At 44.6% G+C, this 72089-nt stretch overlaps 3 protein-coding genes and 1 long non-coding RNA gene across 4 annotated transcripts; 2 read left to right on the top strand and 2 right to left on the bottom strand.

The window, feature by feature from the left end:
• Positions 1 to 3658: 3658 nt before the first annotated feature.
• Positions 3659 to 27184, top strand: LOC138367372 (uncharacterized). The gene is made up of 5 exons (XR_011229340.1): positions 3659 to 3806; positions 17720 to 17886; positions 21733 to 21841; positions 24348 to 24445; positions 25957 to 27184. It is a non-coding gene; the product is annotated as an uncharacterized lncRNA (long non-coding RNA).
• Positions 27185 to 30693: 3509 nt separating this feature from the next.
• cni (protein cornichon) lies at positions 30694 to 45240 on the top strand. Its single transcript, XM_045731291.2, has 5 exons — positions 30694 to 30809; positions 35381 to 35449; positions 38624 to 38736; positions 40818 to 40961; positions 41957 to 45240. Exons 1-5 carry the CDS (start codon positions 30729 to 30731, stop codon positions 41985 to 41987), a joined length of 438 nt encoding a protein of 145 aa, XP_045587247.1. The 5' UTR covers positions 30694 to 30728; the 3' UTR covers positions 41988 to 45240.
• A 14076-nt stretch (positions 45241 to 59316) lies between these two features.
• Positions 59317 to 60414, bottom strand: LOC123749188 (uncharacterized). Its single transcript, XM_045731294.2, has one exon. It carries the CDS (start codon positions 60412 to 60414, stop codon positions 59317 to 59319), a length of 1098 nt encoding a protein of 365 aa, XP_045587250.2.
• Positions 60415 to 67482: 7068 nt separating this feature from the next.
• Positions 67483 to 68376, bottom strand: LOC138367538 (armadillo repeat-containing X-linked protein 4-like). Its single transcript, XM_069329227.1, has one exon. The coding sequence runs from the start codon at positions 68374 to 68376 to the stop codon at positions 67483 to 67485; it is 894 nt and encodes a 297-aa protein (XP_069185328.1).
• Positions 68377 to 72089: the final 3713 nt, after the last annotated feature.

Here is a 72089-nt window from a genome sequence, read left to right as displayed (position 1 = left end):
TGTTGGGAGGCATTTGGAAGGTCATTAATGTAGATGAGAAAGAGGAGAGTGCCAAGTATGCTGCCCTGAGGAACACCAATGTTGATGGGTAGGGTGGGAGAAATTGTATTATTTACAGAAACATATTGGAGCCTGTCAGTAAGGTAGGACTCGAGGTATTGTAGGGAGTGTCCTCTGACTCCATAATGATGTAATTTAAGAAGAAGGTTATGGTGGTTGACAGTATCAAAAGCTTTACGCAGGTCCACAAATAACCCAACAGGGAGCTCCTTTTTATCAAGAGCTGTATGAATCGAGTTAAGCATACTAATAAGTGCATCGTTAGTGCTTTTTTTTGGGTCTGAAGCCATATTGGCAAGGGCTAAGTATATTGAGTTTGGCTAGATATGAGTAAAGCTGCTTGTATATAAGTTTTTCAAAAATTTTTGACAAGTTTGGCAGGATTGATATAGGTCTGTAGTTGTTAACATCTGTGGGGTCACCACATTTGTGGACAGGCGTTACTCTCGCTTTTTTTAGAATATCTGGAAAGGTTTGGAGTTCAAGTGACTTGTTGAAGAGCAAAGCAATAGCAGGGGCTAAAGATCTGGAGGCTTTTTTGTAAATTAAAGTTGGTATCTCCTCAAGGGCACCAGACTTGGTTTTAAGGGAAAGGATTATCTCATTGACGTCAGTGGAGTTAATAGGCTTTAGGTACAGAGACTGTGGATAGTTACCTGTAAGATAGTCCTTAATGTCAGTACTGGAAGATGGAATATCATTTGCAAGGGATGAACCAATGGAAGAGAAGAACCTATTGAACTCAATAGCAGAATCAGAGGCTGAAAGCTGACCATCGTTATTAGACAGGAGAGTCGGTTTGTTATTTAAAGATTTCTTTGATCCCAATATTTGTGAAATTGTGCTCCAAGTTTGTTTAATGTTGCTCTTTATTTGAGTAAATTTATCTTCGTAGTAATTAGTTTTGGCTCGTCTAATTATCTTAGTTAGCAATAATGAGTAATTCTTTGAGAATTCTTTGGAGACAATTCCTAACCTATACTTCTTCTCAAGGTCGTGTTTTTTGTTAATGGATTTCAGTATTCCCTTTGTAAGCCAAGGATTGTTAAGCCTTTTGCTTGTGACTTGTTTTGTAAGCCTAGGACAGTGGGTGTTATAAAGGCTAAGAGTTGTTTGTAGAAAAGATTGCACTGCTAGGTTGATGTCCCCTATGTTACCTAACTCGGACTCCCAGTTGACATTATCAGCAGCAGTTATAAAATTGTTTATAGCAGTTTCATTGTGCAGCCTAAAGCTTAACTCCCTTGTTTCTAGAGGTGGTTTGCTAATGTTAGTTAAGAGAAATGTGGGGTAGTGGTCTGTAGTGCTATCGGTGATTATACCTGAAGTAAGCGGAGTATCATTAGCTAACACTGGAGATCTGTGGAGGTGCGACTGCACCCTGCGTGACGGGAGATGTCTCCCGAGGTTTGCTATTCTCAAATCGCTTGCTTATATACGGTGACTACACCTCACAATAAGATAGGAGGGTGGAGAAATCGTTACCTGTAAATAGGGATAGGATTATAGCTTGTGTAGTTAGTGCTAATTAGTTATGCCATTAAGATGATGAGATAATGGAGCAAGTATAAGGCTTACTCGCTACACTGGTGAAGCCTCACTTTGATTATTGACTCCAAGCATTGAAACCTCATTATCATAAGATATAGTTTCACCGAAGAAAGTTCAACACCGGCCGATATAAATATCCCAGAACTAAGTCAACTCTCATACCAGGAATGGTTAAGGGCCACAGAGCTAACCTTATTTACTTATTTATTTATATACAAGAAGGTATAACCACACTGCAAACCACGCATGACAGGGCGGATTTCACCGAAACGTTTAAAACACTGAATAATTTGGAGGATGTTGAGCCAGACAACTTCTTCAAGATGTCAGATGCAACACAAACAAGGAACAACGGTTTCAAGTTTAACAAACCTCAATGTAGGTCTGAAAACAGGAGCTGCTTTTTAACCCACAGGGTTATAAACCCATGGAACTACCTACCCGCCGAAGCCGTAAATGTCAAAACACTGTTGAATTTTAAGATCTAGCGTAAAACAATCATCAAAATAAATGGGGGGACCTTTGACAAGCCGCCGGCTTCTAACAAGAAGGGGCTTCCTGTCCTCGTCGAGGCCACTAGTGTTAGTGACTCATAAGAACATAAGAATAAAGGTAACTGCGGAAGGCCTATTGGCCCATACGAGGCAGCTCCTATCTATAACCACCCAATCCCACTCATATACATGTCCAACCCGCGCTTGAAACAATCGAGGGACCCCACCTCCACCACGTTACGCGGTAATTGGTTCCACAAATCAACAACCCTGTTACCGAACCAGTATTTACCCAAGTCTTTCCTAAATCTAAACTTATCCAATTTATACCCAATGTTTCGTGTTCTGTCTTGTGTTGATACTTTTTTAGTTAGTTTAGTTCATTTATTATGCACCCCATACCCATCTTGTGGGCGGTAGTGGAAAGGGTTACAGAGGCACATAATGGCTGTTATCCCCTTTGTTATGTTCATTCATCCACTTGTAAACCTCTATCATGTCACCCCTAACTCTTTGCCTTTCCAGTGAATGCAACTTAAGCTTTGTTAATCTTTCTTCATATGAAAGATTTCTAATTTGGGGAATTAACTTAGTCATCCTACGCTGGACACGTTCAAGTGAATTTATATCCATTCTATAGTATGGCGACCAAAACTGAACTGCATAATCTAAATGGGACCTAACCAGAGCAAGATATAACTGAAGAACAACACCAGGTGTCTTGTTACTAACGCTTCGATTAATAAATCCCAGTGTCCTATTTGCCTTATTACGAACATTCATGCATTATCCATTTTGTTTTAAATTCTTACTAATCATATCTCCCAGATCCCTTTCGCAATCCGACTTCGCAATCTCAACACCATCAAGCTCGTATCTTGTAACTCTATCATCATTACCTAGCCTCAGAACTTTACAATTATCAGCATTAAACTGCAGACTCGGGTAAATACAGGTAAAATATAAAAGTATATCTAACCCGTTTTCTTTGAAACGGTCTGAATAATTTGATTTCTGCAAATGAAATTTATCTGAGGGGTCACTGACATATATTGGTCTCGACGAAAGAAAGGATTAGTAGAAATTCTAGAAGAGAATTAAATAGTTTCCGACTTTCATATTATTTCACCTGTCAGCTAATGATATTAGGTGAACATGCTTGTGCTTTAATTTTATTTAGTAGCCCCTCATATATAATATGGTATTAGTAGTAGAAGTAGTACATTGTACTACCTAAGCTTTTAATCAAAACAAAATGCATAAATTCACTATACAATTGAGGTTCTTATTTGCGTCTTATTTCATTGTAAAAGGAGTTAATTTCCAAACAGGGTTGTATAAATAAATCTTATCTTATCTTTGCATTCAATTTTGTACGATAATTTTTCAAACTTAAAATGTAAATAGCTATATATATATACCCCCTCTGAATGAAAAATGGCCTAATTTAACATGTGCTAAAAATATTAACATAAATAATTCGTTTGTTAGATAACAAGATATTCATAGCAATAAGGTTTCTTGGAAAGGCCTCTAATGCACGCAAATACTAGTTTACGCACTTTTCGGTAGTACGCCTGGAATTTCAAAATGGCGTTCAAACGGCGGGTGGTCGTTGAAGGCTCAGCTGGTCAGTATTGTCGCTGCCGCCGACGCGACAACATGTACCGCTGATTTCCGACATCGCCAACATTGCTCCAGGTAAGAGTGATAATTCTTTTTGACATATTTATATCTTATATATACCCAGTATATAGAATTATATAATATAATGGGGTTTCGCGTATGGAGTTTGTTTCGAACAATGCCTATCAATGTTAGTTTAGTTCGTTTATTATGCACCCCATACCCATCTTGTGGGGTACCTTGAGGTGCTTTCGGGGCTTAGCGTCCTCGCGGCCCGGTCGTCGACCAGGCCTCCTGGTTGCTGGACTGATCAACCAGGCTGTTGGACGCGGCTGCTCGCAGCCTGACGTACGAGTCACAGCCTGGTTGATCAGGTATCATTTGGAGGCGCTTATCCATTTCTCTCTTGAACACTGAGGGGATTGCCAATTATGCCCCTTATGTGTAGTGGAAGCGTGTTGAACAGTCTCGGACCTCTGATGTTGATGGAGTTCTCTGAGTACCTGTTGCACCTCTGCTGGGCGGTAGTGGAAAGGGTTACAGAGGCACATAATGGGCTCAGGGACTGAACCCCACAATTCATTTAGCTAAGCAAGTTACAATCTTGATGAGCTAGTTACAAAATTCAATATAAGTCGTCACATCAACAATGGGTTCGAGATCGACCTCAAGTACAGGTTCTAAATTAAGCACCTGACATATGTGGAGAGCTAGTGTCACAATTTATGTTTGTCCTGCACACCGCCCCCCATCCAGTGGGCAGCGGTGGATAGGTTACAATCACTCAGTTACTACCTACAGTTAGCAGACTGGGGATATTTGGCTAAAATTTCTGGTAGCAGATCAGGTCCCCCATTTGTTCTGATTTTTTTTCAAATTGGATTTTACAATTCAAGTGTTATGTTATTTACTGCTTTAGCAGATAGGCGGTTCCATGGGTTTATAACCCTGTGGGTGAAAATATAGCTTATGTTTTCAGTCCTACGCTGCGGCTTGTTGGACTTGAAACCGTTGTTCCTTGTTTGTGTTCCATCTGACCTTTTGAAGTTGTTCTCTGGATCCATATCTTCGAAACTGTTCACTATTTTAATAGTTTCGGTGAGATCCATCCTGGCATGCCTAGTTTGCAGTGTTGTTAGCCCTCTGACCCTCAACCATTCATGGTATGAAACTAGACTTCATTCTGCAATTATTTTTGTCCCCTGGTGTTCAATTTTCTCCATGAAAGGTTGGCGCGGGGTGGGTTCTCTGTCGGGCTCCAAGTGGGTTCTCTGTCGGGCTCCAAGTGGGTTCTCTGTCGGGCTCCAAGTGGGTTCTCTGTCGGGCTCCAAGTGGGTTCTCTGTCGGGCTCCAAGTGGGTTCTCTGTCGGGCCCCAAGTGGGCTCTGTCGGGCCCCAAGTGGGCTCTCTGTCGGGCCCCAAGTGGGCTCTCTGTCGGGCCCCAAGTGGGCTCTCTGTCGGGCCCCAAGTGGGCTCTCTGTCGGGCCCCAAGTGGGTGGGTTCTCTGTCGGGCCCCAAGTGGGTGGGTTCTCTGTCGGGCCCCAAGTGGGTGGGTTCTCTGTCGGGCCCCAAGTGGGTGGGTTCTCTGTCGGGCCCCAAGTGGGTGGGTTCTCTGTCGGGGCCCCAAGTGGGTGGGTTCTCTGTCGGGGCCCCAAGTGGGTGGGTTCTCTGTCGGGGCCCCAAGTGGGTGGGTTGTCGGTCGGGGCCCCAAGTGGGTGGGTTGTCGGTCGGGGCCCCAAGTGGGTGGGTTGTCGGTCGGGGCCCCAAGTGGGTGGGTTGTCGGTCGGGGCCCCAAGTGGGTGGGTTGTCGGTCGGGGCCCCAAGTGGGTGGGTTGTCGGTCGGGGCCCCAAGTGGGTGGGTTGTCGGTCGGGGCCCCAAGTGGGTGGGTTGTCGGTCGGGGCCCCAAGTGGGTGGGTTGTCGGTCGGGGCCCCAAGTGGGTGGGTTGTCGGTCGGGGCCCCAAGTGGGTGGGTTGTCGGTCGGGGCCCCAAGTGGGTGGGTTGTCGGTCGGGGCCCCAAGTGGGTGGGTTGTCGGTCGGGGCCCCAAGTGGGTGGGTTGTCGGTCGGGGCCCCAAGTGGGTGGGTTGTCGGTCGGGGCCCCAAGTGGGTGGGTTGTCGGTCGGGGCCCCAGGTGGGTGGGTTGTCGGTCGGGGCCCCAGGTGGGTGGGTTGTCGGTCGGGGCCCCAGGTGGGTGGGTTGTCGGTCGGGGCCCCAGGTGGGTGGGTTGTCGGTCGGGGCCCCAGGTGGGTGGGTTGTCGGTCGGGGCCCCAGGTGGGTGGGTTGTCGGTCGGGGCCCCAGGTGGGTGGGTTGTCGGTCGGGGCCCCAGGTGGGTGGGTTGTCGGTCGGGGCCCCAAGTGGGTGGGTTGTCGGTCGGGGCCCCAAGTGGGTGGGTTGTCGGTCGGGGCTCCGGGCAGGCTTTAGGTACTCAACTGGCGGGCTCTGGGTGGGTGACTGTTCGGGCTCCAGGTGGGTGTCTGTCCGGCTTCGGGTGGGTTCTTGGTAGGGCTTGGGGGGTGTGGGTACTTGGTAGGGCTTGGGGGGGTGTGGGTACTTGGTAGGGCTTGGGGGGGTGTGGGTTCTTGGTAGGGCTTGGGGGGGTGTGGGATCTTGGTAGGACTTGGGGGGGTGTGGGTTCTTGGTAGGGCTTGGGGGGGTGTGGGTTCTTGGTAGGGCTTGGGGGGTGTGGGTTCTTGGTAGGGCTTGGGGGGTGTGGGTTCTTGGTAGGGCTTGGGGGGGTGTGGGTTCTTGGTAGGGCTTGGGGGGTGTGGGTTCTTGGTTGGGCTTGGGGGGGGGTGAGGTTCTTGGTAGGGCTTGGGGGGGGGTGTGGGTTCTTGGTAGGGCTTGGAGGGGTGTGGGTTCTTGGTAGGGCTTGGGGGGTGTGAGTTCTTGGTAGGGCTCGGGGGGTGTGGGTTCTTGGTAGGGCTCGGGGGGGTGTGGGTTCTTGGTAGGGCTCGGGGGGGTGTGGGTTCTTGGTAGGGCTCGGGGGGGTGTGGGTTCTTGGTAGGGCTCGGGGGGGTGTGGGTTCTTGGTAGGGCTCGGGAGGGTGTGGGTTCTTGGTTGGGCTCGGGGGTGTGGGTTCTTGGTTGGGCTCGGGGGTGTGGGTTCTTGGTAGGGCTCGGGGGGGGTGTGGGTTCTTGGTAGGGCTCGGGGGGGTGTGGGTTCTTGGTAGGGCTAGGGGGGGGGTTGGGTTCTTGGTAGGGCTCGGGGTGGGTTCTTGGTAGGGCTCGGGGTGGGTTCTTGGTAGGGCTCGGGGTGGGTTCTTGGTAGGGCTCGGGGCGGGCTCCAGGTACTCAACTGACGGGTTCCAGTTCACTCGACTGGCGGGCTCCGGTTCACTCAACTGGCGGGCTCCGGTTTATTAAACTGGCGGGCTCCGGGTGTTTGACTGGTCGGGCTCCGGGTGGGTGACTGTTCGGGCTCCAGGTGGGTGTCTGTCCGGCTTCGGGTATGTTCTTGGTAGGGCTTCGGGGTGGGTTCTTGGTAGGGCTTAGGGTTGGCTCCCGGTCAGGCTCAGGGTGGGCTCTTTTGGGTTCAGGATGGGCTCTCGGGCTTGGGGTACCTCTGTAGGGCTCGGGGTAGGTTCTTGGTGGGGCCCAGGGTGGGTTCTCTGTAGGGCTCAGGGTGTTTTCATGATAGGACTCGGGGTAGGTTCTCTGTAGGGATCAGGGTGGGTTCTCGGTAGGGCTCTGGGTGGGTTCTCGGTCGGGCTCGGGGCGGGCTCCAGGTACTCAACTGACGGGTTCCAGTTCACACAACTGGCGGGCTCCGGTTCACTCAACTGGCGGGCTCCGGTTTACTAAACTGGCGGGCTCCGGGTGTTTGACTGGTCGGGCTCCGGGTGGGTGACTGTTCGGGCTCCAGGTGGGTGTCTGTCCGGCTTCGGGTATGTTCTTGGTAGGGCTTCGGGGTGGGTTCTTGGTAGGGCTTAGGGTTGGCTCCCGGTCAGGCTCAGGGTGGGCTCTTTTGGGTTCAGGATGGGCTCTCGGGCTTGGGGTACCTCTGTAGGGCTCGGGGTAGGTTCTTGGTGGGGCCCAGGGTGGGTTCTCTGTAGGGCTCAGGGTGTTTTCATGATAGGACTCGGGGTAGGTTCTCTGTAGGGATCAGGGTGGGTTCTCGGTAGGGCTCTGGGTGGGTTCTCGGTCGGGCTCGGGGCGGGCTCCAGGTACTCAACTGACGGGTTCCAGTTCACACAACTGGCGGGCTCCGGTTCACTCAACTGGCGGGCTCCGGTTTACTAAACTGGCGGGCTCCGGGTGTTTGACTGGTCGGGCTCCGGGTGGGTGACTGTTCGGGCTCCAGGTGGGTGTCTGTCCGGCTTCGGGTGGGTTCTCGGTAGGGCTTGGGGGTGGGTTCTCGGTAGGGCTTGGGGTGGGTTCTCGGTAGGGCTTGGGGGTGGGTTCTCGGTAGGGCTTGGGGCTGGGTTCTCGGTAGGGCTTGGGGCTGAGTTCAAGGTAGGGCTTGGGGCTGGGTGAGATCTTGGTAGGGCTTGGGGCTGGGTTCTCGGTAGGGCTTGGGGCTGGGTTCTCGGTAGGGCTTGGGGGTGGGTTCTCGGTAGGGCTTGGGGGGTGGGTTCTCGGTAGGGCTTGGGGTGGGTTCTTGGTAGGTATTGGGGTTGGGTTCTTGGTAGGGCTTGGGGGTGGGTTCTTGGTAGGGCTTGGGGGTGGGTTCTTGGTAGGGTTTGGGGTTGGCTCCCGGTCAGGCTCAGGGTGGGCTCTTTCGGGATCGGGATAGGCTCTCGGGCTTGGGGAACCTCTGTAGGGCTCGGGGTAGGTTCTTGGTCAGGCTCAGGGTGGGTTCTCGGTAGGGCTTGGGGCGGGCTCCAGGTACTCAACTGACGGGTTCCAGTTCACTCAACTGGCGGGCTCCGGTTCACTCAACTGGCGGGCTCCGGTTTACTAAACTGGCGGGCTCCGGGTGTTTGACTGGTCGGGCTCCGGGTGGGTGACTGTTCGGGCTCCAGGTGGGTGTCTGTCCGGCTTCAGGTGGGTTCTTGGTAGGTATTGGGGCTGGGTTCTTGGTAGGTATTGGGGCTGGGTTCTCGGTAGGGCTTGGGGGGGTGGGTTCTCGGTAGGGCTTGGGGGGGGGGTTCTCGGTAGGGCTTGGGGGGGTGGGTTCTCGGTAGGGCTTGGGGGTGGGGGTTTCTAGGTAGGGCTTGGGGGGGGGTTTCTCAGTAGGGCTTGGGGGGGGGGTTCTCGGTAGGGCTTGGGGGGGGTTCTCGGTAGGGCTTGGGGGGGGGTTCTCGGTAGGGCTTGGGGGGGGTGGGTTCTCGGTAGGGCTTGGGGGGGTGGGTTCTCGGTAGGGCTTGGGGCGTGGGTTCTCGGTAGGGCTGGGGGGGTGGGTTCTTGGTAGGGATCGGGGTGGGCTCTTTCGGGATCGGGATAGGCTCTCGGGCTTGGGGAACCTCTGTAGGGCTCGGGGTAGGTTCATGGTCGGTTCTCGGTAGGGCTCGGGGCGGGCTCCAGGTACTCAACTGACGGGTTCCAGTTCACTCAACTGGCGGGCTCCGGTTCACTCAACTGGCGGGCTCCGGTTTACTAAACTGGCGGGCTCCGGGTGTTTGACTGGTCGGGCTCCGGGTGGGTGACTGTTCGGGCTCCAGGTGGGTGTCTGTCCAGCTTGGGGTGGGTTCTTGGTAGGGCTTGGGGTGGGTTCTTGGTAGGTATTAAGGCTGGGTTCTTGGTAGGTATTAAGGCTGGGTTCTTGGTAGGGCTTGGGGGTGGGTTCTTGGTAGGGTTTGGGGTGGGTTCTTGGTAGGGTTTGGGGTTGGCTCCCGGTCAGGCTCAGGGTGGGCTCTTTCGGGATCTGGATAGGCTCTCGGGCTTGGGGAACCTCTGTAGGGCTCGGGGTAGGTTCTTGGTCAGGCTCAGGGTGGGTTCTCGGTAGGGCTCGGGGCGGGCTCCAGGTACTCAACTGACGGGTTCCAGTTCACTCAACTGGCGGGCTCCGGTTCACTCAACTGGCGGGCTCCGGTTTACTAAACTGGCGGGCTCCGGGTGTTTGACTGGTCGGGCTCCGGGTGGGTGACTGTTCGGGCTCCAGGTGGGTGTCTGTCCGGCTTCGGGTGGGTTCTTGGTAGGGCTTGGGGTGGGTTCTTGGTAGGTATTGGGGCTGGGTTCTCAGTAGGGCTTTGGGCTGGGTTCTCGGTAGGGCTTGGGGCTGGGTTCTCTGTAGGGCTTGGGGCTGGGTTCTCGGTAGGGCTTGGGGGTTGGGTTCTCGGTAGGGCTTGGGGGGTGGGTTCTCGGTAGGGCTTGGGGGGTGGGTTCTCAGTAGGGCTTGGGGGGTGGGTTCTCGGTAGGGCTTGGGGGGGGGTTCTCGGTAGGGCTTGGGGGGTGGGTTCTCGGTAGGGCTTGGGGGGGTTCTCGGTAGGGCTTGGGGGGGTGGGTTCTCGGTAGGGCTTGGGGGGGTGGGTTCTCGGTAGGGCTTGGGGGGTGGGTTCTCGGTAGGGCTTGGGGGGGTGGGTTCTCGGTAGGGCTTGGGGGGGGGTTCTCGGTAGGGCTAGGGGGGGGTTCTCGGTAGGGCTTGGGGGGGTGGGTTATCGGTAGGGCTTGGGGGGGTGGGTTCTCGGTAGGGCTTGGGGGGGTGGGTTCTCGGTAGGGCTTGGGGGGGGGGTTCTCGGTAGGGCTTGGGGGGGGGTTCTCAGGAGGGCTGGGGGGGGGGTTCTCGGTAGGGGTCGGAGTGGGCTCTTTCGGGATCGGGATAGGCTCTCGGGCTTGGGGAATTTCTGTAGGGCTCGGGGTAGGTTCTTGGTCGGGCTCAGGGTGGGTTCTCGGTAGGGCTCGGGGCGGGCTCCAGGTACTCAACTGACGGGTTCCAGTTCACTCAACTGGCGGGCTCCGGTTCATTCAACTGGCGGGCTCCGGTTTACTAAACTGGCGGGCTCCGGGTGTTTGACTGGTCGGGCTCCGGGTGGGTGACTGTTCGGGCTCCAGGTGGGTGTCTGTCCAGCTTCGGGTGGGTTCTTGGTAGGGCTTGGGGGTGGGTTCTTGGTAGGGCTTGGGGGTGGGTTCTTGGTAGGGTTTGGGGTTGGCTCCCGGTCAGGCTCGAGGTGGGCTCTTTCGGGATCGGGATAGGCTCTCGGGCTTGGGGAACCTCTGTAGGGCTCGGGGTAGGTTCTTGGTCGGGCTCAGGGTGGGTTCTCGGTAGGGCTCGGGGCGGGCTCCAGGTACTCAACTGACGGGTTCCAGTTCACTCAACTGGCGGGCTCCGGTTCACTCAACTGGCGGGCTCCGGTTTACTAAACTGGCGGGCTCCGGGTGTTTGACTGGTCGGGCTCCGGGTGGGTGACTGTTCGGGCTCCAGGTGGGTGTCTGTCCGGCTTCGGGTGGGTTCTTGGTAGGGCTTGGGGTGGGTTCTTGGTAGGTATTGGGGCTGGGTTCTCAGTAGGGCTTTGGGCTGGGTTCTCGGTAGGGCTTGGGGCTGGGTTCTCTGTAGGGCTTGGGGCTGGGTTCTCGGTAGGGCTTGGGGGTTGGGTTCTCGGTAGGGCTTGGGGGGTGGGTTCTCGGTAGGGCTTGGGGGGTGGGTTCTCGGTAGGGCTTGGGGGGTGGGTTCTCGGTAGGGCTTGGGGGGTGGGTTCTCGGTAGGGCTTGGGGGGGGGTTCTCGGTAGGGCTTGGGGGGTGGGTTCTCGGTAGGGCTTGGGGGGGGTTCTCGGTAGGGCTTGGGGGGGGGGTTCTCGGTAGGGCTTGGGGGGGTGGGTTCTCGGTAGGGCTTGGGGGGGTGGGTTCTCGGTAGGGCTTGGGGGGTGGGTTCTCGGTAGGGCTTGGGGGTGGGTTCTCGGTAGGGCTTGGGGGGGGGTTCTCGGTAGGGCTAGGGGGGGGGGTTCTTGGTAGGGCTTGGGGGGGGTGGGTTATCGGTAGGGCTTGGGGGGGTGGGTTCTCGGTAGGGCTTGGGGGGGTGGGTTCTCGGTAGGGCTTGGGGGGGGTGGGTTCTCGGTAGGGCTTGGGGGGGGTGGGTTCTCGGTAGGGCTTGGGGGGGGTGGGTTCTCGGTAGGGCTTGGGGGGGGGTTCTCGGTAGGGCTTGGGGGGGGTGGGTTCTCGGTAGGGCTTGGGGGGGGTGGGTTCTCGGTAGGGCTTGGGGGGGGTGTGTTCTCGGTAGGGCTGGGGGGGGGGGTTCTCGGTAGGGGTCGGGGTGGGCTCTTTCGGGATCGGGATAGGCTCTCGGGCTTGGGGAACCTCTGTAGGGCTCGGGGTAGGTTCTTGGTCGGGCTCAGGGTGGGTTCTCGGTAGGGCTCGGGGCGGGCTCCAGGTACTCAACTGACGGGTTCCAGTTCACTCAACTGGCGGGCTCCGGTTCATTCAACTGGCGGGCTCCGGTTTACTAAACTGGCGGGCTCCGGGTGTTTGACTGGTCGGGCTCCGGGTGGGTGACTGTTCGGGCTCCAGGTGGGTGTCTGTCCAGCTTCGGGTGGGTTCTTGGTAGGGCTTGGGGGTGGGTTCTTGGTAGGGCTTGGGGGTGGGTTCTTGGTAGGGTTTGGGGTTGGCTCCCGGTCAGGCTCGAGCTGGGCTCTTTCGGGATCGGGATAGGCTCTCGGGCTTGGGGAACCTCTGTAGGGCTCGGGGTAGGTTCTTGGTCGGGCTCAGGGTGGGTTCTCGGTAGGGCTCGGGGCGGGCTCCAGGTACTCAACTGACGGGTTCCAGTTCACTCAACTGGCGGGCTCCGGTTCACTCAACTGGCGGGCTCCGGTTTACTAAACTGGCGGGCTCCGGGTGTTTGACTGGTCGGGCTCCGGGTGGGTGACTGTTCGGGCTCCAGGTGGGTGTCTGTCCAGCTTCGGGTGGGTTCTTGGTAGGGCTTGGGGTGGGTTCTTGGTAGGTATTAGGGCTGGGTTCTTGGTAGGGCTTGGGGGGTGGGTTCTCGGTAGGGCTTGGGGGTGGGTTCTCGGTAGGGCTTGGGGGTTGGCTCCCGGTCAGGCTCGAGGTGGGCTCTTTCGGGTTCAGGATGGGCTCTCGGGCTTGGGGAACCTCTGTAGGGCTCGGGGTAGGTTCTTGGTCGGGCTCAGGGTGGGTTCTCGGTAGGGCTCGGGGCGGGCTCCAGGTACTCAACTGACGGGTTCCAGTTCACTCAACTGGCGGGCTCCGGTTCATTCAACTGGCGGGCTCCGGTTTACTAAACTGGCGGGCTCCGGGTGTTTGACTGGTCGGGCTCCGGGTGGGTGACTGTTCGGGCTCCAGGTGGGTGTCTGTCCAGCTTCGGGTGGGTTCTTGGTAGGGCTTGGGGTGGGTTCTTGGTAGGGCTTGGGGGTGGGTTCTTGGTAGGGCTTGGGGGTGGGTTCTTGGTAGGGTTTGGGGTTGGCTCCCGGTCAGGCTCGAGCTGGGCTCTTTCAGGATCGGGATAGGCTCTCGGGCTTGGGGAACCTCTGTAGGGCTCGGGGTAGGTTCTTGGTCAGGCTCAGGGTGGGTTCTCGGTAGGGCTCGAGGCGGGCTCCAGGTACTCAACTGACGGGTTCCAGTTCACTCAACTGGCGGGCTCCGGTTCACTCAACTGGCGGGCTCCGGTTTACTAAACTGGCGGGCTCCGGGTGTTTGACTGGTCGGGCTCCGGGTGGGTGAATGTTCGGGCTCCAAGTGGGTGTCTGTCCGGCTTCGGGTGGGTTCTTGGTAGGGCTTGGGGTGGGTTCTTGGTAGGTATTGGGGCTGGGTTCTTGGTAGGGCTTTGGGCTGGGTTCTCGGTAGGGCTTGGGGGGTGGGTTCTCGGTAGGGCTTGGGGGTGGGTTCTCGGTAGGGCTTGGGGGGTGGGTTCTCGGTAGGGCTTGGGGGTGGGTTCTCGGTAGGGCTTGGGGGGTGGGTTCTTGGGGGGGGGGTTCTCAGTAGGGCTTGGGGGGGTGGGTTCTCGGTAGGGCTTGGGGGGGGGTTCTCGGTAGGGCTTGGTGGGGGTGGGTTCTCGGTAGGGCTTGGGGGGGGGTTCTCGGTTGGGCTTGGGGGGGGTGGTGGGTTCTCGGTAGGGCTTGGGGGGGTGGGTTCTCGGTAGGGCTTGGGGGGATGGGTTCTCGGTAGGGCTTGGGGGGGTGGGTTCTCAGTAGGGCTTGGGGGGGTGGGTTCTCGGTAGGGCTTGGGGGGGTGGGTTCTCGGTAAGGGTCGGGGTGGGCTCTTTCGGGATCGGGATAGGCTCTCGGGCTTGGGGAACCTCTGTAGGGCTCGGGGTAGGTTCTTGGTCGGGCTCAGGGTGGGTTCTCGGTAGGGCTCGGGGCGGGCTCCAGGTACTCAACTGACGGGTTCCAGTTCACTCAACTGGCGGGCTCCGGTTCATTCAACTGGCGGGCTCCGGTTTACTAAACTGGCGGGCTCCGGGTGTTTGACTGGTCGGGCTCCGGGTGGGTGACTGTTCGGGCTCCAGGTGGGTGTCTGTCCAGCTTCGGGTGGGTTCTTGGTAGGGCTTGGGGTGGGTTCTTGGTAGGTATTAGGGCTGGGTTCTTGGTAGGGCTTGGAGGCGGGTTCTTGGTAGGGCTTGGGGGTGGGTTCTTGGTAGGGCTTGGGGGTGGGTTCTTGGTAGGGTTTGGGGTTGGCTCCCGGTCAGGCTCGGGGTGGGCTCTTTCGGGATCAGGATAGGCTCTCGGGCTTGGGGAACCTCTGTAGGGCTCGGGGTAGGTTCTTTGGTGGGCTCAGGGTGGGTTCTCTATAGGGCTCGGGGTGGGTTCTTGGTAGGGCTTGGGGCGGGTTCTCTGTAGGGATCGGGATGGGTTTTCGGTAGGGCTCGGGGCGGGCTCCAGGTACTCAACTGACGGGTTCCAGTTCACTCAACTGGCGGGCTCCGGTTCATTCAACTGGCGGGCTCCGGTTTACTAAACTGGCGGGCTCCGGGTGTTTGACTGGTCGGGCTCCGGGTGGGTGACTGTTCGGGCTCCAGGTGGGTGTCTGTCCAGCTTCGGGTGGGTTCTTGGTAGGGCTTGGGGTGGGTTCTTGGTAGGTATTAGGGCTGGGTTCTTGGTAGGGCTTGGGGGTGGGTTCTTGGTAGGGCTTGGGGGTGGGTTCTTGGTAGGGTTTGGGGTTGGCTCCCGGTCAGGCTCGGGGTGGGCTCTTTCGGGATCGGGATAGGCTCTCGGGCTTGGGGAACCTCTGTAGGGCTTGGGGTAGGTTCTTGGTCGGGCTGAGGGTGGGTTCTCTATAGGGCTCGGGGTGGGTTCTCGGTAGGGCTCGGGGTGGGTTCTCAGTAGGGCTTGGGGGGTGGGTTCTCGGTAGGGCTTGGGGGGTGGGTTCTCGGTAGGGCTTGTGGGGTGGGTTCTCGGTAGGGCTTGGGGGGTGGGTTCTCGGTAGGGCTTGGGGGGTGGGTTCTCGGTAGGGCTTGGGGGGTGGGTTCTCGGTAGGGCTTGGGGGTGGGTTCTCGGTAGGGCTTGGGGGGTGGGTTCTCGGTAGGGCTTGGGGGGTGGGTTCTCGGTAGGGCTTGGGGGGTGGGTTCTCGGTAGGGCTTGGGGGGGTGGGTTCTCGGTAGGGCTTGGGGGGGTGGGTTCTCGGTAGGGCTTGGGGGGGTGGGTTCTCGGTAGGGCTTGGGGGGTGGGTTCTCGGTAGGGCTTGGGGGGTGGGTTCTCGGTAGGGCTTGGGGGGTGGGTTCTCGGTAGGGCTTGGGGAATGGGTTCTCGGTAGGGCTCGGGGTGGGCTCTTTCGGGATCAGGATAGGCTCTCGGGCTTGGGGAACCTCTGTAGGGCTCGGGGTAGGTTCTCGGTAGGGCTCGGGGCGGGCTCCAGGTACTCAACTGACGGGTTCCAGTTCACTCAACTGGCGGGCTCCGGTTCACTCAACTGGCGGGCTCCGGTTCACTCAACTGGCGGGCTCCGGTTTACTAAACTGGCGGGCTCCGGGTGTTTGACTGGCGGGCTCCGGGTGTTTGACTGGTCGGGCTCCGGGTGGGTGACTGTTCGGGCTCCAGGTGGGTGTCTGTCCGGCTTCGGGTGGGTTCTTGGTAGGGCTTGGGGGTGGGTTCTTGGTAGGGCTTGGGGGTTGGCTCCCGGTCAGGCTCGAGGTGGGCTCTTTCGGGTTCAGGATGGGCTCTCGGGCTTGGGGAACCTCTGTAGGGCTCGGGGTAGGTTCTTGGTCGGGCTCAGGGTGGGTTCTCTGTAGGGCTCGGGGTGGGTTCTTGGTAGGACTCGGGGTGGGTTCTCTGTAGGGATCAGGGTGGGTTCTCGGTAGGGCTCTGGGTGGGTTCTCGGTCGGGCTCGGGGCGGGCTCCAGGTACTCAACTGATGGGTTCCAGTTCACTCAACTGGCAGGCTCTGGTTCACTCAACTGGCGGGCTCCAGGTTTACTAAACTGGCGGGCTCTGGGTGTTTGACTGTTCGGGCTCCAGGTGGGTGTCTGTCCGGCTTCGGGTGGGTTCTTGGTAGGGCTTGGGGGTGGGTTCTTGGTAGGTCTTGGGGCTGGGTTCTTGGTAGGTCTTGGGGCTGGGTTCTTGGTAGGGCTTGGGGGTGGGTTCTTGGTAGGGCTTGGGGGTGGGTTCTTGGTAGGGCTTAGGGTTGGCTCTCGGTTGTCAAGCTCGGGGTAGGTTCTTGGTCGGGCTCAGGGTGGGTTCTCTGTAGGGCTCGGGGTGGGTTCTCTGTAAAGATCGGGGTGGGTTCTCGGTAAGGCTCTGGGTGGGTTTTTGGTCGGGCTCAGGGCAGGCTCCAGGTACTCAACTGATGGGTTCCAGTTCATTCAACTGGCGGGCCCCAGTTCACTCAGCTGGCGGGCTCCGGGTGTTTGACTGGTCGGGCTCCAGGTGGGTGACTGTTCGGGCTCCAGCTGAGTGTCTGTCCGGCTTCGGGTGGGTTCTTGGTAGGGCATAGGGTTGGCTGCCCAGACAAGTACAAGGGGAATGTTGTCTACGCTTATGTCGACCGTGCTCTAAGCCACAGCTCAGGATGGAAGCAAGTCGATGACGAACTCTGTAGGGTAAGGCAGGTCCTAGTCAACAACGGCTTCTCTAATGGTTTCGTTGAAGACATCATAAAAAGGAAGGTGAAACACCATGCAACCTCTGAAGAGTCAACTAACACAACACCTGTACCCCCTATTAGACTATTTTACAGGAACTTCTTTTCCACAGCTCATAAAACGGAGGAAAGGGTCCTGAAAGATATTGTTAATAGGAACGTTATCCCTACAGACAAAAATCAGAAGATACAATTGACAATTTACTATAAAACCAAAAAAACAGCCAACCTACTCATGAAAAACTCTCCTGACACAAAGCAGAACGCCTTAAAGGAGACTAACGTCGTCTATGCCTTCGAATGCCCACTTGGGGACTGTAAGCCTCAAAGAACTCAGTATATAGGCAAGACAACAACATCTCTTTCCAGGTGATTAACAATGCATAAGCAACAGGGCTCCATTAAGAAACATATCTCTTGCCACAACCAGGCCATCACCAGAGAAGTCTTAACAAACAACACAGAAATCATCGATAGATACAGCAATAGCAGGCAGCTTGACATCTGTGAGGCACTACACATCAAGAAGTCAACACCAGCAATCAACAGCCAATTGATGCACAACTATATTCTACCCACTTCAAGACTCCGTACCAATATAGAAGCATCAAGAAGAAGTATGGGTCAATAGGCCCTTTGCAGTTACTTCCATTCTTCCCTCTCATTTATCCAATTTATACCCATTGTTCCGTGTACTGTGTTGGTCAAAAGTTTGTTCACCTCATCCAAAACTGTTGCAACACATCACCTCACCCAAATGCGAGTATATAAGACAAGCTGTTTAATGTTAGCATAAGTAAAACTCTGTTTAGTGTTCTCAGGTTACAGTTGTGTGTGTATAAACTAAAGTCTTTGAAAATGTAACAAGTTATTACGAAACGCGTTCAAGCCTCGCGTCAGACTAGAAATAAGAAAGAATTTTGGAGAATTGATTTTTCAATTACCATCCACAGTAAAAAAGAAACATAAGAAATATTGAGAAAATTCGTGGTAGAATTATTAATCTTACCTTTTCGGTCTTATTTAACAATATATACATTATATATAATATATATATATTACTCTTATTACAAATTCGCTACTTTCCGCAGTTTGGATCTAGCAACCGTGGTACCCGTGGCCCGGAGCCCTCGGCTTCCACCAGCACTGTTGTGGACCAGCAGACGACATACAGGAGCAGCTCGCCAGCTACATTCCCACTCAAAATGCAGACGTCAAACAACAGCTCTGACCCACGGAGAGTGGATAAGATTGTTAGGTAAGTGAATGTAGGGGATATTATAGTGCAAGATGTTATTATTGTGTAATGATGAGGATCTGTGTGTGTGTGGGGGGGTGGGGGAGAGGAAGTTAGGTCATCATATGGACAATGCGTTCTTATATAGGCATGGGTTTTCTTTTCTCACAATGCTTTGGTGTGTTCTTTAAAGAATTACTTGTCTGTACACCTATATGGGTGGGATTTAGGGTATTATGGTTCGGTATTTTTGCTTTAGGGGGTATAGGTCATTACGTATACAAGATGCTTAGTTAGCAGACTTAAAACAATAATGATTAATGATAAAACAACCTAATCCATATAACATAACCAAGTCTAACTTAGTAGTACATTTTTATCAGAAAACTAGCCTTGTTGAAATGATTTTTTACTCCCATTTTGTTTGGAGTTTGAAAAGATATGGCGAGGGTTAAACAAAGCTCATTTATTTATTTATATACAAGAAGGTATACAAGATTTTTACTTAATTTTTAGTTTTAACAGATAAGACCATATTAAATCAGATACAAGTCATACCACATACACGATGACTCGCAAACAAATGTTAAAACCTATCTAACCTAGGGTTTCCGGGTTCGATCCCCGGTGAAGGCAGAGACAAATGGGGAAAATGTTTTTCACCCTGATGCCCCTCTTACCTAGCAGTAAATAGGTACCTGGGAGTTAAACAGCTGCTATGGGCTGCTTCCTGGTGGGGGTGTAACAAAAAAGGAGGCCTGATCGAGGACCGGGCCGCGGGGACGCTAAGCCCCGAAATCATCTCAAGATAACCTAGCTCAACCCAACCTAAACTAACCAAACCAAAAATCAACCTAACCCAAACCAATGGAGTCCATCCAGTACAGCTTAACCTAAGCTAATACATCCTACCATAACAATATAGTGTATACGGTTTTAACAAACGGGAAAACAAACATCGTCGAATTATTTCATGTCCGAAAAGTACCATTCATAAAGATTGATACGTTAGGATGTATTAGCCAAGATTAGGCTGTGTTAGGCTTGGTTGGTTTGAGTTAGCCTGGGTAAGGTTAGGTAAATTTTCCAATCCATTGGTGAACAGTCATGTGTACAGGGTGATACATTATTACAGACCGTATTACTAGTGGAAAAAAAGCAATGTAGGACTAACACAACTATTGGAAAACAACAGTTGTGTTATCAGTGTATAGTAGTAATTAATAATTTTATACAAAGTTTGCATAAAAATGTTAGGTATTTCAAGTAACTCACTAGGTTCTGGTAGACCTTTCATGACCCGTATAAAGGCCAGGCTGTGTGTGAAGAACTGTTAAAACCATCAACAGGTAATCTACAGAACTGTTTATTGAACTAAATGCAGCTGGCCGAAGCAGCCATTGACATGAAACTGTTAGCGGCCAGTTTCATGTTAGTTACGTATTTATGGAAACTCCATCAGCGACCACATAACTAGATTTTAAAATGCACTATAATCTTAATTTATATATATTTTGTTATTACAGTACTGTATCTGGTTTTCTTCACAAAGTACAGTATTTATATCATCCTACCCACAACAGTTGTTTAATATCCGAGTACCTGTTTACTGCTAGGTGAAAGGAAATGTGCCCAGCCATATCTGTCCTGACTGGGAATCGAACCCAGGATCCCCAATTGGGAGTCAAGGGGGAAGGCAACCAATTTTTACCTGGCTTTACCTGAGGGCCACTAACGTATTAGTGGCCTCGACGAGAACAAAAAAGCTTGTCCAAGGTCCCCTCATTTGCCTTGATTATTTTTTTCCAGTTGGATTTTAAAATGTAAGAGTTTGGGCAATTATGTTTGGCAGGTAGGCAATTCCATGGGTTTATAACCGTATGGGGGTAAAAGGCATCTCTTGTTTTCAGTCCTATGTTGTGGTTTGTTGAGCTTTTATAAGACATTGTCTGGATCAACATCCTCCAAATTGTTCAGTATTTTAAAATTTCAATGAGGTCTGCCAAGTCATGTCTGGTTTGAAGTGTTGTTAGTGCTGTGGCCCTCAACTGTTCCTGGTATGAGAGTTGATTACACTGTGATACCCTCAACTATAATAAATTCTGTTTTCAGACAACATACAGCCTCTTTGCTCAAACCCCTGGACATACTAAACATTTAATCCGTACTCTTCATTCTCTTCACATTATAAACACTTGCAAAGCTCTGTTCCTTAATACTAACTCAGATTTTAAACTTCCGAATTGTATGAAATAAGAATGTTTGTGATGTTCTGCATGAACATCACTGCTGAAATATCTCTAAGATTCTCTATGCAGGTCTCTATATAGAGAGATCAAATGTGTGGAATTTCCTAACCCAATGTCTTCACTTTAGTATCCCACATTGTGCTAATTACTCATCTAGTGCTGTACTATCTACAAATGCACTCCATCAACATCATTTCTCATCACCCTTATTACTACCTTACCTCTCGCTTAACAATTAGCTTAGCTTAGATGTCACGCTATTGTGATTTCTGTGTGTAATGAAGTAAGGGCGAAGAGGTAGAACGGCCTATTGACATAGCTCGAGTGCATGGGGGAATTGTGTAAAATCCTGGTTTGTGTCTCGGAGAGGCTGCAGGATCCAAGTAAATTCAGAAAGAATTTCTGGTTGCAATTCTTATACCATGTCGTAGCTCAGTCGATTAAGGCAGCATCTGGGATGCTCTTGGACGCAGGTTCGAATCCTCGTCACGGCCCCTTTTAGATTTGTTCTCTTAAGATTAACTGTTTCCCTTGTACAATAATTTGAAATTCACTGCAAATTTTGCATTAGCTTCAAGATTTGCCTAAAATGCTATGCATGTTAGTGGCTTTACAAGAATGTACAGATGATGGCGATTCATTTGTACAAATAACCCATTGTAGTGAATAATATTGTAGTGTCAGGGGGGGGGGCCTAACGGCTGAGTGGACAGCGCTCCGGATTTGTATTCCTTAGATTCCGGGTTTGATCCCCAGTGGAGGTAGAAACAAATGGGCAGAGTTTCCTTCACCCTGATGCTCCTGTTACCTAGCAGTAAATAAGTACCTGAGAGTTAGACAGCTGCGACTGGCTGCTTCCTGGAGGGGGGGTGTAACAAAAAGGAGGCCTGGTCGAGGACTGGGCCACGGGGACGCTAAGCCCCGAAATCATCTCAAGATAACCTCAAAATACTGTAGTGTAGTGGTCAACACAGTCAGCTCGCAATTGAAACGTTCGGGATTGATTTCTGCCGCAGGACAGGGACGTTTGGCACGTTTGCTTTTGCCCGATGCCTGTGTTCACCTAGCGGTAAATAAGTACCTAGGAGTTAGGCAACTATTGTTGGTTGCATCTTGGGAAAGACTAGTAGTTGGCCTAGAGGGGACCTTGATAAACCTAACTGGCTTTGTCCCAATGGGAAATCATACTTAAGTACGATACAAGTAAAAAAACTTTTCAAAATCTTTTGTGGAGAGCCTTGTAGGCTCCAGGAAGCCTCTGGGCTCACCCAGAATATGGTGTTTCAATACATTCAGTGCTATATTTTTTTTTTTTTCGAATATTGTGTTACTTTTGTGAGGGTTTATGTACAGTAATTATTGAACTTCATTGTTGTTTGTATTTGTAATATGTCCTCTCATCTTCCCTCCAGATTTTCCATAGCTAATCACTTCTTGCTTCTTACAAAGGGAATTATAAAACCTGTGTTTATTGAATTCATTTTATTTTCCTTCTCACTCTTATGCTTTAATGTTACTTAATTTATCAATAACACCTTACTGATACAGTAATAATAATAATACATTGATATTACATTTTATACATAACTGCAATATAATGTAATTTGACCATTGACAGGTACAAACCATCAGCACAAGGGACTCCAGGGGCCCCTGGTGAAGATCCAACTATTGACTAAATGAATGTACTAGGCATGATCTTCAGCATGTGTGGTCTAATGATGAGAGTAAGTTTTGGGTTTCTGGTATTATAGGGTCTGTTCTGAAGCCCAAGGTATCATCCCTATTGTCTACCACTATCATCCCTATTCATCCTGGCACTAGCTTGCTCAGTTTTTTTTTGTTTTCAACTAATATTTTATGAACTACTGTATATTATTGTATATAAGTGATGTTGGCATTCATGGGAACATTTTCTGTGGGAACCATGCTTTGTGTATTGTTCATATTCATGCTTCACTTGTCAGTTTAAGGCACCCATCTTGTGTGCCCTTAGCTGTTTATTCATTCTGATTTAGTTTCTCAACTCTCTGCCTTGTAGCTAGTTTGTATTACCCATTCCCACCAGTAATATTTTTCATGATTCTGGGTGTTGCCCTAGTCAGGGCTTCTCCTTTTTAGTTGCCATTACATCAGTACTGCTTGGGACTCGGTCCACGTGGCCAGGCCTGTTGCTGGGTATTTTAGTGTGTGTTATGTCTGATTCTGACTCATGTGCCATGTTGGTGCCTTGCACCATCATCTGTGTGTACAGTTGGGGTCACACTAATAATACTTCAATACCTGTCACATAGGTCTGATCTTTCTAGTTTTTTAATTGATAGAAGGTTGGAGAACCGTCAACTCAACCCTTGTGACTAACATGGATGTCCATTATTCGGTAATTATTGTGCTGAAGATTGTAATTAATAGTCAAAATACATTTTCACTTTACTGAAAAATTTATGGCATGAGCGTGAAGTGAGCCAAAAGTATGACAGAGCAACAGCAGTCAGCTGAATGCTGGGCATGGGGGAAGGAGGAGGGAGGGTGTGAAACTATCCCTTCCTCATTTCCTCTCTCAAGCTTGGTGAGAAAGTTCTCTCCTTTTGAATGTTTGGTTTCAATAAAGTTGTGTGTGTACGTCTATAATTTTAATACCAAATTATCCGTGATCAGTATCATATGCCATAATCAAAACGCATCATAAATGAATTTTTTGTGAATATTTATTAATAATAATAATTCATTGTGTTGGAGGACTGGCAGCCAGGTTATACATACAGTACATGTTAGGCTTGTATCCAGGTTCCCCCCCCCCTATCCCCAGGGTCTAATTACTGACCCTCCCCAGTATGCAACCCCACAATAAGATGACTGACTTTTGGGTACCAATTTCCTGCTAGGTGAACAGGTGCATTAGGTAATAGGATGCACACCCACCATTTCTATCATGCCTGGGATTTGAACCCAGAATTCTAGATTGAGTCAAGAACGAACTCGACTATACTACCGGTACCCTCAATTTACTGGGATTTATATCAAGAATGGTTGAGTTTGTGTAAATCCTGGTCATTATGTTATGTTGGGACCACCAATAATTGTCATATACTGTAGTTATGATTTTTAAATGAAATTGTTTGCCAATGATTGCTCTATCATATGCCATTGTCAAAATGATAAGTACAGTACATACTGTAATAGATCATGTTGGACCACAAATTCCATTTGGCATAGGGTCTCCCTGTTTTTGTGCAACTCTGGAGCTCTTCTCAGTGTAATTGTGTTTAGAGCAGGGTTCTTCCCAGCTGGTTTCACCATTTGTGTTGTCTTCAAAGATTGCCTTGATAGCATTGCTCTAGTTTGAGCTGCTTCTGTGGGATGTGGTTGCATATTTACACTATATGCGGCCTGTCATGCTTTCCAGCGTGCAGTTCTGGATCATCAGGAATCTTCTTAGTTGTATTCCTTGCGGTTTGCCTCTCTTTTTACACCCTTTCTACTTTCTGGAGGGGAAGGGAAGGGAATTATTAGGAGAAATCACTAAATCATTATAACTATATAGCATTTGAAAGGGATCAGTATAAGGATTTGGGATGGGACATGGGGACGAAATTGTGCCCAACCACTTGGACAGTCGGGGATTGAACACCGGCGTGTAAAAAAATGGGGCATCGCTCTACTGTCTAGCCCAAGTGGTTGGGCGGGAAGGGAAGGTAGATCAATCTTTGATAGCTGGCAGTGCAGTATTTTAGCCTCAGTCTGCTTCAGTTGGGTTCTTCGGATCCAGCTTTGGGCCATGTTTAGATCCATATCTCCTGGTTCCTGACTGGGGTAGGGGTTCTAGTGCATCGTTCGCTCTGGACAGTGCTCCTGTTCACCCTTCGTCTTTGAAGTGTTGACCTTTTAGGCAAGTTGATTGAAACCTCTGGTAACCTCAGGGCTGTCATCTGGTGGAAGATGGGTAAATCAAGAGCCTACCAGAAAAAGATGTTTAGTTATACAGTATTCAATGCTTAATTTTCACATATATAGTACAGTACATGTTTTAAGTAAATAATATCAGACTTTATCTTGGATCATTTTCTTATTTAGGGCTTTAATCTTATAATATTTATATTGAGGAATGTGATTTCTACTCAATTTATGAATTTTAATCCTCCAAATACTGTGTTATTTAAACTATGACTATAGAAATTTTAGACATTGTTATAAATGATACTCTATAGTGAACTCATTATTTTTTACTTGCAGCTGAAGTGGTGTGCTTGGGTTGCGCTATACTGCTCCTGCATCAGCTTTGCCAACTCGAGAGTCAATGACGACACGAAACAAATGCTCAGCAGCTTCATGTAAGGTTTATCTTGTTTTCTTCTGAAATTTGTATATTACTAAACCCATAAAGATACAACCTGTCCTCATAGCACGTCACATTTTAACATATACTTTACTTTACCCAAGGCCAAAAACTGGTGTACTAAGCAAGGCAAATAAACATTGTTGCGGGGTAAATACCCTAACTGTGCAACCTGTCCTCTTCCAAATTACGTCTGAATTTGGTCGTTTGCCCATATGGCCGAAAATGGACGTAATTTTAAAATAAAAAAATGAATAAATTTTGGATTTTGTTTCAAAACAGTAAGTTAAGGGTCCTCTCATAGGTTAGGAGGGCAGGAAATTTTCCTAAAGTTTCAAAAGCTATGAAAAACGTTAATTGAAAGTTTGCTCTCCTAACCTTTCTGAGTAAGCCAGAGGACTTGCAGAAAACGCAACAGTACGTCACTTCCATGAGCCAATTTCATTTCAACTTACATCCATTTTTGGCCATAGCATGCATTCGAACGAAAAGCAACGTTATTTTCAAGAGGACAGGTTGAACCATGATGTGCCTGACCACCATCATATGGTGGGTCAGGTCACCTAAAGTCCCAGCTAGCCTGCCATTCCCGCTCGTTGAGCCAAATGGAACATCCCTAAATGGAACCCCCAAATATTCTATAGGGAAGAGAACAGGACTGGGAGGTGAGCTATTGACTACATGCCTGAAAAAGGCATTTCATTACCTGGATCTGGATTTGTACCTGGATAAGGGGGTTCTGGGATTTTTCTCAAAGCCTGGCTCAGGCCAGGCATGACGTGCAAGATCTTGGTCCAGTAGACTGTTGCTTGGAGTGGCCTGCATGCCCATATACCCACTTACAATCTGGTTAGTCCAGCACTTCTTGCAGGAAACTCTAATTTTTTTCTTGAAGAAATACTTTTGTTCCAGCCATACTTATTTTATTTGCTGGGAGGATATTAAGCAGCCATGGTCCTTTGATATTCATAGTGTTCTATGGTTGTTCCTGTGGCACCTTTATTCTTCACTTGTGCTATTCTGCATTTCCTACCATATTGTTCGCTCCACAATGTTATAATATTGTGCAAATTTTGGACCTGGCGTTCAGTTATTTTCCATGTATACAGTACATGATACCTCTCTTGTCTCCTTTCCAGAGAGTACATTTTGGGAGCTTCAAATGGTCCCAATAATTTATGTACTTTATTGTGTTCGTGTGCTGAGTATGTTCTCTGTATTCCCTGTATTTCAACAATCTCTTGATCTGATTTGTTATTTTTGGGAGAGCCCTGTCAGTAGTTTCCTGAGCTTACTTGTCAGTCACTATAGCATTGACTTCATGATTTTCCTAAGGGTGACAACACTTGCATAATTCTTTTGTTATTGAATGTAATTTAAATTACATTAATCCAACACATTGTTACTGGCTAATAGTTCTGATTTTCAAAGTAAATTATCATAATTAAACAAATATACTTTTATTTGCTTGTCACAAATAATTTACTAATTATATTAACATTTCAGGTTGTCCATTTCTGCAGTTGTGATGTCCTACCTTCAAAACCCACAGCCAATGACGCCTCCATGGTCCAATATATAAACAGTTCTATATTATCGATTGTTTTTGGTTGAATGGAAATGTATAATTGCCTCACCATACTTGTATTAAAATTGTACTGCTGAATGACGGTGACAATTTTAGTTTTAATAAGCTAGCTAAGGGTGCCAGGTTTGTATTATGATGTGCAATATGGAACAGTGCCAACATTAGATGTGTATGAGTTACGAAATGGCTTGGTTTGTTAATCTTTTAATTTGTGTAGCCTGCAGTATATAATTCTTGTTATACTTCCCATCCAAAAGTTTCTTGTAAGCAGCTTGTCTTTTTTTTTTCTTTAACAAATGGACAAATTTGTATTGTCCCATAACATTATCATGTCATTCATGCCAGTGTAAAAGGCAATAGCATGAAGGTCAAAGCTTAAAATATCCTGGAATATGAAGTACCATACGAGTTGATCCTCGAGTGACAACCACATTAGTACAGTAGATAGCCTCCATATTAGACATAAAAGGAAGACTTGATCACCATGTTAGAAATAGAAGAGTGAAAGGGAATTGGGAGTGGAATGGTAGGCAGTCAGTATGAGGGAAGGGAGACTTTGAGTACAGTACAGTACTGTCCATTCAGTAGAGCCAGGTTGTCACCTGATCGGATGACAGGCAAAGTTTTCAGTCACTAGCACTGATTTTATAGTTTTCTTCGAGGTGACATCAACTGCATAATATCTTTTTGATCATGAAATTACATTAACTCCAACCAGTTACTGCTGGCTAATAATTCTTAGACATAAAGGAAAGAGGACAAATCAGAAGAGCATGTTAAGATAGGGCTACCTGAATAGGTTTCAGTTGTGGTTACTCCATCAGAGGGGCATTCATGGGGATAGACAGATTCTACAGTAAATTGTTAATTCCTCTTTTAGGACTGCCTCCTCTTCCATTTTGCTTAGTTATGCAAAGTTGTTGTTTTATGGTTACAAAGGAAACATATCATTCCTTAATTTCTTATTTTGACTGTATCAGAATTTAGAATTTCTAAAATATAGTTACAGGTTGTAAGTACAGTATGTATAACAGTTTATACAGTACTATACTTAGTGTATAAAATATATATTAATGCAGGCCATATGTATTATTGTTAAATATGTACTTTTGTATTTCATAGTAAACCTTTTACCATAATATATAATTATCTTCTCCTTTCAATAGTGCATTTGTCATGTTGAATTATATGGTATATCAGGATTTTATCGGTACTACCTTGTTGACTGCGTGTTCCTTCCGTTACTATACTGTATACAGTATCTCTCCTTCCCATTACAGTATTACGCTGAGATGTATCAGTAAGGTGGTTGGGCTCACTGGCTCAAGCAAAGAATATTCACTATACAATACTATATTGAATATAAATTCAGTGGATTTTGCACTACATGGGAACCTGGTCCAAGATAGTGATTTTAATCTAGCCAGTGACCTGTACAATGAATTTGGCATCTAGATAATACAGAATTCCTCCAAGACTGATAATTTTAAATTAATATTACTAAAAAATTCAAACAGTGCTTTTTCCATGGGATTCTGCATCAAATTATGCACAAATGTATGTCCTATCATGTGCACAAATAAAGGGTGAATGCTGTGGATCTTGTTGTCCATTAAAATCTGTACAATAAAGCTTTCAGTCACATGCCATCCCTAAGGTGTGGCGTTGTTTACAATTTCCCATTTAGAATCCTTTCATTAGAAAGTATTTACACCACAGTATTGTATGTCGAACATAAAAAAATATTAAATGTATAAAGATATTGTACACAATGTGATAAATCAATGATATAATCTTTAGAGCAGGACAGCACGATCGAACCAATGTTGTGGATAACCACAGATGTGCACCTTAACCCATGGACTAGGATGTGCAAAAAGTTACACGACCTGGAGTCCACCTGAACTCGCTGCTAATTTGGAGGCGCCAATCTGGTTCTCGGTCCAATTTTTACACATAGCTCGCATACACTGGTGAAGGTGATGGTGTTCTCGACCATACTTTATTATTAACAAAGCAGCAGAAGTTTTTGTCAATAGGAGATACTTTTTCAGTGATGGTAAAGCAATGGATTCATCTACCCATTGAAGCTGTAAAAACCAAGATAGATTCAGTTCAAAATGTAAAAAATTATAATGAAGAACGGGTGGAGGTGGGGGTATCTTACACAAGCTACCACTGGGTACATCAACACCAGTACATTTTCTAAACTAGGTGTGCATGTCAGAATCTGAGCATAATCACCTCAGTTGTGAAAGTAGTCACCAAATAAGCACACACTAAAAATAAATTAAATGTTAAGATGCAACTTTCTAACAGAATTCCGATTAATTATGTGATTAGATTTGAATCTTTTGGCTTCTAAAAGCTGTAATCAGACATTGTCAGCATCCCTTGCACTATTAAGACGTTTAATATTAGAAAATAACTACAGTATATCCATAGCACCAGAGGTTGTAACTTGTAGTATTGCCATAATTGGTGTAGGAATGTGGGGCTACCATTACGCACCAGTGTTGCAATCAACCTTACATCCCCTGCATTATAGGGTTGGGTTGGATTGGGCTAGGGACCCAGCTTCCCAAAATTTATTCACACTTGCCCAGACCCATGAAAGCAAAGTTAAGTTGATAGCAACATAGAACGTGTGGAGAATGAATATGGAACAAGTTGGACGTTTAAAGGAAAGCTAAATTTGCTAGGTTAATGGTAGGCTATGATAAAAAGTAAATTATATGTGAAGAGCAGAATTTGAGTAAATGTTATAAAACAGGATAACTAAAATTAAAGTGGTTAGTGATGAAATATGCCAAGGATGCTTGTGGAGGTGCACAAACTGGCAGAAGACAGAATCCGAGTCGGGAAGGACTGACTAGACACCAATCCTTAACTGTACGCCTCTGATCACCAAGCAGTGATTGGGTACGCAATTGTTAAACGCTTGGCAGGTCGTATTCCAGGGATAACTTGTGGGTAAGGCTTTCCGTGAGCTATAGGAAGGGAAAGCTCTCGGAAGGTTAACAAATGTACAACAAAATTGTTTAATGTGATGGTGGCAAATGCAGTTGATAAAATAATCATAAATTTATCTTTTGGACGTAAAGTTAAGGAGTGAGAAGTCGAGATAACGATAGGGAAAAGGAAGGGCACGTAAGTAAGTAATTATCAAATGAAGGCACCAAACCGGGAACGCTATGTAGCAAGGGGAGGGGCAAGAAAAGGAGAGTATAATGAGAGAAAAAACGTATGTGAAAAGGTAGTTTAAGAAGAAATAAACAGGAAGCAAATAAGGAGATAGGAGAATAATAATAAAAAAATAATGTAAATTTTCTAAGAAGCTAGGCAACTGTTGGTTACATCTTGGGACAGGTCAGTACAGTAGCTGGCCAAGTAGCAGGGGGGGATCTCGAAGCCTAACATCAGGCTTCCTGTTTCAGTAACTATAGAAAACCACACAGCCATACACAGGATGAGGACGGAATACCTTAATAAATTACTGCTCGCCAAGTAAGTACGACTGCGCCACGGGGACTACATTTTCATAATAATAATAATAATTTATTTGCCGGAAGGTACAATGGGTTGGTGAGATTACATAAGATTGGCATTTGTACATTCATGCAAAGCCACTAACTAACACGCATAGCGTTTCAAGCAGGGTATTTGGGTATAATACCGCCTGCTACAGAGTGCATATAATGTAATGAATAAAACAAAGTAATGTAAATAATAGTGTTATGCACAATAAATCCTGTATGTGGTGTAGTTCTGAACGAATTTGACTCGACTGAAAGGTCCTATACGTTAAATTCCCGCGGCAAGATAGAAACGTTTAGGCACGTTTCCTTTCATGTCACATTAATCTTAGTTTAGTTCATTTATTATGCACCCCATACCCATCCTGTGGGTATAAGAAAAAATGGTTATGTTGGCACATAATGGACTCAGGGACTGAACCACAAAATTCAATTAGCTAAGCAAGTTACAGTCTTGATGAGCTAGTTACAAAATTCAGTGATGATCACGACAGTGCCATCCAAGTATGTTGCATCCAGCTGCTGCTGTTGTTTTAGATCCAGCTACTCAGAACAAAAAGTTCCAAGCAGCACGGACTATGGCGAGCCCGTAAGTGAAGGCGCTTTGGCGCTATTATCTGTAGCTGATACGGGAGATCGCATCCAACTGTTTACCCACAGTATATAGGTACCCGGAGTTAGGCAAATGTCGTGGGTTGTATCTATCGTAAGGTGAATCATGATAGGCCTAATGAACAGGCTTCCTGCAACCCCCCCCCCCCGACCAAGGAATGATGTACAGGCCTACTGCAGAGTACAACGTGTGACTAAAATATTTACAGAAACTTAGAAAGAGCACTTGAATAAATATTAGCAATTATTTGTTAATTATACTGACTACAAATTCCATGTAGGTTATTTATTTGATAATCATTTGGTTATTTTGACAAATTGCGATTCCAAGTTGGGCTCATTGACTTCTTGCATAACAAAAAATATAATATTCTCACTTATAAAGCAATTTTTATCATAATATTCAATGAAACAGGTCATGCGATCAAATATATTATGTATATATCTGATGAGAGAGTGAATTCATTTTTTTATATATATAATATTCACCTCGTAAGTGAAGTGAGAACCATCGCGCCGGCGACTCACTCCCTAACATAAACATGGCCTTCACGTTTGCAGCATTTTCTTACATTATTGCTCTAATAGTCGATGCCTTTCTCATATTCTTTGCCATCTTCCACGTAAGTGTCAAGCGCTGGTTTTAATCTCACCGGCAAGGTTGGTCACTCGCAATGGTTCGGCTCTGAATTCAAATTAAAATGGTCTTTGCTGCTTATCGCTCGTATTAGGGTGTGTTAAGGCTCGAATGTTTGTTAGTGTTAGGTCTTCGTGGCAGTCTTAGGGCTTTGTGTTAGTGTTAGGGTGTTACTGCCTAGGCGTTGTGTTGCTAGGGTAGTACTTATGGTGTTGTGTTGCTAGGGTAGTTATTATGGTGTTGTGTTGCTAGGGTAGTTATTATGGTGTTGTGTTGCTAGGGTAGTTATTATGGTGTGTTGCTAGGGCAGTTATTGTGGTGTTGTGTTGCTAGGGTAGTTATTATGGTGTTGTGTTGCTAGGGTAGTTATTATGGTGTTGTGTTGCTAGGGTAGTTATTATGGTGTGTTGCTAGGGCAGTTATTGTGGTGTTGTGTTGCTAGGGCAGTAATTATGGTGTTGTGTTACTAGGGTAGTACTTATGGTGTGTTGCTAGGGTAGTTATTATGTTGTGTTGCTAGAGTAGTACTTATGGTGTTGTGTTGCTAGGGTAGTTATTATGTTGTGTTGCTAGGGTAGTTATTGTGGTGTTGTGTTGCTAGGGCAGTAATTATGGTGTTGTGTTGCTAGGGCAGTTATTGTGGTGTGTTGCTAGGGTAGTTATTATGTTGTGTTGCTAGGGCAGTTATTGTGGTGTTGTGTTGCTAGGGCAGTAATTATGGTGTTGTGTTGCTAGGGCAGTTATTGTGGTGTTGTGTTGCTAGGGTAGTTATTATGGTGTGTTGCTAGGGCAGTTATTGTGGTGTTGTGTTGCTAGGGTAGTTATTATGGTGTGTTGCTAGGGCAGTTATTGTGGTGTTGTGTTGCTAGGGTAGTTATTATGTTGTGTTGCTAGGGTAGTTATTATGGTGTTGTGTTGCTAGGGTAGTTATTATGGTGTTGTGTTGCTAGGGTAGTTATTATGGTGTGTTGCTAGGGCAGTTATTGTGGTGTTGTGTTGCTAGGGCAGTAATTATGGTGTTGTGTTGCTAGGGCAGTTATTGTGGTGTTGTGTTGCTAGGGTAGTTATTATGGTGTGTTGCTAGGGCAGTTATTGTGGTGTTGTGTTGCTAGGGCAGTAATTATGGTGTTGTGTTGCTAGGGTAGTTATTGTGGTGTTGTGTTGCTAGGGTAGTTATTGTGGTGTTGTGTTGCTAGGGCAGTTATTGTGGGGTGTTGCTAGGGTAGTTATTGTGGTGTTGTGTTGCTAGGGTAGTAATTATGGTGTTGTGTTGCTAGGGCAGTAATTATGGTGCTGTGTTGCTAGGGCAGTTATTATGGTGTTGTGTTGCTAAGGGAGTTATTGTGGTGTGTTACTAGGGCAGTAATTATGGTGCTGTGTTGCTAGGGCAGTTATTATGATGCTGTGTTGCTAGGGCAGTAATTATGGTGTTGTGTTGCTAGGGCAGTAATTATGGTGTTGTGTTGCTAGGGTAGTTATTGTGGTGTTGTGTTGCTAGGGCAGTTATTGTGGTGTGTTGCAAGGGCAGTAATTATGGTGTTGTGTTGCTAGGGTAGTTATTATGGTGTGTTGCTAGGGTAGTTATTATGGTGTTGTGTTGCTAGGGTAGTTATTATGGTGTTGTGTTGCTAGGGTAGTTATTGTGGTGTTGTGTTGCTAGGGTAGTAATTATGGTGGTGTGTTGCTAGGGTAGTTATTATGGTGTTGTGTTGCTAGGGTAGTTATTATGGTGTTGTGTTGCTAGGGCAGTTATTGTGGTGTGTTGCTAGGGTAGTTATTATGGTGTTGTGTTGCTAGGGTAGTTATTGTGGTGTTGTGTTGCTAGGGCAGTAATTATGGTGTTGTGTTGCTAGGGTAGTTATTATGGTGTGTTGCTAGGGTAGTTATTATGGTGTTGTGTTGCTAGGGTAGTTATTATGGTGTGTTGCTAGGGTAGTTATTGTGTTGCTAGGGCAGTTATTATGGTGTTGTGTTGCTAGGGAAGTAATTATGGTGGTGTGTTGTCAGGGCAGTAATTATGGTGCTGTGTTGCTAGGGCAGTAATTATGGCGTTGTGTTGCTTGAGCAGTAATTATGGTGCTGTGTTGTCAGGACAGTAATTATGGTGTTGTGTTACTAGGGCAATAATTATGGTGTTGTGTTACTAGGGCAGTAACTAGGGTGTTGTGTTACTAGAGCATTGTGTTGCTAGTGTGTTGTGTTAGGACTTTAGTGGTAATGTACCATGTAATATTTTGGGGCTCTTGTCATCTCTTTCCTCATGTTCTCTAGTGTAGCAGTTGGCTAGCACTTTGGGTGTGGAATGTTGTGGTTCAAAATATCTGTGTTTTCAGCATTTATTTGTTTATGAAAAGTACTTTGGCAAGTACAGATGGTTTACATAATACAGTATAAATTATGTACAGTTGTTTTTCAGTGAATGCAAAATATTGTACACAAGTAAACTGAGTCAATTTACCAAGAATAAACTTGTCATGAATGTGTTCGTCTGGATAAGAATCCAGGTGACTTCGTTTTCGACTCACAATTGGGGATCCTGGGTTTAATTCCAAGGCAGGACAAATAGTTGGTCATAGTTCCTTTCACCTAATACACCTGTTCACCTAGCAGTAAATAAGTACCTTAGATTTGGGCAACTGTTGTGGAGTTGCATGCTGGTGAGGGTCAGTAGTTTGACCTTAGGAAGACCTCTACACAATCCTAAAGGATATATGTACACAGGCTTCCTGTCCCCATCAAAACAAATTAAAGGAACTACAGGAGGCCTATTGGCCTATGTCAAGTCCTCATGTTCTTTCAAAAGTATAAAAGAAATTATAATTTATTGTAAAATACCATGCAAGTACAAATCTATATCAAAGAATTATTATAAGTACTCTAGTTAAAATAAGTGCAGTAGTATCTTAAGTCGGAGAAAGTAGTAGTTCTGAGTTGTAATGTGAATTTAATGTATCTTAAGGAAAATTTTTTATTAAATACAATTTTGTTTTAACAAGAGGAGTAATTTAATATCTTAATAAATATTATATTGATATGATATATAACAAAATACTATATGTAAAATAGAGTATTTAAAGATTGAATATGATCTTATCATCCTTAGTACTGTATAATAAAATATAAACTTATACAATGTTGATATAAATTTTTAATGAGAGGTTACAATGAGTAATATCTAACTACTGTAGTATAATATTTAATTAATAAGTCTATAGTGATGCTAACAAATTATATTTGATAAAATAAGCTGTCATGCTATATTATCACAAGATAAGATTATAGCAATAAAATGACAAATCTACATATACACATAGATGGCATAGATGGACGTATCTTGGATTTTCCACAATACGGTACTTGAGAACCTGTTGCATTTAGACTTTTTGATTTTATAATACAATATAAAGTATTGTTAGAGTCTGTATTTGGACATCTAAATTTTAGGTGTACTGTATTTTCAATTGGCATTAGTAAGTCAATATTGATGGTAGCCAAAATGTTGGTATTGGTTCATCTTTAAGTATAGTATTCACCATTTTCCTCCAGGCTGAGCAGGGCCTCGAGAAGGTCAGACCATATATTGCTGAGCATGCTATGAATGGTCAGACTGTGAAAGTGTTGATAATCATTGGGGCAGTTGTGATCCTCCATTGATACCTTATAAATGAATAAGCATAGCTGCTCCAGTATTACTGCACCACAGGATAATTACAGTTGCCTAGATTCAGTAATTGTGAACAATATTTAGGAGATTTTGCAATTGACATGTTTATTGTGTATTTTTAGCAAAATGGCCAAATATATTAAATTTACTTTGGAATGTGTACTGCCTGGCTTAAAACCATACTGCAGTAATATATAGATTGTAAATTTAAGATGTAATTTTATCATGACTATAGTGATTGGAATAGCTGTCAGAAACGGTTTCAGATCAATATCTCAGAATATAAATTGATGAATTATTTAAAACATTGTATTACTGTAGTTTTACTTGTATTATTAAACATTCATTTTTAATATATTCTGTTCAGATAGTAATACAGTATTTTAAAATGTCATTATATATATACTGTACCTAACTAGGATCCTTTTCCACTTGGCTGAATAACAGTACTTGTACAGAGATAGGTACAGTATATCTATCCTTCCCTTTCTCTGCTAACCCACTTGCATACCCCTGCTACTACAAGCACCACCATTACCTTTAACATTTACACTACTACTACCATCATAATCAGCATTACCAGTCACCTCACACTACTACAAATATTATTACTAGGACCACATTTACCAACAGCACCACTATTGCACCATCACTACAACCACAACCTACACCAGTAGACCTACTACCATAACTACCACTGTCAGTATCACTACTACCCCCCCCCCTATTATTACCACCAATATCCTTTCATCTGTGCCACCAATTTCTCTCACAGATTCAGTAGTTCTTTCATTTTGCTGTTGCTGAACCTCATTTAGATATTCGGTATACTTGCCATGCAGTTACAATTCTCTCTTGTTATTTGATTGTTAACTATTATTATATTTTTGCAGATAATTGCATTTGATGAACTGAAGACAGACTACAAAAATCCAATAGATCAGTGCAATAGTTTGAATCCTGTAAGTATCTTACCTCTTTTTATATGCTTTTTATGAATGTAGTTGGCTGGAAATGTTTGTTTGTTTGTTTGTTTTACTGTAATCGCTCACATAAATGTATTGAATATCGTTTGGTATGTATTGTAGTTGATGTATTGGCTCATGTTATATTGTAATATACAGTATAGTACTGTATTTATTCAACCCCAATGTATTTCTAGGTTGAAGGCCTCTTAATAGCTCCTCTAAGCTTATGTCACCAGCACTTTAGAAAGGTTACTGATATACATTCTAAAATGAAGGAAACTCATAAAACTATAATAAGTACACAACTTGCCACTCAACTTACCACCTGACACCACTGTCACTAAGTGGCGGGGAGAGCCACTTGCCGCTTTGGAGAGACTACCATCTCTCACATTCACCTGGTGTTATTGATGCTATGTAAATGGCTCCTAGGGAGACCACAGTTATACCTTTTAAATAAGTTGACCAGTTTTTCATTGGACTTAAATAAATATAAATATATATATATATATATATATATATATATATATATATATATATATATATATATATATATATATATATATAAAGTATATGGAGTTTATGCTTGATAAGTATTTAAAATCCACTCCTACCTCAACTCTCACAACATTATTCATGTGGGAATTTGCTCTTGCATAGTCTTTAGCCAAGGAGGAAGCCTCTGTGGGCTTTCCTGACTTCAGCTTAGCGTTGGAGTTGGTTTCCTACCCCAGTCTCTCAACATGTGTTGAGATCACACAAAAATAAATTTTTTTTCTCTCTCTCTCTCTCTCTAGGAGGAAGATGTGTTGTCCTCTCAACCAGTTTGAGCTGAACTAGTACTCCTGCTAGTTCAGCTCAAACTAAACCTCAACCCTTAGTTCAGGGTCCTGCTAGTACCCCCCCTCCCCCTCATCTCCGTCCCCTCCATTTACCCCTTCCCCTCATCTCCATCCCCCTCCATTTCCCTTTTCCCTCTCATCTCCATTCCCTCCATTTCTCCCTTCCCCTCAATTTCTGTGAAGAGGGCACCAAAAGCCAAGCGGGTTCAAAGGGGGGCCTAAGACCCTCAAGTCAACTCCTCTCCAGCCCTGGGATCCTCCAAATCAGTACCCAGGGCAGAGCAGTCCTCCATACCATCTAATGGTGAAGAAAAGGCAGAAAAGAAGGGGCGCCTGCTGGTGGGGACTCAGAAGCCTCAGCAGGAGGAACCGGCTCGAATGTCTCTGTCCCCAACCCGAATGGGACAGCCCCCAAAGCTGCCGAATCTCATTACCAACTAAACCCTGCCCTGACTTCGAAACCCTCAGACGTTTGGGAGCCGAAAGCAGGGGGGGGGGGGGCAGGATGAACAACAGGGGAAGGACCAGGGAGCACGGACGGAACCAAAGTCAAAGCAACTAACACCCCCATGTTGGGTCCCTATAACCAAAACGGGGCAGCTTCGGACATCCGGGTTGGCAACCAACCTAATGCTTTGCAGCAACCTAAACCTAACATGCAAAGCGCATGCCGCCTGTACCCGCATACCAGTGTCATCAGAATGGGCAATTTGGAGAACAAGCAGAGAGCATGACTCGTAAGACTTCATGTCAAAGGTGTCGTTGACCCAACAGGCAGCATGACGGAGGCAAAAATGGTGACTGTCACCCAGAGAGGAGGACACACAACAACCCTCAAATTCGCACGAGGCAAGGTGGAACTCGGAAGACGCACCCATAGGTCTGATGAGCCCCAATGGAGATTTCCAGGGCCCGGAGGCTGACTGCTACGGGAAGCCCAGGCAAGGTACAGCAAAACCGCCTGGGCCCAAACTAGCAAGGGAATCTGCTAAAGCTGAACCCCTGCGACGTGTACAATCACAGAGGCCTAGAGGAAGGCCACACAAACAATAGAAGTGGACCAATAGCCAACCAGGCGGACTGCCCTAAGCAAGAAAAATAAAAAATTAAAGAAGAACCCAGCAAAAGTACAATATCCCCAGAGGAACAGAAACCGGCCACCGCATTGGTAGGCGAGCTGTGCGGTACCTTGCGCCCCTACCAGCAAATGATACCACTTCTTACTCAAGGCTAAACAAAGACCACGAAAATCCCAGCTGCACCCAAGTGTGGGGTAAGATCCGAGTGGCAAATTCCTCACGGAAGCGGTCCCCGAAAGTTCTATGGAAGGGAACCCTAGAACCCAAGGGTAGTACTGTACTAACAGGGCACCTAGGGAAGAGAACTCTCAGTGCGTGCAACCCCAGTGCTCTCAAAATTTCCCTGGCCACTGCGCCACACACACACACAGCAGAACACACCTCTGAGGTGCACAACTGCCTAGAAATTTGAGGCCAGAGTCAACATCCGCCAACAAACTGAAGTTATTGGATAGTCGGCGCGGGGGGTCCGGGGCTCCTGCTTCCCCTCCCAGGAAGAGGAGGGCTACGCGGACAAGCGGCACATCAACGGAGTGTGACGTTTGCTTGTTTTAAATAGGGGGAGTTTTGCCCCTCTGTTCGGTCTTCGGTTGCATGTTCTTACCATGTGAGGTCTGTTTTGTTATGCCTACCTTTCTGGGTGCCAACTCCGGTCGATGGCAGACATGGAATGCCTCCAAATACATGGGGTTTCCATAGGCCATTGCTCCCTTTGCCTCTCTTAGGGGGGCCAGGTTCTGGTTTGTGGTCCCCGGTAGGCTGAACTCCAATTGACTAATGCCCCAGACTAATATAACACACACATCAGCCTGATAGCTCCAGGAAGCCTCCGGGGCTCACCAAAAAAATGGCGTTGCATTACATTCAACGCTGGTTTTTTGCATCTATACCTTCCGGTGTTTTCTCCTTGGTTTTTTGGCTGATCTCTGATTCCTCCTGTTTTAGAGCGAACCAGATTCTGGTGCTGGCTCCCAGTAGGTGACAATTGGGTCTCGGAGGCCTAGTCTGAGGGACTTAGGCTTTGCGGTACCAGAGATAAGCTCGGGGAGTTACTAGAGGCTTGCCACAAAAAGCATTTTATTACATTAAAAACTATATTTTTTATTGCACAAAAAAAAACCTTAAGCACCTGTTGTCATTCTTATATGGATACAGTTTCCAATTTTTTAAAGTAAGACTATAAATAAAACAATTATGTAGAAATAACCAGTTACAAATTATTAATGATAATTCTCATATTTCAACAGTTAGTTCTACCAGAATATGCCCTGCATCTGCTCTTCAACATCTTGTTTTTGATTGCTGGAGAATGGGTATCACTGTTGCTGAATATTCCTCTCATCTTATACCACATCAACAGGTAGTTCAGAGATTTGTAATGACATTGTATGATCTATATTTAAAGTCCTGAACTTTGGTAAATTATTTAGTAGGTAATTTTATCTATATAATTTTAGAGCTATACAGGATAATCTAAAAAAAAATTGTATCTTGATATAACAGAAACCTTGAAAATTCAGAGGGATTTCCGTGTCAGTGAGTTGGCCTAGGTTTGTATCCTGGCTGGGGAGGATTGACTAGGGGGGCCAATCCTTGACTGTACACCTCTCTTCACCCTGTAGTGGGTACCTGATTGTTAAACAATTGGTGGGTGGTATTCTAAGAAAACTAGTGGGTAAGGCATGACCATGGGATAAGAAAGCTCTCCGCCTGCTAATAAGTCACCAGTTTCTGTACCCATCTGTAAAAAAACAAAAATCCAAGCTGACCCAGCATCTTTGTACTAGCCACTTATTATTATTATTTATTTAATTATATAAATTATTTGCTGTCTTAAACTGTATCAAATATGTTAAAACACCGTTGAATATGACTTTCTGCTGATGGCTAGGCACTGTACTTGGGGGCCTAACAGCTGAGTGGACAGCGCTCGGGATTCATAGTCCTAAGGTTTCGGGTTCGATCCCTGGTGGAGTCGGAAAACAAATGGACAGAGTTTCTACAAGTGACTGTTGATTCTTAGCAAATCAATGATGTGGCATAGAAATTTGCCACATTGAGAATTTTGAAAAGGAATGGATTAGATTGTGAATGCTATAAAATGTAATACTTTAAAGTTGATGTCCTCTTGAGACCTTGGCCATGGACTAACCTTCCCCAGAATGCTATCCTCAGTTATTGCCTAACTCCCAGGTACTTATTTATGAATCGTTGTACTCCATACCAAATATCTGAAAATATACAGTACTGTACAGTATAGCCAATTTACAAGTAACCAAACTGTTTAGTAAAAAAACTAAAGGTGTGTGGTCTTTGATCCAACTGAGGTAACCATAATATTAGCTAGTCACACTCCTCTATTATCAAAGACACACCCACTATCAGTATTCAAACATAAGACATTGACAAGAAAAATAGAAGTTGGGCTTCTATTCAAATTAAAGGGAAAATTGTAATCATTTATTATTCAGAAGTTGGACAGAACAGTGTCAGCATGTGGAGACACCTTGCCAGGTCACCATAACCTATACTGTACTATGACGTCATTTATCAGAGGCATCCATAGCCTATCGTCTTGGAATATAAATATGAAGATTTGACAGGAGGTAGTTTCCCTTGTGAGTGGCCATTGTTTGCATAATACTGTAGTTAAAACTGGGCTCTACTCTCAAGTTATCAACTCATTGCCTTAGATACAAACTATAGAAGTACAGTTGTAAATGAAACTCAACAAATATTTATGTCCAATTAATAGAAATAGTTGTATATGGTGTAAACAGTAGATTTCACAACCGTCTGTGATGAAATATATAAAGAATATGGGACATAATGAGCATAGCTCCTGGGACTAGACATAGTTAATGTAATAACGCACAGTAAACGATGTACAGTACTGTAGATGCAAACTAGACACGTATGAATTAATGTCATAAAAATATTTTCAGCATACGTAAATGGAATGGATTGAAAAAAAGTGGTTGATGGGAACTCAGTACACAGCTTTAAAAGTAATCACAATAGAACAAAATTGGATAGTACTGTAGTTTGCATTGAAAATGGAGAACATTGTCTGCATTAAACTACTACAAATTTGAAAGGCTAGACTCTGCTTACACGTCAAACACATACAAGAAATTACACCTACACATGCACTCCCCCCCCCCCCTTAATCCCATTTAAGTATCTAATTTCTTGGGTTTTGTCTTATTTTCCAATCAAATTTGTAGCTACTATAAATTAAACTGGAGTATATATTTTTCTATTAATATATTTTATGTACACATTAATATATATTGTTACGGAATGCGTCTTATTTTTTCCATGTGACTATAGGGGAGTTTGCCATCACACACACACCTGGATATTTTCAGGATGACATTATTGAACTGATAATTTTTATATTATATAGTGTGTGGTGTTAATAATTACTGTAATGTGTAGGTACCGAGGGCGACCAGTGATGAGTGGACCGGGATTGTATGACCCTACAAGTATAATGAACCACGAGGTGCTAAGCCAGTGTCAGCGTGAGGGCTGGGTGAAGTTAGCCTTCTATCTCCTTGCATTTTTCTACTACCTTTATGGGTAAGTACAAGATTGTTGGTTGGTTCACACACAAATCACAATACCGTGATATATCAAATGAACAAATCCGCAAGGGGCCTTGATGAGGGTTCAAAACCTATACACTAGAGGTTCCCAGATGCACTCTTAGTGTACGTTTTGATATTTGTATTGCTGTATATTTAGTAATAGTTATCTAGAATTATTTATTCCTGGTAGAATAACCTTATGGTTCTCACATGATTTTTTTGTTCTTCAAAATGTTCTAGGGACAGTACATTTTACATATGGAGACTACTTTTGTGTGTGTGTAGGCATAAAAATTTCCAAACCTTTGTATGGTGATGCAGGGAAAAGCTTCCTAGTATTATAAAAATTTTGAATCATTTTACTGTACCATCATCAGGGATGGGGGGGAGGGGTACATAAATCTATTCTGTACTTGTTGAACCATTCTATTGTTTCACCCTCCTGTACATGTTCCTCCCTCCTGTATGTGTTCCACCTTCCTGTATCTGTTTCACCCTCCTGTACATGTTCCTCCCTCCTGTATGTGTTCCACCTTCCTGTATCTGTTTCACCCTCCTGTACATGTTCCTCCCTCCTGTATGTGTTCCACCTTCCTGTATCTGTTCCACCCTCCTGTACATGTTCCTCCCTCCTGTATGTGTTCCACCTTCCTGTATCTGTTTCACCCTCCTGTACATGTTCCTCCCTCCTGTATGTGCTCCACCTTCCTGTATCTGTTCCACCCTCCTGTACGTGTTTCTCAATCATGATGTATGCCACCTGCAATCACTGCACTGCACTGCATGTTTCCATTACTTTTTTTATATCATGCAATATGCTGACCTGAGGATCCATTGTAAATTCCCCTGATATGGTCAAACTATACCTAGTTGGTGTATTTCTTTGTATAGGACCGTAATGTATGTATGAGAGAGCAAGCATGCAGATGCTGTTGTCAATCATTGTTGAAAATCCATTAATCTTGTTTTATTTTATTTTACCTACAGGATGATAGTCTCTCTCATCTCGGGGGCTTAAAAGCACAGCTTCTTGATGTCATAAGAATCGCCTTCACCTGCCTGTCATGGGTCACTATCCTGCAGTACTTACTGGTTCATCAGTTATTTGTTCTTGACATTTTTATGTTGGTTTTCTAAAGTTCAAAGCATTCATGTTATATATTTTACCTTTCTGTATGTACATAACTGGGAATTGCTTTCTCTGGTGTCAAATAGGAGATGACTGTAGCACTGGTCCAACCACTTGTAATGGATGGTAGAGTGACGGTCTCGTTTCCAGCAGGTCGGTGTTAAATTCTCGACCGTCCAAGTGGTTGGGCACCATTCCTTCCCTCCCTCGTTTCCCAAATCCTTATCCTCATCCCTTCCATGAGTCGTTATGGAATAGCACTTTCTCTTGACAATAACATTACCTCTGTAGCGCTGATTGCTGTTGAGATTTAGCTTGGCAGCAGAGCATTGCAATTCAGTTAATTGATAGATATTATCATCTTGGTTGGGGTGAAGGAGACAGCTGCCTGGGAAGCTAAAGTAGCAGAAGATATTTCAATTGATATCTAGCCAATCGTGCAATGTTTTGTACTGTAACATCATGGGAAATTGGTACCATAACACTTTAAAAACGTTTCACGGTGGATTTCAGTCATTTTAGAGCCTTGGTGAAAGAATTGTTGCATGAATTAAAAAAAATAAATTGTCAGTCATTCAGTGTATATTATAACATGGAAAGAGGATACATAGATACATATGGCATAATACACTGTACTAGTGCATTGTGAAATGATATTAAAGTTTTGATTAATTCATAAAATGCAGAATCATACTGTAACTACTGTACACTCAATGTATCAAAATATATGTACAATGCATGAATATGTGAATTTGAAAAAGCTTTGTACGTTAAAGGTAGTGTTCTTGGCATTATAGCATTGTCGGCAGGGGCCAAGTGTGGCATTATGACAATTAGTCTATATTCTCTATTAAATAAACAGATCATCTTTTGAATTTATAGTTTGTAACATTGACTTAAGAAGTGTAAAGACAAATTATTAGTTTTGGAGACGTTTTGGAACAAATCTGGACTTGAACATCATAATTTATTATTTTATTATGGTGTAATGGTTGAATCCTGAAAATTCTAATTAAGTTTGCCAATGAAGACTTAACTACTTCTTTTATTTCCTAATTTTTGCATTTGGTGGAAGTAAGATTAATCATGACGAAATCTGTCAAATTTCACATTGTTATACAACATAAATGGCCCAAGTTGTTACAACAGAAAAAGATGTAAGAAGAACTTTGCTATACTTGATTTTTTCTCTGAATATTGATCCTGAGATTTTGTTGATTATTGCTATCTTAATTTTCTCTTCCCCCCCCCCCCCCTTTCTCCTTATTTGTTATTCTTCTATATGCCAGGCGATATGGACAGAGAAAAAAAACAGTCTGTGCTTTATTGAAATATGTGGGAATAAATAGAATAAATAGGATATATGACTTAAGAGGCATAGGTTTTATTTGTCAACGATTAGAAATGGGAACTACGAGTTTAAGGTAGAACAAGTGAACTACCATGATAGCCTTAATGAGTGAAAATTGAGATGCATGCGGAGAGTGTGAATGAATGAATGAATGAATGAGAATTGTCTCTACTATATCTCTCTCTCTTCCTTGTGTGGATGGACAATTGAAACCTTCCATAATGCCAATGCATGATTTAAGGTACTGTACATACTGTATATTGGGGTTAGGAGGAACAAATATTCATGGTTGTGTAATGGAAGCTTGGAAGACTGGAGACTGCATGAGATGTAAATTGGCAGATAAGATTTAGCATCGTGGTTTTTTTGAGTGTCACGAGAATGATTAACATGGAGAAAAGTTGTTCTGATATGGGGGGACTTTTCTTGCTTGGGTGTGGGGACATTTCATGGAAGGTGGCTTACAATAGATGCCTTTGTTTACAAATAAAGGAATGAATGGTGCACTAAAAAGAACAGGAAAATCTGTGATTTCCACAGACTTGCAGATGATTCATGGTAATAACTTGAAAGAACTTGGCAGAATAGTTGAAAGAAGTTGGTGGAAGGCTTCAGGTGATATGTAATAATTTGAAGGAAGAATTTTTGTATTGGAAGGGCTATTTTGGGTATGAGACATTATAAATGGTTAGGTCACTAGTGATAACCCCCCCTCCCCCAAGAAAAATTTTTTTGTTGATTTTTGTTGTATGATGACCTAGGAGGGCCAGCAGGGGGGGGGAGGCCTTCCTGAGAGAGCTGAACAAATTTATGTCTAAATACCTGATCAATTGAGTTTTCAAAATTACTGTACACAGGCATCTGCTGCTCTGAAACTGATGTACTATTTAATAAGGAAAGCATTTATATTTTTGTAGTTGTCTGTAGCAGGCACTGCCTTAGTCTTTTTAAGCACTTAAATGCCAATGTTTTCATTGATAGAGCACAATCTGGTGTGTGTGTGTGTGCGCATTTTTTTTTTTTTGCCCACATTAAATTTTTAATGTGATTGCTTTCAGTAAATGGCTACATTAGCAGTGAAGATAAAATGAATATTTAAGATGTTAAAGGTATTAATTAAATATACTGTATCGTGATCTTGTAGCAATCAACTTTACAAACTTTTAATGGAATGCAGGAAAATAAATCTTTGTTTTTAAATCGCTGCAGTGGAACCTCGGTACTCAACTTTAATTGGTGCCTGAAGGCCAGTCGAGTGCTGATCAGGTTGAATACTGAAGTTTTTTTCCATAGAGAATGGTGTAAATTGGATTAATCCTTTCCAGACCACAAAAATAAATATTTTGGTGGTCAAAAATACAATAAATAAATTAATAAAGGAAAATACTATATACACTTTACCAGCACTCAGGAGAGTTTATTGCATATGTGGAAGGTGGTGAGGTCTCCCTCACCACCTTGATAAAGAAATGTTATTGTTTGGGAGTGGAGTCCTCTACCATTATCACAGTTTTGTCAGAGTGATATTTTTCAAGAAAACTTTGCACTTTTTCCCCCATTTTGCACACATTGAGGGTTCCAGTAGTACAGTTGGGGTTCGTTCTTCACGCAATTGAAAATTCCAGGTTTGAATCTCGGGCGGGACTGAAATGGTTGGGTGTATTTTGTGTCGCCTAATGACCCCGTTCACCTAGCTGTAGGTAGGTATTCATGAGTCAGTCAGCTTCTTGTGGGGTTAGTAATTCAACATTGGGGGGGGGGGGGGCTCAATATAAGCCTGACATGTATAAATACACTCTGGCTGCCTGTTCCCCAACACAATGAATTATTATTAATTATTATTTGTTTTATTAGAGAACTAGATTTAGGCATAGCAAACTCGGTAGCAAGAGCAGACGTGTGGGCACCACATTCATATTTTACTACAAGATCTTATTTCATCTCAATCATGCTTCTAACTGCCAGTAATTTTCTTTTTGATTGGCCCTTATCACTAACTTTCACTAAATAACTTTGGTGCCACAGTGACTTATTTACACTAAGAATATAAATAAATATCCAAGAAAACGCAAGAAGGTGTAGAGAAGTCTAGTGGTGGTGTGCACTGAACGACAGTTACTTGTAAACTGACTCGTTTGGGCTGCGTGTTTGTTTGAGTGCCGAACACACAGTTGAGTACTGAACATAAACTGTTCTAGTGCCAAATTGTTTGAGTGGGAGGCTGTTCGAGTACCAAGGTTCCACTGTATTAAATACGAAGTAAAATTCCCATGCAATATTCATGAATATCTTGCTTCTCTTTACTCATATTATTTTTTAAATTTCATCATTAGTATTATTGATCAAAGGAAAGATTTATAATAGTTTTGTTTTATAATGACCCATGAAGCAATGTAATTGTTATATAATTAGTCAGATAAGAAAAAAGGAGATTTGATTTACTTGAATCCTTAGTGTAAATCTTAGGTATATGACAAAATTTCCTAAAATTCTTTAAGACTGAATACTGTATGAAGCTATTTACGTATTTCTAAGCTGTCAGTTTATCATGATGGAAACCCGCAGCCGACTATATCTTGAACTTGCACAGAGTAATATTGCAGTGGATAGATCATGGACTAACTTGATGAGGGTGTCGTGCTACATTAACAGTTATTGTGTTGGGTTGGTTTCTCCAGTCAATCAGTTGCACTTAATATTTTATGATCTAGCTAGTCATAGTTAACTAGTTGACATTGGCCCTGTGGGATACCGATGTCTCAGGGTGTTAAATAATGGTTAATTTTCGTGAGTAACATTACACAGCTTGTGAATTCCTGCTTGGGGAAGAACCTTTCTTGTAAGTATTTTCTTATTGCACCAAACTGTAATGTAAAGGAGTGTGTATTGCCTCTTAATATTATGGTTTGTATAAGTTTCTTGTAGATCCTTGATGATCCATATAATTAAAATTCAATAAAGTGTTCCAATTTGACTCCAGTCATGGCCCATGATGTTATTGCACTCTTGAGAGTTTGCCATTTCTTTTGGATCACATATACTATCATTTGTATTTTTAATATGATAACTACTGTTGACTAAAGTTTAGATTTCAATGAGGTATACACAAAATATTGATTCGGTGCTGAAGAGTTAGCTGCTGCATTGGGTAAATGAACAATTATGTTGAACAATTGTTAATTATATTTTAGGAATGAATTATGATTAACTGATTATCATAATATCTTGCTCATTCTTGTAAATTTATTATTTACTGATTAGTGGTTTAATTATTAAGGGCTAATTATACTCTATATTTACTAACTCGTCTTATTAAACTGTCAAACGATCTTTTGGGTGAAAAGTTATCCTGTGCTAGTCTTCAAGCAAGAATATAGCCATTAATAATGTGTCAGTAATGAGACACTTCAATATCAGAGTGGATATACTATAAGATATTTTATTATGTCTTCACATTATGGTGTCAATGGTACAGTACTTTTGAGCCTCTACTATACTACGGACTGCATTAAACTAAGGAGAGTGCATTTATCAGTTAATACTGTAATATTTTATGTGAACAAAACCATTAACTCGACGGGCAAGGATTCGACTTTGCTTATGTAAATAATTTGATACATAGTTTTAATTATCCACCAGTAATACCGTGTATATACTGTATTATGGCCTACAAGTTAGAAACTTTGAAAACAGGGTCCTGACACATTTGCTGAAAACTATTGTGCAGTATTTACTTATGCTCACAATTTGGTTAGGAGGGCCGAGTTAATGTTGAAGATTAACATGTCGATATAGTTCCTCAACTTTTATTTCGTAACTGAGCAAAAAGAGTCGTTTTTCATTATTTATTAAACTTTTGTGACTCTTGGCACAATATAATGCTTAAATAATTATAAATGATCAGGGTGGCTATCATGGAAGCCCCCCAGTGCATTTAAACAACAAATGCCTGCAGGGATATAGAGATATTGATGCATGTGTAATGAAGTGTGTATGACCATAAATTTAAACTTAATCATGTTAAGTTATTCATATCGAAATTTACTGTATAACTCTGATCTTGATTGAACAATAATGGTAAAAAACATGTAAACATTATGGAAAATGTAACTAATTCAGTAGATCAAGTTTCAAGAAGTACCGTAACGTGACCTTTCTGCACCATTTACGTGGCTGCTGCTTTGCTTAAGATGTAAAGGGAACGTCTCGGTGGTTTCTGTCAAATTCAGGCAAGATTATCCAACTGTGAACTAAATTGTTCATTTTAACACTTCCAGAATTTCAACTTTAAAGTTAACCGGGTTTCTTTCTAATTTTTTCTCATTCACAAATCATAAAATTATGCCTAGCTTAATGTCAACTGTCAATTAAATCAATTCACTGGTAGGATGGAATGTGGAGTTGTTTGGTTTCAGGCTGTCCACTGGTCTTTGTTTTCAAGTGCACTGAGATCCATGATCGTATAATTAAAAACTAAATTTGATGGGGCACATTTTTGGACGAATGTGCAAAGTGAATGTGAACCTAATGACAGAACTCGTTTGTCTAAAACGCTGCATTTTCCGTACTTGTCTGGGTATTAGCACTGGTATTGTTTATGTATATTTCATATTTGTAATATTTGATACTGTATGCACAAGTACATGTATTAATTAAACTGCAACCAATGCCTTTTTTGTATATGTTGAATTAATTTGTATGTTATATGGTAATCTTACATTTTTAGGAGTAATTTCCCTTCAGCATATTATACTTAACTGATTTGGTCACAGCTACATTGTGTATTTTTGTGATATTTTGTTTTGATAAATAATTGACCAGTCTGATTTAGTCTCATGTCTTAACCATATTCTGAATGCACTGGCATCCTTTGGAAAGAATTGAATTTGTATATTAAATAAAAAAAAAAAAGCCTGATAACGTATATTAAATTATGGAAGATTATTGTACAGTATTGAACAGATTTTAGTGCTTTAATAATTATCTGACCTTTGGATAATTTTAAGGGCACTAAATCATTTCATAAATGAGCTATGCAAAAGATAGGTTGATTTACTTTGAGAAGTTACACAAAAATATTAAATAGGATTTTTGTCCAATTAGAAATGGTTTCCATTTGTATTTGAAATCTCTTGGCACCTAACAAGGTTTTGTGTGAATTTTTATTGTACTTGCATTTTGAGTTAAAATATTTTATATATACAGTATATATAATATCAGTACTGGACTACATTTCTGTTGATATAAGATAAATAATACAGGTAGTATGTTTTTTTTTTTTTTTGTTGTTTCCTTGAGAATGTGGCATTAGGTGATACTGTATATGTCAATGATTTATTCACTTTTGTTATTGAGGAGGTTCGCACCTTCAGTGGACAGTGATTGAATAAAAGAATAAAGTTTCTCACTCCTTTATTAACTGCCTTGGAGATTAAAAAAAAAATAACCTGATGAATATTACATTTGCATAATATAATTACAGTACTGTATTTACAGTATGCAACAAATAAATAATTATAATAAAGGACTACTATTGTATTTAGTACTTTACAAGGCTTCACCAGTGATTATGATTACAATTATATTGGTGTTAATTTCAACAAATGCCATAGTTCTTAACTCCATAAGTTATTTACAACCTCTACAGAGTTGTATATAACAAATAATTGCATATAAAGAGTAAATTTTATTTGCAAGCTAAGTACTCTATTTGTTTTGAGACCCAGAGTTTAAATCGTGATCCGAGTGAGAATGAAAGGTTACTACTAACGCTATTGAATGTTAAAAAAAGATCAAATTTATATTTGTATACAATGTTCTGAACTGTATACAGTACTTCAAGAAAGGATGTAGGTCACATCCAAAATTTGTTTTAGTTTTAATACACTTACATAAATTAGGTCATGCCTTCATTCTCCATGGCATGATAGGTGTCTCCACTAATGCTACTGTGGATTGCATCTTATGAGACATAAATGAAGTGGTGAACCACCTCTAGATATCTTAATGGTACTACAAGTTAAGATTAAAGTTCCAGTTGGGTACCACCCTGGAAACACAAACCGAAACTGTCTCTATTTTCCGCTTGTTACAACTTGTAATAAAGTTGTTACATCTTGGCTTAATGTGTTTATGACGTATTAGAACGTTGTTACAACTTGATATATTGGTTGTTATAACTGGTTAGGAGGTGTTAAAACTTGTTCGAACGTTGTACCAACGTCGTAGTTTCGGTGTGTGTTTGGCGGGCACTTAGGTACTAACAAGAGCGAGTGAGAAAATGTGTAGAGATTTCCTTCACCCACATCACTAGGCTGACACTGACAAAATTCATTCTAGTGGCTCATTTGGGTACTATGTTTCCACCTGTGTTAATTAGTTTACTCTATTTTGTATATGTAATCTTGTCTCTATTAACTCTGTCTTCCATCAATGTGAGATTCAGTTCATGTAGCCTTTCCTTGTAACTTATACATACCTCAGTTCTAGGATTAGTTTGGTGGCATATCTTCAAATCTTTTCCAACTTCAACTTTGCTTGAAAAGGTTTGAACTCTGCACTAGTTGCAAACTCCAGGATTGGTCTGATGTATGATTTACAGTACAAGGTTCTGAATGATTCCTTGATACAAATTCCTAAATGCAGTTCTGATGTTAGCCAACCATGAATATTCCGCTGATAATAAACTTACATGGACTTTTGATTATTTCATGTGGACTTCACTGTTTCATGAAGGATTTCCTCTCCCATTTAGTGCCTGAACTTCTGCTCCCTACACATAGTTTAATTACATTACATTCTATTAGCTATTTAATGGACCATTCTTTCAGTTTGTTAAGGTTATCTTGTTCCTCTTGCTGTCTTGATCATCTTCATAATTTGATTTTGCATTACGTATCAGCAAACATGAGTGGAATAAGTATCCTGTTTGAATATTTACATTATGTATATGAAAAACAGGATTGGTCAGAGAACTGAACTCTGTGGGACTCTAGTGATATTTTACTACTCTGAGATCTCGCCCCTCACAGTAATTCACTGTCTTCTGTTTGGTTAGGTACTCCATTATCCACGGGAGCACTTCCTGTTCAGTCCTGCCTGCTCCTCCAACTTATGCACTAGTTTCTTATATGTTATCTTGTCAAAGGTTTTCTGTCCAAAAATAACCAGTCTGCTCACCCTTGTCTAATTTTTGTCACCTGTTGTAACCGCCTCACTTCAAGTATGTTTATTGTGCCAAGAAAATACATCTGAAAGGGATGGAGTAGATTAGGCTATTTCTACTCCCTTATACCCACCTCATCTAGCCTGTAACTCTGGTTCTTATAGTCTCTTTCTGTAGGGCCTTACTGTTTAATCTTCACAGAACGAACCCCAAGTCAGGGTAACATTATCATGTTGTGTTATTTAAGATTCATCTACTCTGAACAAAACTTTTCAAGTAGCACGGGCTATGGTGAGCCCATAGTGGACTTAACTGACACAGGAGCGGGGCTGTAACTGTGGACGTTATCAAAAACTGAGCAGTTATAGACAACCAAAACGTTAAAGGAGTGGGGGGGGGGGGGGTAAACAACACTAGACAAATCCATTACTAAATGTACTTCCATAATATATACAAGTAACTATTTACAGGAAACATACACCCAGATGTACATACAATACCGAAGACACCCCACGTGTCATTTTCCCACAGGACACTACAAAAATACTACGATCTTTGATCTACATGGTGAGTCCTAACACGCTAACTAACACACAAGTAAGGGCTTCTTCTGTGTGCCCTTCTTCTAGAGGTAGTCACGCCGGCGAGTCCACTTTTACAACAATTGACGAGCCAGTCTTCCATAGTATTATCAGTGTCTCAAACCTTTCTCTAGCAACACGCTGGCTGGCTTCCTCAAGGCTTAACTGTTAACAAGCCTTAACTTTGAGGACAGATGGACTTACACCTCGTCAACGAACATAACTCCGTGGTGAACATAGAACATAGTCGAACATAGAACAACGAACATAGTCTACGTGGTGTAGTGGTAAGACACTCGCCTGGCGTTCCGCGAGCGCTATGTCATGGGTTCGTATCCTGGCCGGGGAGGATTTACTGGGCGCAATTCCTTAACTGTAGCCTCTGTTTAACGCAACAGTAAAATGTGTACTTGGATGAAAAAACGATTCTTCGCGGCAGGGGATCGTATTCCAGGGACCTGCCCGAAACGCTACGCGTACTAGTGGCTGTACATGAATGTAACAACTCTTGTATATATCTCAAAAAAAAAAAAAAAAAAAAAAAAAAAAAAAAAAAAAAAAAAAAAAAAAACTGTGCCACTCGGGATACCTCGTTTTCAACACCAATAGCTCGCTAGCTACCACAGACAATTCAGTCTTCAACGATCAGGCCCTTCAGGTTTTGACGGAAACAAGCCTTGCGTTCTTCAGGACTGCCCTTGCTGGCCACACCAGGTGGACTAAGCCATCCAACGTACCTTTCACATCACCTCTGAGGAAAGAAATCATAAAATACAAAGGAAACCATACGTGTCATTAAGACTACAGCCTTCCACCCGGGAACAGAAAATGGGGTTAGGTGCGGTCAACAGATGGTGACCAGATTCCTGCACTTAAATCCCGGAATGAACTTACGAAGATTTTTCCACTTAGGGTAGTTAATTGAATACGGACGTAGCCGTCACGAAGGCGCTAAGACGGAAAACGCTCTTAGCTAAGAGGAAAAACCTTCGTAAGTACCTTCCTGAATCCGGCCCCTGGCCATGGAATTCTATTAAACCCGGGAAGCAAAATTTACCATTCTTGAACCCATGGCGATTATTTGCTACAAAGTCCCTGATGTTTTACTAAGTTTTTTCCTCACAATCTTCTCCATCACCTTGTATGGTATGCAAGTTAGGAATAACCTTTATGCCCAGCTTCAGCAAATGCTTCCTTACCTCACTCGCCACTGGTAATCTCAAATTTTCCCAGTGATGCTTGATTTAACACTCCCTCTCCCAGTTCAGGCATTTCTTGCTTTACTGTGAAAACCTAGAAACTCTTTTTCGAGTTCCTCACACACTACTGTGTCATTGTCAATAAACCTGTCCTCCCCATTTCTGTAGTAGTGAATTGGTTTTGGTAGTGATTGGGCAATGTCACCCCAGACTGCCCCCCCCCCCCCGGGCCGAAGAGTGAAAAATGTTTTTGCTCGGGGTCTACATGTGCTCACCTAATTGTGCCTTAAGGGTGTATTGTGAGCTTAGTCTAACATGTTAGAACATGTTTGGGATGGTAAAATGTGTATTTTCAATAGGTGTGTATGTTGGATGTGTGTTTGGGTGGATAATACGCACGTATTTGAAGTAAAAAGGGGAATGGAGTGTGGGATGGAAGAAGCAAGAAGCATAACTGAATAGTTTAGTGAATAATCTCCAACAGAACCTTAACATCTAACCTAACCTAAGCCTAACTATACATATAATTTGTATAATAATATTTATTTATATATATGAGAACAAAACTATTTTGAATACACAGTATGTTAAAATTTATGAATGCGTCTGGGAAGGACGGCCGCTGCTTTAAACAGCCTAGTGTGAGGACGGGATGTCCAGGGACTCAGGGACTGAACCCTAACATTCATATAGGTTACCCACACTTGCTCCACTTGTAGGTAAGCAAGTTACATTCTTGACGAGCTAGTTACAAAATTTGATAGTTTCCTATACCGCCCCACGGGTGCAGCTGGAAGTGCAGTTGTCCTGACGATTGATGAAGATTAAGATTAAGCCACCCAAAAGGTGGCACGGACATGAATAGCCCATAAGTGGTGGCCCTTTTGAGCCATTACCAGTATCAATAGATGATACTGGAGATCTGTGGAGGTGTGACTGCACCCTGCCATGTTGTCCTGACACTGGGCGATGGCTTATATTTTGGGTGGGCCTCTACCCTTCAGACAAAACCATTTGCCTTGTTTCTTGCACTGAAATGTGTACAAGTCTCCAAACTTGATACATTAATTGCGAGTGACTCTTTATCATCCTTAATTGCTCTCAACTCTTTAAGACACAACTGTAACATGGTCGTGTCTGAAGCTTGACACAAATACAACACAATTAAAATGACGGTAACAGAGTCCATTTCATGTGGATTCTACCCCCATTTGTCTTTCACATAACTAATTCTGGCGTGAATGATGCAATACGTCACAGCCAGTACCACTTGCTGATGATTCCAGAATGACCAGAAAATATTGACAGTGTCTCAGACCTTTGTAACAGTAATAACTTCCTGTCTCGCAGCCAAGCACTTCTTATCTGTTCTTAGCACTTCCAACAAATCTTTGTATCTCTCGAATTAGAGATGCTGGAATTAGGTTCGCGAGTACTCCCGTGTCAATTCGAGGTTTCTGTTGTCCCAAATTTATCAGTCCTACGTACAAGGCTTCAATGTTGCCCGAAACGCTGTGCGTATTAATGGCATTATATAGGCATTGTATGTACTAGCTCTATCTAGAAATCGAACATTATGTTTGTAATTCATCTTCTATCTATGTACAAGCTGGATGAAACTCATCTTCAGATAGACAATGTTAACATCAGCAATAAAAATGATGGAAAGTTCTTTGGCCTATACCTAGACAAGAGACTCAACTTCAGCACCCACATACAACACATAACCAACCCGGGAGAGCAACCAGAGTGCAATTCCATAGTCTCCAGAGACTGAAGGATGTTAAGAGACCTACTACTACCACTACTACTAGTAGTAGTAGTAGTAGTAGTTTATTATTATTAAGGTCTTAGGTGATTCTAGTGAGTCAGGTCTGTAGCGAGTAAGCCTTATACTTGCTCCATTATCTCATCATCTTAATGGCATAACTAATTAGCACTAACTACACAAGCTATAATCCTATCCCTATTTACAGGTAACGGTTTCTCCACCCTCCTATCTTATTGTGAGGTATAGTCACCGTATATAAGCAAGCGATTTGAGAATAGCAAACATCGGAAGACATCTCCCGTCACGCAGGGTGCAGTCGCACCTCCACAGATCTCCAGTATCAGCTCTTGGTACTGGCAATGGCTCAAAAGGGCCACCACTTACGGGCTATTCATGCCCGTGCCACTTCTTGGGTGGCTTAATCTTTATCATCAATCAATCAATCGAATAGCAAAGCAGTACAATTTCCAGTCAACAATGTAGCACTCGGCGTGTACAGTTCTAATCGACCCAAGATGCTACAGCCTCGACACAGAGCAGACAGCAGACTACGACCTCATCAAGCTACAACGCTCTCCCACATAGAGCTCCGCGACTCCAGCCACACTCAGCTCTCTGCTCTGCTCCAAGCCCCGTCTCAACGTCTACGACACTGCTGTATCTAGGACTACTAAATACAGGATACCATTAGGTGAAAGGAAATGCGCCCAACCATTTGTCTCGCCCGGGATTCGAACCCGGAATTCGCGATGGCGAGTCGAGAACGAACCCGATTGTATTACCAGTAGGTTAGGTTAGGTTAGATTAGGTTAAGTTAGGCTAATGGATAAATCTACAAGGGCCGTGATGAGGGTTCGAACTTACGTCCAGGATCGCAGACGCGCCTTATTAATCGACTGAGCCACGACATGGTTAAAAGAATTGCAACCGGGATTACTACTGCTCTCACACGGATCCTGCAGTCTCTCAGAGACACAAACCTGGGTTTTACACAATTTCCCAATGCACCCGGGCTCTGCCAACAAGCTGTTCAACCTCTTCGCCCTTACTTCTTTTGATCATGTTATGGCTCAGTCGATTAAGGCGCGTCTGGTGATCATCCTGGACGTAAGGTCGAACCCTCATCACGGCCCTTGTAGATTTATCCATTAGCCTAACTTAACCTAATCTAACCTAACCTAACCTACTGGTAATACAATCGGGTTCGTTGTCGACTCGCCATCGCGAATTCCGGGTTCGAATCCCGGGCGAGACAAATGGTTGGGCGCATTTCCTTTCACCTAATGGTTCTGGGCGCACCTAGGTCCTTGTTGTGGGGTTGCATGCTGAGTTTGGGTCAGTAATTCGACCAAGGGAGGGGGGGAAGACTTTCATATAAGCCTAACGTGTATGAATACACTCTGGCTTCCTGCTCCCCCCCCCCCCCCCCCCCGACACAATGAATTATACCGGTATAGGTTTTAGAACCGCACTGTTCATCACGTCACAACATACGTGCAGCTGTTTGCATGGTAAGTGAGCATCGCTCTTGTTTAAAATTAGCGAAGCGGGAAGCTTGTAGATCTGCGGGTTGGTCGCTGCCACGCTCCAAGATGCGCAGAACTGATCCGGCTTAGGATCGATGCGCAGACCAGGAAGTTATAATATAATAATAATTTATTTATTTATTTATTTTATTTATTTATGCATATACAAGAATGTACATAAGGAATGTGAGGATACAAATATGGTAATTACAGTCTTGTAAAGCCACTAGCACGCGCAGCGTTTCGGGCAGACGTATACGTCAAATATAATAATATTTTATTTAGAAAAAGTACATACATAGATGTAGTTACAAACATGCTGATTGATTTATAGACAGAGCTAGTACATACAATACCTAAAGCCTAGCGTTTCATATACGCATAGCGTTTCGGGCAAACCATCAAATTTGTTAAAAGATGAGCAGCTTGACTCATCCGGGTCCTACGTGACGGATATAGGCCTTGAAGTGGACTAGTCTTAACGATACCAAGAAGGGTAGAGGACCTTAGGACTAACATTTCAACATGCATAACAAGGCTTACGTCATGGGGACCATTAAAATGCTGAACACATTGGAAGATATTGTTCCAGTAGCCCAAAGGTTTCCCAACGACAAGAAACTGTCGTGCTAAGGTGCCATCCTCTAACCAGCCACCAGTCTTCCTAACTGAGCGTCAGATTTTGACGTATACGTTACCTAAGGGCAAAAATCGTCGTACTAGAAAATGGCAGCGGCTCGCGAAATTTACATTCTGTCCCGTTTTCTGTTTTGGGTCCTCTTGGTAGGTTAGGAGAGGGCACCTTAGCACGACAGTTCTTGACGTTGGGAAGCCTTAGGAGGACGAGAACGGAGTACTACCTCTGGCTGGAAGAAGGGGACCCTTAGCCTCGGAGGAAAACTCACATAACGCATTTGAATCGATGTTTAGGTTCCCTCCAATACAGTTTCTATGTTCTTTTTTCCTAGGCGAACAGAGCCATCAGGGTGAAAGAAACTCTGCCCATTTGTTTCCGCCTCGGCCGGGAATCTAACCAGGGCCCTTACGACTACGACCCCCGAGTGCTGTCCACTCAGCCGTGAGGCCCCTATGTATTCACCTAGTTGTGCTTGCGGGGGATGAGCTCTGGCTCTTTGGTCCCGCCTCTCAACCGTCAATCAAAAGGTGTACAGATTCCTGAGCCTATTGGGCTCTATCATATCTACACTTGAAACTGTGTATGGAGTCAGCCTCCACCACATCACTTCCTAATGCATTCCATTTGTCAACCACTCTGACACTAAAAAAATTCTGTCTAATATCTCTGTGGCTCATTTGGGCACTCAGTTTCCACCTGTGTCCCCTAGTGCGTGTGCCCCTTGTGTTAAATAGCCTATCTTTATCTACCCTGTCAATTCCTCTGAGAATCTTGTACGTGATGATCATGTCCCCCCCGTAACTCTTCTGTCTTCCAGCGAAGTTAGGTTTAATTCCCGTAGTCTCTCCTCGTAGCTCATACCTCTCAGCTCGGGTACTAGTCTGGTGGCAAACCTTTGAAGCTTTTCCAGTTTAGTCTTATCCTTGACTAGATATGGACTCCATGCTGGGGCTGCATACTCCAGGATTGGCCTGACATATGTGGTATACAAAGTTCTGGATGATTCCTTACACAAGTGTCTAAATGTCGTTCTTATTTTAGCCAACCTGGCATATGCTGCTGATGTTATCCTCTTGATATGGGCTTCAGGGGACAGGTCTGGCGTGATATCAACCCCCAGATGTACTCACCTAATTGTGCTTGCGGGGGTTGAGCTCTGGCTCTTTGGTCATGACATTCAAATCCAGTCTGTGACCGGCCGAGGTGATGGTGCTGCTGGCCCCTGAGACACTTGGTACACCTCCAGGGTGTTGACGCTTGTCGCCCTCAGTACAGGCAGCAACACTCAATGCCATTCCACAATTCAGACAAGTTTTATTGAACATAATTCTTGATGTGAAAAGATGTAGCTTATCTCCATGCCTTTACAACACTTGCTTACATTCCGAACATTCCCGGAGTTTATATTGGTTTATTAAAGGTTTATATACATCAAGCATTCACGTAAATTACATTCAAGCAAAATGCTGTAAATTACAGAATCACAGAACATCAAACTTGTTTTCCAATAAGAGCACTCGACTGCGAGAGTGCCTTCAGTGCTGGCATGGGAGCCCAGACACAGGGGAGAAGGAGCGGCCGGCGTGGGAATAATACCTTCCTCGATCAACAAGCAGTGAGGGGCAAGCAAAAGGGAAGGTGGAGGAGGTTGTGAAGCGGCAGAAGAAAGGCTGAACAAGAGAGGGAGGAATGAGACAAAACGAGACTCACGCAAGGGAACCGCGAGCAAACAAAAGTGGGAAGGCAAAAAGGTCCTCCCTTGCAAAATATATACAAAACGTTCTTAAAATACTATAGAACCCTTCAGTGTTAGTATGAGATAAGAAAGGAAACCTTCTCGAAGGCCAGTTAAGCATTACAGTACGAGTCAAGTGCAGAGATATTCAACAGGTGCTTCCCAAGTACACTGGAGAAATGAATCATACAAATCCCCACCGACAGACGTGCAACGTCAGGTTAACGTTCGCTGAAAGGCGTTCGCTCAGCGCAGCCGCGGTGACCCCAAACATTCCCGCTTGTAACCCTTAATCTTGGAGGAAACAATACTTACAACGTATATACTTATCATACGGAGAGTTGTGGCAAGACCTTTGTCATCTTCGGTCAGGTTTAGGCCAGACAAGGGTGCTGTACGAGCGATAGCGGCGTGAGGAGCGACTTGCCTGTATCGTTGAGAATGCCGTGTGGGCGTCTAGGTTTACCCAGATGACTGGCGAGATGCGGGCGGTCAGACGGCAAACAATGAGTACGAGGTATACCAAAAGTTATGGAGATTTATCCGCGTTAACACTCCGCTGTTTAATTCCAATTTATCCTCGTGAAAAAGTGCACCTTTTAAGAGATTAGAGAGAATATCGCAATTTTGCAAAACCGATTATCTGCAGCGGAATGGGAAAACATCACAAGAGAAGGACTGGAAGGCCAGCACAGGGCTTGGACTGGAGGCGAAGCGCAACCAACTCTGGAAGACGCCCGTGGAAAATGTCAGCAATGGCGGGGGGTGAGGCTCCGAGCAGTACAAATATTAACACACTATTCCGGCTGGGCTTCACCACCAAGGCCTGGGACTGGCAGTCTAGGCTGGCCAGGCGGCGCGGACACTCCCGGTGCTGGAACCATCAATTATCAACCCACTACGGCTCACTATACTCCGCCCTCAACTGTGACCCGGGAACCCTCACTATCACCACAACCACAATGATACCTGTGACCTTTCCATACAAATATTTAAAATGGATTTCATACAATTTGTACGGTTAAAAAAGACCCTTTTTTGGAAAGTGGTGAATTTGACTCACTGTGGCAGACTCAACCTTGCGATGATCTCAAACTAGGTATATATATATATATATTATATATATAGGAGAGATCACCCGGAAGGTTTTATATAACGTGATATGTTCTTGATTTCCTTTGCTTAAGAAATTTCGTTATGCAAATGTGTTTAGTGATGAAGCTCAATGTTTGTTTTAACGTTGAGACAATGAGCTAATGTGCCGAGTCCCGCTGACAGTGATGATCCGTGATGCCTCTTGCATGGTGATGGTGATGTTTGTTGGTGATGGTGATGTTTGTTGGTGATGGTGAACTGTGATGTTTGTTGGTGATGGTGAACTGTGATGTTTGTTGGTGATGGTGAACTGTGATGTTTGTTGGTGATGGTGAACTGTGATGTTTGTTGGTGATGGTGAACTGTGATGTTTTATGGTGATGGTGAACTGTGATGTTTGTTGGTGATGGTGAACTGTGATGTTTGATGGTGATGGTGAACTGTGATGTTTGATGGTGATGGTGAACTGTGATGTTTGATGGTGAACTGTGATATTTGTTGGTGATGGTGAACTGTGATGTTTGATGGTGATGGTGAACTGTGATGTTTGATGGTGATGGTGAACTGTGATGTTTGATGGTGATGGTGAACTGTGATGTTTGTTGGTGATGGTGAACTGTGATGTTTGTTGGTGATGGTGAACTGTGATGTTTGATGGTGAACTGTGATGTTTGATGGTGAACTGTGATGTTTGATGGTGATGGTGAACTGTGATGTTTGATGGTGATGGTGAACTGTGATGTTTGATGGTGAACTGTGATGTTTGATGGTGATGGTGAACTGTGATGTTTGATGGTGATGGTGAACTGTGATGTTTGATGGTGATGGTGAACTGTGATGTTTGATGGTGAACTGTGATGTTTGTTGGTGATGGTGAACTGTGATGTTTGATGGTGAACTGTAATGTTTGAGGGTGATGGTGAACTGTGATGTTTGTTGGTGATGGTGAACTGTAATGTTTGAGGGTGATGGTGAACTGTGATGTTTGATGGTGATGGTGAACTGTGATGTTTGTTGGTGATGGTGAACTGTGATGTTTGATGGTGATGGTGAACTGTGATGTTTGATGGTGATGGTGAACTGTGATGTTTGATGGTGATGGTGAACTGTGATGTTTGATGGTGAACTGTGATGTTTGTTGGTGATGGTGAACTGTGATGTTTGATGGTGAACTGTGATGTTTGATGGTGATGGTGAACTGTGATGTTTGATGGTGATGGTGAACTGTAATGTTTGATGGTGAACTGATGTTTCATGGTGATGGTGAACTGTGATGTTTGAGGGTGATGGTGAACTGTAATGTTTGATGGTGAACTGTGATGTTTGATGGTGAACTGTGATGTTTGATGGTGATGGTAAACTGTGATGGTGTGGGTGGAGGTCGGGGGGGGGGTAAATGAGGGTAGGACCCCGTCGGGTAGAATACCCGCATGACTCAGCAGCTCCGGTTTACTGGGACGCCCTTAAGGGGGGGGGCTGCCCTTTCTTGTCCTGCTGTGAGAGGGGCTGCCCTCTCTTGTCCTGCTGTGAGAGGGGCTGCCCTGTCTTGTCCTGCTGTGAGAGGGGCTGCCCTGTCTTGTCCTGCTGTGAGAGGGGCTGCCCTGTCTTGTCCTGCTGTGAGAGGGGCTGCCCTGTCTTGTCCTGCTGTGAGAGGGGCTGCCCTGTCTTGTCCTGCTGTGAGAGGGGCTGCCCTGTCTTGTCCTGCTGTGAGAGGGGCTGCCCTATCTTGTCCTGCTGTGAGAGGGGGCTGCCCCTCTCTTGTCCTACTGTGAGAGGGGGCTGCCCCTCTCTTGTCCTGCTGTGAGAGGGGGCTGCCCCTCTCTTGTCCTGCTGTGAGAGGGGCTGCCCTATCTTGTCCTGCTGTGAGAGGGGTTGCCCTATCTTGTCCTGCTGTGAGAGGGGTTGCCCTCTCTTGTCCTGCTGTGAGAGGGGCTGCTCTCTCTTGTCCTGCTGTGAGAGGGGGCTGCCCTCTTTGTCCTGCTGTGAGAGGGGGCTGCCCTCTCTTGTCCTGCTGTGAGAGGGGGCTGCCCTATTTTGTCCTCCTGTGAGAGGGGCTGCCCTCTCTTGTCCTGCTGTGAGAGGGGGCTGCCCTCTCTTGTCCTGCTGTGAGAGGGGGCTGCCCCTCTCTTGTCCTGCTGTGAGAGGGGGCTGCCCCTCTCTTGTCCTGCTGTGAGAGGGGGCTGCCCCTCTCTTGTCCTGCTGTGAGAGGGGGCTGCCCCTCTCTTGTCCTGCTGTGAGAGGGGGCTGCCCCTCTCTTGTCCTGCTGTGAGAGGGGGCTGCCCCTCTCTTGTCCTGCTGTGAGAGGGGGCTGCCCTCTCGTATCCTACTGCGTGCTAACATGATACAAGATTCTTCAGTTGATCCGCCTCACGTAACCCTCAACCACCATGAAAACGAAAATTGGCTCCCAACGGTCTCGAGAGCCGTTAACTGTCTAAAGATTTAAATGCGTCTCGTTCGATTTTCAATCAAAGGTGTTTACAATGAACGAGGACGAGGTATATCTGTTTACAGTCCGTTTTTTAGATTTACACTCCGTAAAAAAATGCAACTTTGTTGTCTAATTCATAAAATACGAATCCATGAAAAAAAACATGACTTATTGAGGCCGAAGCTTATATAACGTCAATAATGCGTCGATGTAAGGTTTGCTAGTGACATTGTTAACGGTTTGGTCGATTACGTAAATAAAAGCGACGTATTTGGTGAGGTGACAGGTTGAAACACAGAACGTAGTGACGGAGCCAAATAAGGCGGGCATGACGTAACGCGTCACACCTAAAGTGTTTGAACGCCAGGGTGCGTTTGGCGCCCTCGAATAGGGGCTTGGCTGACGCCATCTGGACGCCATGTTAGAACTCCAAACATGTAGGCACAGGTGTTTGTGTGTATATGTGTATGTGTGTGCGTACTCACCTAATTGTGCTTGCGGGGGTTGAGCTTTGTCTCTTTGGCCCCGCCTCTCAACTGTCAATCAACTGGTGTACAGATTCCTGAGCCTACTGGGCGCTATAGCTGTGTGTGTGTGTGTGTGTGTGTGTAAAACAACACATGGGCACAAACGCGATATATTGTCTAACAAACTAAATATTTGTAAACTAATTTTAATCTCACGAGTTGAACTAGGACTTTTTACTCAGAGGGACGATTCAATTTTATCTGAAACATATTAAATTTGGACACACATAGGCGAACATATGTTTACTTTGCTTGAACACATAATATGAGGCGGGTATATAGCAGGTCGTTTTCAGAACAACTCCATTAGAACAAGACATTAACCGAACACAAACCACCCGGATACTTTTCTAGATATTTGTAATGGTCTGACGGCATATTACGCTTCAAATAATAGTCTACTTGTAAACTGACAAGTGAACCTTTGTCCTAAAACATTCATTCAGTTGTTCAGAGAACGTTCTCAAGTTATAACTTTATATATATTAAACCAACGATTTATGATACAATAAAGTGTATGCTAAACTCCTTTTCTTTGAAACGGTCAGAAGAATTTGGTTTCATGTGAAATTATATGGGATATTCAAATAGGTTTCGAATTCCATATTTCACATTTTTTTTAGAATAATATAGCGTATTAACGTAACCAAACATAATTAACCTAACTTTAAGGTAACTGTTAAGCAACCTAACCCCAGGTAGGTGGGGTAGATAATAGCACTATCCAAAAAATAAGCCAGTTATAATCATGAAAGATAGATCCCAGTTGAAACATAATGGTTTACTGATAATGAATGTAAGTGAAAACACAATTATGATCAGAAATTAGCATATTTTATAACGAAACAAATCGAAAAATTGTGGCTAATAAGAGAAAAAGAGGTCAAAGATTTGCGTCTATCATCGACTTGCTTTGGCGTTTTACGCGATCTATTGTTCACATTTTTGTTATAAAACAAGCCAATTTTCAAAGCCAAATTATCATCTTATTAATAATTTAAACTATCAATTTATTATCGATATATATCAACAAGAAAAATTATAAATTTATCATGTTATTTTGTTATAAAATTGGCAAATTTTATAACATGTGGGTTTTTCGTTAGGGTTTTATTTGGGCTTTATTTACGTAATTAAAAGTGACTCTGAAACAGATTTGTGTATCTTTTCCACACTCGGCTCTCAGACCGTTGGTCCCTGGTTCGATTCTCGGGCGGAGAGAACGTCTCCGTCCAGCCAATGAAGGCTGTGAACCACGCGTCTGTTGGTTCAGACGCGTGGTTCCTTAAAAGTCACACCTTTCAGTTTATACATCCTTTAACCTGTCCAGGTCTATCAAACTCTGGAGGCTTGTAAGGCCATACAAGAGGTTACTGACCAACCAGCAGGCGTTGGGACTTCAAGCGAACTAACTTTCAGTGCTTAGACACAAGTAAGAAACATTCTCATTCTCTCTCTCTCTCTCTCTCTCTCTCTCTCTCTCTGTATGTGTCATCTATCAAAGATAATTGGCCTCTTATATTTACCTCAATTTATCTAAGGGCCACTAATACTAGTATTAGTGGCCCTTACTAATACTAATATTAGTAATACTAATACTAGTATTAGTAGCCGAGGACAGGAAGCCGACAACTTGTCAAAGATGCGCCCCCCCCCATATGCCTTGATGGCCTTTTCCAGTTCTATTTTAAAACCCAACACAGTTTTGGCATTTACGGCTTCAGCGGGTAGGCGGTTCCATGTGTTAATAACCCTATGGGTGAAAAAGCATCTCCTGTTCTCATTCCCACATTGTGGCTTTGTTGAGCTTGAACCCGTTGGTCCTCGTTCGTGTTACATCTGACCTTTGGAAGAAACTGTCCGGATCAACATCCTCCAAATTGTTCAGTATTTTAAAGGTTTCGATGAGATCCGCCCTGTCATGCCTGGCATGCTGAGGTGTTAGTCCTGCGGCCCTCAACCGTTCCTATGGTCGTGTGGGCTGCACTCTCCTGCAAATATCATTCACCAGGAAAGTACAATAGAGGACTTATTATTCCGGCGCGATTGGTGCTTACATTTCCCCCCGGTTTCTTTGACGAGTAAAAAATGTTGAAGATAAACATTGATGTTTGTCTGTGTGTGAGGTGACACCCGCACTGTGACGCCGTCTCACCCACCGTCTCCTGCCACCCCCACCCCTTGAGGTTACCTTGAAGTGCTTCCGGGGCTTAGTGTCCCCGCGGCCCGGTCGTCGACCAGGCCTCCTGGTTGTGTTCCCCTCCAGTGTTCTTCCATAGATCTTGTGGAATACAGCATTTGATATGCTTTTTTTTTGTTACAATACAGTACTTGTTCAATTGCTTCTATTTCTTATTACCACTGCTGTTTCTATAATTTTCCAATTAGCGGAATATGTTTGTGTTGGTGATAACTATCAAGGTGATGAAACGACCAACCAATGATGGCTTTTAACCTCATGGAATATATTGCGAGAGCAACAAACGAAACCCAACAACGTAAAATACAACTAGAGGTATACACGCTCCACTTCACCGTGTATATACACAGAAGTATACACGCTCCACTTCACCGTGTATATACACAGAAGTATACACGCTCCACTTCACCGTGTATATACACAGAAGTATACACGCTCCACTTCACCGTGTATATACACAGAAGTATACACGCTCCACTTCACCGTGTATATACACAGAAGTATACACGCTCCACTTCACCGTGTATATACACAGAAGTATACACGCTCCACTTCACCGTGTATATACACAGAAGTATACACGCTCCACTTCACCGTGTATATACACAGAAGTATACACGCTCCACTTCACCGTGTATATACACAGAAGTATACACGCTCCACTTCACCGTGTATATACACAGAAGTATACACGCTCCACTTCACCGTGTATATACACAGAAGTATACACGCTCCACTTCACCGTGTATATACACAGAAGTATACACGCTCCACTTCACCGTGTATATACACAGAAGTATACACGCTCCACTTCACGGTGTATATACACAGAAGTATACACGCTCCACTTCACCGTGTATATACACAGAAGTATACACGCTCCACTTCACGGTGTATATACACAGAAGTATACACGCTCCACTTCACCGTGTATATATATACACTTAGTAGGCAAGAATGAACTCAGCTTATGGGCTGACTACGGAGTGCTGGGATCTAAGCTCCTGCTGTGGGAAAATATCAAGATATGTGTAACAGTAGCGATACCATTTAAAACTTAAGAGGTCTCGTATGTATTTATTCATCAGAATACATACGACTTCTGGCCACGAGGGCCCGTCGGCAGGTGTGACGGCCCTCGCTCTTGACAACATACCTCAAATTTTCTGGAAAAAATTAAGTAATACCAAGAAAAATAAACTTTTCATCTAAAACTTTATATACAATGTATGCACATGTCCATCCACTGCCGCCAGCAGTCAATCTGTCCTCTACAACGCACCAATACTGACTCACACACACACAATATTCCTGCACCGTCCACCGCTGCTGTCCATGGAGGGATTTTCAAGGCGACGTCCCATCCAAGGTCGACACCTTTCCCCCCCCGTGTCGGCCTCAGGCGACTCTTCCAGACGCCGAGCTAATACACTGCTTGCCGGGGTGATATTATTATCGTTTATGTCCCTTGGATAGCGAACCGGGCACTTACGTCTCTGTGGACAGCGAACCGGGCACTTACGTCTCTGTGGACAGCGAACCGGGCACTTACGTCTCTGTGGACAGCGAACCGGGCACTTACGTCTCTGTGGACAGCGAACCGGGCACTTACGTCTCTGTGTATAGCGAACCGGGCACTTACGTCTCTGTGGACAGCGAACCGGGCACTTACGTCTCTGTGGACAGCGAACCGGGCACTTACGTCTCTGTGGACAGCGAACCGGACACTTACATCTCTGTGGACAGCGAACCGGGCACTTACGTCTCTGTGGACAGCGAACCGGGCACTTACGCCTCTGTGGACAGCGAACCGGGCACTTACGTCTCTGTGGGCTGCAAGCCGAACACTGACTATACTCAAATTTATCAATGTGCTTGTTGTCTCGGTCGGCGACTGTGATTGGCTCTCACCGCCACCAATCGCGCAGTTCTGGACCTAAACCACGCCAACTGTCGTTAGCCTCGTTCCCTTCTGCAGCAGTTAACACATTATACTTCTAAAGCACAATGTTAATCTTGGTGCGACGAATTAACGCGTCCTGATAGCTTTTAGTAACAGGGGAATATATGCTATATTTTGCTATTCTATCAACAGTTAAAAACAAAAACATCTGCACGCTCTTCGGCCTATCTGGGTTATTACTTTGCGGAAAGGCAGGCCCAAGAGCTAAAGTGCGACCCTGTCTAAAGCTTTTGTGAGTTTGGGCTTTATGTTTATGAATTAATTCATTTATATTACTTCTAAATGGGGTACCCGGCGATGTCCAGGTCGACTACAAAATGTTATGCCATTTAAGTGTTGGAAACTTCCAAAATGAAAATCTGTCATTATGTTCCAAGGTTGCTCTAGTATATATATGTTCCAAGGTTGCTCTAGTATATATATGTTCCAAGGTTGCTCTAGTATATATATGTTCCAAGGTTGCTCTAGTATATATATGTTCCAAGGTTGCTCTAGTATATATATGTTCCAAGGTTGCTCTAGTATTTATATGTTCCAAGGTTGCTCTAGTATATATGTGTTCCAAGGTTGCTCTAGTATATATATGTTCCAAGGTTGCTCTAGTATATATATGTTCCAAGGTTGCTCTAGTATATATATGTTTCAAGGTTGCTCTAGTATATATATGTTCCAAGGTTGCTCTAGTATATATGTGTTCCAAGGTTGCTCTAGTATCTGCCTTGTTTCTTGCAGGTCAACGTTCGATCCCCTGATGACCCCCAAGTGGTTGGGTCATTCCCAAGATCATGCCTTAATCCCAGGTCATTGTCCTCGTATCCCTTCCAAGTGCTATATACTCTTACTAGCTTACTCCTCATAACTACCTCACCCTGGTAGTTGGTGGCTGAGAGACGACGTAGAGGAAGACCAAGCTGAGGGTAGACTTTAACTGTAGATGAGGTTTGACTTGTAAGAGCTGTAGCTAATCGGTGATACATGATAAGGTCAATGAGTCGAAGATGAGAGCCATCCCTAAATCGTTTTCTTTCTTTGAGAGTTCACCTAACCCGGTTTCTTTCTTTATAAAGCCTAGACTCGTGCATATCTCAAGCTCAGCCTCTTCCTCTATAAATTCAGTCTACTCTTACCTTGGTATATCTGCATTAATGATATTGTTAATCAATTTTACTCTGATTATGTGTAGTTATATTTAGGACGTATGTTTCACGAGGGCAGCATGTGGGCGGTGAGTACTGCTGACGGCGTGGGTGCTGGAGGCAAGACTCCGGCGTAGCTGGTGCACAAACTCAGCTGCCCCGCGTCCTGCCCCCCGCCCCACGCCCTGAGACGCCATGAGACGCCACGACCCTCGCCATGAGACGCCACGAGCCTCGCCATGAGACGCCACGACCCTCGCCATGAGACGCCACGAGCCTCGCCATGAGACGCCACGACCCTCGCCCCACGCCATGAGACGCCACGACCCTCGCCCCACGCCATGAGACGCCACGACCCTCGCCCCCACGCCATGAAACGCCACGAGCCTCGCCCCCACGCCATGAGACGCCACGAGCCTCGCCCCACGCCATGAGACGCCACGAGCCTCGCCCCACGCCATGAGACGCCACGAGCCTCGCCCCCACGCCATGAGACGCCACGAGCCTCGCCCCACGCCATGAGACGCCACGAGCCTCGCCCCACGCCATGAGACGCCACGAGCCTCGCCCCCACGCCATGAGACGCCACGAGCCTCGCCCCACGCCATGAGACGCCACGAGCCTCGCCCCACGCCATGAGACGCCACGACCCTCGCCCCCACGCCATGAGACGCCACGACCCTCGCCCCCACGCCATGAGACGCCACGACCCTCGCCCCCACGCCATGAGACGCCACGACCCTCGCCCCCACGCCATGAGACGCCACGACCCTCGCCCCCACGCCATGAGACGCCACGACCCTCGCCCCCACGCTATGAGACGCCACGACCCTCGCCCCACGCCATGAGACGCCACGACCCTCGCCCCCACGCCATGAGACGCCACGACCCTCGCCCCCACGCCATGAGACGCCACGACCCTCGCCCCACGCCATGAGACGCCACGAGCCTCATCCCACATCAAGTGTCGCAATAGGAACCCCGCCCCACGTCAAGTGATGTCACGAGGCCCGACCCACGCCAAACCTCTCGCCAGGACCCCGCCCCATGCTGTGTTGAACCTGGCCGGGGTCGCCATGATCCACATGCTCCACCATGTGATAAACGAACCTCGCCTCATAACGGCACATAGTGACACTCCCATAGTAACACTCGTATAGTGACGCATTGCTCTCTAAGACCATCCAAGAGGTAACTAGTCCAACATTTTCAACTCTTGATCAATGGCCGACCAAAACCCAGAGATTTGTTTCCTTTAACTTGTCCGTCAAAATGAATAACTAGGTCCGTGATCCAGCCAAGGACACAAGGACGGGTGCATGGAGAGGTGCTCCTCACACCTCAGTGTCCTGGCGTTACCTCCCCGAGGTGCTTGGGGTCAAGACAACACACACCCACTACACCTACACCGTAAACAATGCACTTCAACATGTCACTGAATGATCTGACTGACTCAGTCACCTAGCCCGAGGCCTAATTCCCAGTGTAGCATATCTTCACAGTGTATATAGAACTGTCAATGTGTGAACTCTCAGTATATATGCACACTGAGACTTGACTTTAGTCTACATTGTTTAATACGTAATACGGAGTATTAAAATAGCAAAAATGATGTGCTCAGCATACATCTTGAGGTTATATCTTGAGATGATTTCGGGGCTTTAGTGTCCCCGCGGCCCGGTCCTCGACCAGGCCTCCACCCCCCAGGAAGCAGCCCGTGACAGCTGACTAACACCCAGGTACCTATTTTACTGCTAGGTAACAGGGGCATAGGGTGAAAGAAACTCTGCCCAATGTTTCTCGCCGGCGCCTGGGATCGAACCCAGGACCACAGGATCACAAGTCCAGCGTGCTGTCCGTTATACATAGGGTCTCTGGAAGACTATCATCCACCAGTTTTAATCCTGCATAATGACAAATCTATCTTATTACTTCACTCAGAATGTTCAGTAATATATTAATTGTTTGTGATGTGTCTATATATGTATATGAACACGATGTACTGACCGGGGTGAGAATAGCTTGAGCTACCTCATCCCTTTGTGTGTATTTATACCTCAATAAACATTTTAATTTCAATGTCAATCTTATTCCTAAGAATAAAATATCTGAAATCCTTGTACTGTATCCACGTCTCGCTTCTAGTAGATAATTTATATTATGAGACTAATTAATAGAGTGTGTAGTGTGAAGACTAATTATAATAAACAACAGCTCTTCTGTAATCGTGTAATATCCACACATATAAAATAGCTAGTGTGTTAGCAAAACATATGATGTTAATGTATAATAATTTACTGTAAATACATAATGTTGTAATGAAAAAATGTTTGTAACTAGCTGACATTATAGTTATAAGTTGTGCAGGTTATGTGTATTTGTTAATGTAAAAATCTCCGATGAGGTCTGAGATTCTTAAGACCGTTTGCCCCCTTTGTAATCTTTTTTGCGCTACCGCTCGCAGGAGGAGTATGGAGTGCACAATATACAAGACACACCCGGTGGCAACAATTGATCATATACAACACTCTCCTTGACCGACTCACCTCAGCGTCCAGCTTCACCACATCAGCAGCTTACCTCGTTGTAATGTTTTAAAAAAATTTATATTGTATTTATATATACAAGAGTTCTTACATTCTTGTACAGCCACTAGCACATGTAGCGTTTCGGGCAGGTCCTTAATTCCAATTTTCCCCGGAATACGACCAGCCAAGTCGTTTAACAACCAGGTACCCATTCACTGCTGGGTGAACAGAGGCTACAGCTAAGGGCTGGCGCCTAGTCAATCCTCCCTGGCCAGGATATGAACCCAGGCCAAATCGCTCGCGAAGCTCCGTTCCAGTGTTTTACCACTGCGCCACGGGGGTTGGAGAGAATATATGAGATTATATATTATATATGAGAATATATAAATGGTTGTTGTTAATACTATCTTTCATTATCCTCTCAGTTTGTCTCTCACATAGAGTTAGGATACAATTCTCAGGCCCACTACACTAATTATAATAATAATAATAATAATAATAATAATAATAATAATAATAATTTTTATTTAGGTAAAGGTACATACATAAAGAGATTTTACAAAGTTTGTTGGCTTTATAGATAGAGCTAGTACATACAATGCCTAAAGCCACTATTACGCAAAGCGTTTCGGGCAGGAAAAAACACTACTGACTAAAGCTTAAAACTAATGGGTAAAAAGAAAAAAATGCGTTGAGTACAAATAAAAATAGAGGTAAAAGAGGGGGGAACATTGTTGAGAAAACAGCACAAATACAATTACAAATTATTACAGAAAATTACATTCAAACAGCGTTGATTTGAAAAAAAAAAAAAAAAAAAAACATACATGGGTTGACAATAGAGGGGTAAGGTAGGTTACAGGGAATTTATTAGGTATAGCTTCGATTTTAACTTTTAACTTTTTTTAACTTTTAACAAACTATTACAAATTACCTGAAGACTAACTAAATCAATTAGTACACTATTCATCAAGGTCTAAAATCTGTCAGATTTAGAGCCATTGAATGAGAATATCTACTGGGTCTGTGAGGCGACGCGACCCAGCGACCAAGGCCTTGCCCAGCCGCTCACTTTACTATCCTAAACCCATACGCTGATCCCTTCCCAGGGCTGTATAGTCATAGTGGCTTGGCGCTTTCTCCTGATAGATCCCTTACCCAACCACTTGGGTTGGAAGGTAGAGCGACGGTCTCGCTTCATGCAGGTCGGCGTTCAATCCTCTACCATCCTCAAGTGGTTGGGCACCATTCCTTTCCCCCCTCGTCTCATCCCAAATCTTTATCCTGACCCGTTCCCAGTGCTATATAGTCGTAAAGACTTGGCGCTTTCCCCCTGATAGTTCCCTTCCCTGATAGTTTCCTTGATCCCTTCCCAGCGCTATATAGTCATAGTGGCTTGGCGCTTTACCCACGCAGTTACAGCCCCGCTCCTGTGCCAGGTAAGTCCTTACTGGCTCAGCATAGCCCATGCTGCTTGGAACTTTTTTTTCCCAGTAGCTGAATCTTAAACAACAACAACAAAACGCTTTCCCCCCCCTGATAATTCCATTCACTTCTTGCACTGTACCAGCGCTGACGTGATAAAAGTCATACAACCGGAGTCCTGCTGAAATCACAGGAACCCCTGGAGTCCCTTCCTGAAGCCAGTCCAGGTGTTGCGTACCCCCACTTCTCGGTGTATGTTACCAAAGAGTTTACTTACGACCTGTAAAGAGTACAGGACTAAAGTAAACTCAGTATTTAAGTATACTTGCTGGCATGTCAGTAAACCATAGAGATGTCTCTAATAACCCTCCAGAGGCTAATAGGTTTAACCCCAACACCAAACTATTACAAATAACTATAGAATTAAACGCAGCTCAAATTTTCAACGACCAATGATGATGGTCGCTAGTTAGCGACGTGTGAAAAAAAGGATATCAGTAATATCAACATATAATTCTGTTTACTCCAAACCAGGTGAAAGTGGAACAAGTGTAGTGCTGGCAATACATTTAGAGGTGTATGTACCAGGCTCTTGCTGGCGTGGGGACACACAGCTCTAACTTCAGGAGACTCACACACACACACACTCCTCCAAGACAAGAGACCAGAAGAACCAGGAACATAATTTGGTAAGGCTGGCATAAGCAGGTCTACAATGACA

The sequence above is a fragment of the Procambarus clarkii genome, chromosome 22, assembly GCF_040958095.1.
Source record: "Procambarus clarkii isolate CNS0578487 chromosome 22, FALCON_Pclarkii_2.0, whole genome shotgun sequence".
Classification (NCBI taxonomy): Eukaryota; Metazoa; Arthropoda; class Malacostraca; order Decapoda; family Cambaridae; genus Procambarus; species Procambarus clarkii.
The sequence above is the reverse complement of the archived record's forward strand: the minus strand, read 5'-3'. Positions and strand labels throughout refer to the sequence as shown.

Coding starts and splice junctions, on each gene's coding strand:
- LOC123749188 (XM_045731294.2), bottom strand. CDS start 60,414: ATGAAACATCAGTTCACCATCAAACATTACAGTTCACCATCACCATCA.
- cni (XM_045731291.2), top strand. CDS start 30,729: ATGGCCTTCACGTTTGCAGCATTTTCTTACATTATTGCTCTAATAGTC. Junction 35,450..38,623: donor AGTGCAATAGTTTGAATCCT/GTAAGTATCTTA, acceptor ATATTTCAACAG/TTAGTTCTACCAGAATATGC. Junction 40,962..41,956: donor TTTTTCTACTACCTTTATGG/GTAAGTACAAGA, acceptor TTTTACCTACAG/GATGATAGTCTCTCTCATCT.
- LOC138367538 (XM_069329227.1), bottom strand. CDS start 68,376: ATGTGGGATGAGGCTCGTGGCGTCTCATGGCGTGGGGCGAGGGTCGTG.